The sequence below is a fragment of the Nansenia antarctica genome, assembly GCF_963989245.1.
Source record: "Nansenia antarctica genome assembly, chromosome: 13".
Taxonomy (NCBI): Eukaryota; Metazoa; Chordata; class Actinopteri; order Argentiniformes; family Microstomatidae; genus Nansenia; species Nansenia antarctica.
Window position 1 is genome coordinate 26,068,528 of NC_137683.1, and position 72,089 is coordinate 26,140,616.

The window sequence follows — 72,089 nt, forward strand, 5'->3', positions numbered from 1 at the left end:
ACGTTAGCTCAGCCTCGACCACACTGTCACTAGCGCTGTTCTCAAACTGCCTGCTGGGATGTGCTTTTTTCCAGACGTTGCTAAATACTTACGCTATCTATTTCCACAGCATTTAGCCCCCTGGTTACCCAGGAATGCGGCCAGTGCGAGAGTACATTGTTTTTGAGGGGAACAAGTACTTTGAGATGAGGAATTTATAGGCCGTGCTTAATCGTCAGTGGGGGAAAGATAGAGAGTGAGAGAGTCTCCGTGTCTCTGTGTGTGTGTGTGTGTGTGTGTGTGTGTGTGTGTGTGTGTGTGCGTGTATGTGTGTGTGTGTGTGTGTCTGTGTGTGTGAGAGTGTGTGTGTGTCTGTGCGTGTGTGTGTCTGTGTGTGTGTGTCTGTGTGTGTGTGTGTGTCTGTCTGTGTGTGTGTGTGTGTGTTTGTCTGTGTGTGTGTATGTGTGTGTGTATGTGTGTGTTTATTAGAGAGAAAGAGACAGAGAGAGAGAGAGAGAGAGACTCGAACATGTCAATACAATTGTTGGTACTAATGACCTAAACATGGATACATGCATCCCTTAATACGCCTTTTGGATCCCCCGCGGTGACACGAAAGCTATAGCGTCGTACAAGAGCTATTAAAGTCATCCGAGATTTGATTTGAAAAAACTTCAGCAACAATAAACATGCCCCGAAGCTCTCTCTGTCTTTAATTATTGATTTAGTGCACAGAGGGGAGGCACTTTAAGAGGCTCTTACAGTGCTGGCTGTTTGTTTACGTTCTAATTACCTTGTGGATCTATTCATTTGCGCGCTCTCAATTCATCTCCACGCATGACATAGTTTGCGTTAGAAGTTAAGCAGTATATTCCGTTCAGTTCCTCCCCTTCCTAAATCATTCCTGCTGTTTCTAAAACCCCCGGCTGCTTGTCTGTCAACCTCCGTTCCCATAGCAATTACTGGAGGACTGCGGCCAGTTACCAGTGCGCTTAAAAAGGGTTAGAATGGTCAAAAGAAGAGTCAGCATTGCATTCTGAACAGGCGTCAATAGTTAAAGAGTGAATTGTGTGATAGTTTGATTGCTCAGAGATACTGTGGTGCTAAAACTGTTAGGGAGACACAATGGAGGACTGTTAGTTGGTTTATAGAGGGTTATGACCCCATTGAGGAGTCTGTGTGAAGGGTGTTGATCTACATAATTCAGTATGAATAAGGACAGAGAGATACTACAAATAGGACAAGACAACATATGAGACCATAAACGCATGATAGGTCGGTCTAATCCACTACTGGCAGATGGACAAGGAGAGCTTTGCTGTTTTGTCATTGAGAAGTATTGTGTCATTAAGAGAGTCAAGGAGCCCCCTATCCTCTCTCTAAAGGAAGAGACAGGCTTCCGTTAACAAGGACTGATTTATTAGGGTCGACTAAAAAAAGTGGTGAGCTTACAATACCTGTCGCCTACTACTTGTTTAGCCTAGACTCTTTGATTGTTTATTTTTGATCTGTTCATCGTGTCTGTGACGCGTCCCCTCAAGAATGTGGTTCTCCTTCCTCTCTCTCGCACATGTAGCCCTACAGTCTAATTTCCCCTTTCGGTGGCTTACTTCACTCACACACACTCAAGGGGTCTGTCGTTTGAGGAATCTGAAAAACACCAGCAGGGGAATGAGAGGAATTTCTGTTTTTCATTTTCCCCCTTTTTCCACTTTTCTTTTTTAACTTTTGGAAGTCTCTGCGCAGCTGGGCTCTTGAGTTTTCTTTGTTTCTTAACGGGGCCAACAATAACAACGTCTCATAAACAATGGAGGTTGTTGATTGGGGGCTGAGAGGGAGGGTGACTGTTATTAGCTGTGGCAGCTTGGGTTTGCTGGCAAGGCTTTTAGATATAAGGCTTTGAAACGATAAAGAAAATAACCAAATCCCCTTTATTTCTTCAACACCCCTCTCTCTCTCTGATTCACTTTTCTAAATGTTGAACTGCTGTGTGATGAACGATGCATCCCAAACTGGATGGTAGGCTAATGTTCGGCCTGCGTCAATGACACCTCACACGGCAGTGACACTGAAAGACTATTTTGACAGTTTGGAGATTTGTTGTGAGACCTCGTAGCTAATCTTATGCATGATGATGAGGACCATACATCTTTAGTCTCAAGGCTTCCAATCGTCATGTACTGTAATGCATATGGAGTCCAACTCATGATGAGCAAGTGTAACTCATGAGCAAATAGTGCCACCTTGTGGACGTGTAGGGTTTTGCATTCAGATCCAATATGACCAAAGTTACTATGTACGGTACAAGCAATTTCACTCAAAACACATGGAGGAATAAATGTCCCACACATTGTTTTCATTCAAACGTTTAGGGGAATCACCCACGAGGGCTTTAAACTTTATTCACAGGATAAAGAAAGCGTCCAAACTCATTAAACCCAATCATTCGTCCAAACACTCACTCACTCGTACAACCATTCTTTCCCACGCACATTTTCAAATGACATTTATCGTCCTCTGCAGCAGAACAGGGTTTTCAGCAGGGAAATGAAGAGTCTTCGTCAGCATATGTCTTCCATAACAGCGCCAGTCTGTCCTCATCACTTTGGCTTGTAAGGATCAGACCATACTTTTACACCTATTGGCAGCAAACAAACATCATAATGAGTATTGGTGGAACGAGCCTCCCACGGCTGTCAGAACTGCAGTGAGTCACTACCCATCTTCCGTCGGAGACTGAAGACCTCCATCTCTTCAGGTTACACCTTAACTGCTCCTCCTGAGACATCTACTATCCCCCAGCACTGTGTCTCCTGAGACACCCGCTTTTCCCCTCTACTGTGTCCCCTAAGACTTCTACTGCCCCCCTTGTACTGTTTCTCTGTTCTCCAGTGTCTATATATAAATCCTTCTATCACTGCCAATGGCCCCTGGCCTGAGCTAGATTACTCTTCCTGCTACGACTGGTGGATTGATGATTCACTTGCTTAGTCAAATGTATTGATTATAAGTCGCTTTGGAATAAGGCGTCTGCTAAATGCCAAAAATGTAAATGTAAATGAGTATGAAGCCATATAGCATGACTGAAGAGTCAGAGGCTTGATGCAGAGACTATGGGTACATCGGTCAGGATCAGTGGCGGACTCAGGCTGTTTGAAGGGCAGGGGCGAAAAGAAAAAAAGGGCACCTACTGCACAACATGAGACCCCATCAGTGCACATGGTCAAGTTTAGACCATTGGAAGGGCAGCCAATAGGGCACATCCTCTAATTTGGCCACTCAAAAGGGCACTTTAGTGCGACGTTTTTCAACTGTGGGGGCACATGGTCAAGTTTAGACCATTGGAGGGGCAAAATAGGGCACGTCCTCTCATTTTCGCCACTCAAAAGGGCATTTTTGCCACTCAAAAAGGCACTTAAGATAGACATTTTTCAACCGTGGGGGCACCAGGAGGGGCAGTCGCCCCCCTGAGTCCGCCAGTGGTCAGGATGCAATACAGGAGAATTGAGGATGTGTTACAGATCCCATTAACAACTATGTCTGACAACATTAGGGATTGTTGAAGGTTATCGAGGGGAAGATATGGACTCCAGACAGGCCAACACCCTGCCAACATTTAAACAGGCCCGCAAAACCTACCTCTTCAAGCTCGCTTTCACCAGTTAACCCTCTCACCCTCCCCTTCCCATGTGTCCCTAGCGCTACCTTAATTAGGCCCCTATACGTTCTTTTATTTCTTTTTTATTACTACTCGATCTTTTCTGTTTGTAAAGCGTATTTGAGTGTCTAGAAATGCGCTATATAAGTCTATATCTAGTCTATGTATTATTATTAGTAGTAGTAGTAGTAGTAGTAGTAGTAGTAGTAGTATAATATTATTATTATTATTATTATTATTATTATTATTATTATTATTATTATTAGTAGTAGTAGTAGTAGTATAATATTATTATTAGTAGTAGTAGTAGTATAATATTATTATTATTATTATTATTAGTAGTAGTATAATATTATTATTATTATTAGTAGTAGTAGTAGTAGTAGTAGTAGTAGTAGTATAATAATATTATTATTATTAGTAGTAGTAGTAGTAGTAGTATAATATTATTATTATTATTATTATTATTAGTAGTAGTAGTATAATATTATTATTATTATTAGTAGTAGTAGTATATTATTATTATTATTAGTAGTAGTAGTAGTAGTAGTAGTAGTAGTAGTAGTAGTATAATATTATTATTAGTAGTAGTAGTAGTAGTAGTAGTAGTATTAGTATTAGTAGTAGTAGTAGTAGTAGTAGTAGTAGTAGTAGTAGTAGTAGTAGTAGTATAATAATATAATAGTATAGCCTACCTCCTCATAATAAACAGCTGTCAGGGGTTATTATTAATGAGTCTTACCAACTGGTTGTACATCTGCTTGGTTGATTCCTGCTCTGTTCTCCCTCTGGACTTGATCTGCAGAGACAAAACACACAATACGCTTTTACTAACAGCCTACTGTACTACATTCATAATACACTAGGCTAGAACTGGAATTCAATTGCATAATATAATTGCGTCCGAAAATATTACAGTTTACTGCATTTTCATTACACAGGCAGACAGTGAAACACAAAGGCTTTAAAGTTACATTGTGTAACATTGTGGGTTATGTTGCCTTAGAATGATAAGGTTCTATCTCCGTTTAGGGTAGTTCAGAGATATTGAGCGTCAAAGTGTTTACATTCCATTACGTTCTGTGAGATGGAACCTTTGTATTTTATGAATTACTAACTCAAAAATGTCAACATTTTAAAAATAACACCACACAGGCATTAATAAACACCTAATGGATCAGAGTATGTAAACAACTCAATTTTGACCCAAAAAATGGAGATAGAACCGTATAATTCTAACGTCACGATGTGTCACTTCGTAACTATTCGGAACCGATGCAAAGTGTGAGCTTCCATTGATTTGAAGGACTTACTGTAATCAGCCGAGTGGGTGAGGGGATGGAAGAAGATAGGATAGAAGGCAGCAGCCACAGCTGTTATAAAACCTCCGAAGATCAACGTGATTCTCCTGTTTCTGGACATGTTTGTTGTGTGTTCACCTCCAAACGGGACAGTGTGTAGTGGCGCTGAACGTCTTCCAGGGTGAAGTTCAACCAATGACGAGACGAACGCTAGAAACGAAACACATTCAAGATCTGTACGATTCTGCGCTGCTTTACAGGTGTTTTCACAGATTATTTGTTTATTTACATTATCTGTTTTCTATTGTTGGTAAATATGTAAATACGTAAATCAATGTGATTTAATTTAAAAAAATATTATATTAATATTGAAGTTAACTGTAGATTATTAATTATTAATCTCTGAGTATTGGAGAAGGGGTAGGATTAAATAAGCTTATGCTTCTTCCTACTCCTTTTCGGACATGTTAAGTAAATAGTGTTTTTTGTTTTGTTTTGTTTTTTTCCTGTTTTTCCCCAGTTTTTTTGTTGTTATAACTATTTCTTTTTTCACATGTTCGAAATAAAGCTTTCATTCACATTCGTTGATTGTGTTGCGCAGCGTCTCATGCGTTTGACCCTTCTGCCACTCCGTACCGTTAGGGGGGCGGGCCCCCCATACTGTCACATGAAACAGTCACAAAACAATAATAAAGGAACTCACCAGTGGCACCCTAGTTCAACTTCAAGAGCATGTTGAGGTCTTTTTGTTTTGCTTGCACTTAAGTTTTAGATATGAGAGTTTTTGCAGTTTGTGCACTCTGTCTGTGCGTCACAGTGTCATATGCAGAGAGAAATCATGGACCGATCCAGACGTTTGTCATCCCTCACAGTCACATGGATGTGGGCTGGGTGTACACCATCCAGGTTGGTCACTTCATCTCGTGACTGCACACTCTTCCACTGAATAGGGGATGTATTCGGTGTAAGAATGTCGAAAATGCAGTATTGATTGATTTCAGCAGTATATATTAATTAATAACTTTTTTCCTGCACATGTGATGTTGCAGCTCAAAGTGCTTAAATCATTATATAATCATAATTTAATTATTCACTTATTAGTCACTTAAAGCCAAGGCAATATTAAAAAGATGGGTTTTTTAGTCTTGACTTGAAAATATTTGCTGAGGTTGCATCCCTAATGTAAACTGGCAGTGCATTCCACAATTTGGGTGCATAACATGAGAATGCAGCCTCACCAAATCTCCTCTTTTGTACATGTGGTACACAGAGAAAGCCAGCGTCAGAAGACCTGAGAGCTCTATTGGGCTGATATGCCCATATATAGGTCTTTCAGATATTCTGGTGCGGTGCCAGTGAGAGCTTTATAAACAAGCAGAAGGATCTTGAAATCGGATCTAATTACGGTCCTATATGCAATAACTGTCACTATTTGCATGACACTGGACATGGTTGCCTTCATGCATGTTTTGTCCACAGGAGAGCATGCATGCCTATGCAGCCAACGTATATTCCAGTGTGACAGAGGAGCTGACACGGGCGAAACATCGCAGATTCATCGCAGTGGAGCAGGAGTTCTTCCGCCTGTGGTGGGATTCCGTGGCCGTTGAGAAGCAGAAGAACCAGGTATGGGGTCCCATGCCCCCCTAGATGCAACTGTCTGCAACCCTCGAGGTTTCACACTCACTAGTCATTCTACTAACTAACAGAGGCGGCTGTGGCTCAGGCGGTAGAGCCGGCGTCTACTGATCGCAAGGTCGGCAGCGGTCGGCGGTTCGAACCCCGGCTGCCCACGTGTCGAGGTGTCTGTACCCCTAATCGCTCCAGGCTCACCATCTAAGGCAGACCCCTTGCCTAGAGCATAAAATGCCCAAATTCCAACAATTGACAAGTCTGAAGTTTCAACTACTAGGCTACTATGCCCCCAGCTCTCCACTACAGGCTATGGCAATTAAGGCAGTGTCACAATATGAATCTTGATGAGGCAAGCTATTGCAAGAATGCTAAATAACGTATGAACCTATATTGCCCCCCCAGGTGCGACAGCTAGTAAAGGAGGGGCGACTTGAGTTTGTGATCGGGGGCCAGGTGATGCAGGATGAGGCGGTGACAGATCTAGATGATGACATACTGCAGTTGACAGGTAAAGTGCTTCTCCCAGCCATTTGTTTGGCTGTCTTTTTGTCTGGGCTTCATTTACCCAGTATATATATATATATATATATATATGCCATTTAGCTGACGCTTTTATCCAAAGCGACTTACATTGCAGTGAGTGCATACATTTCAGTATGGTCCCAGCAGGAATCGAACCCACAACCTAAGCGGTGTTAGCGCCATGCTCTACCAACTGAGCCACAGAGGACCACAGGAGTATACCCTTGACCCTTGAAGTTGATAAACCCTGAGCAAAATGAGATTAGATTAGATTAGATTCAACTTTATCGTCATTGCAGAGTACAAGTACCAGACAACGCAATGCAGTTTAGCATCTAACCAGAAAAAGTGCAGCAAATAGTCATATAAGAACATGATATAAAAACATGACAATGATAGTGATAGGTACAGTATGGCGAGAGTGGTAGTTAAGAGGTAAATACAGTTATGAGCTATGTACAGATGAGGTAGCCTATGTACAGTATGTAATGTACAGATCTATAAAAGAGGCTATATCACGAGGTATCACGAGGTATGTGCAATAATACGGTGTGTGTGCAAAGGTAGTATTGTAAAAAGCAGTAGTGCAAAGGGTAAAGAGTGTATCGTGTGTATTAAAAAATGTGTCGTGTAACAAACACACACACACACACACACACTGACATTGCAGAGGGACATGGCTTCCTGTACGAGACGTTCGGAGTCCGGCCGAGGTTCTCGTGGCACGTGGACCCCTTCGGCGCCTCCGCCACCACCCCCGTCCTCTTCTCCCTGGCAGGCTTCCACGCCCACCTCATCTCGCGCATCGACTACGACCTCAAAGACGCCATGCAGAAGAGCAAGGTACGATCGACAGCCTTTCATGCAGCATCTGATCTTCAGTACCTGTATGTGTAGGTGTGATGTAACTTAATTGTCGTGGTGTTTTTGTGTGTTTTTGAGCAGAAGCTACAGTTTGTATGGAGGGGCTCGCCCTCGTTGAAAGACCAGCAGGAGATCTTCACCCACACCATGGACCAGTTCAGCTACTGCACCCCCTCGTATCTGCCATTCTCAAACAGGTACCCCCCCCACCCCCCACACACACACTCCTCTCCTACCCAAAACAACTGTCCCCCCTCCCCCACCATTATCCATAAGTTAGCTCTTATAGCATACCGTAGCATATAGCATACTTCCTGCATAACGCATTAGTTTTACATTACTCTAATTTACAGCCTACATTATTATTGTTCTATTGCCCCTTTTGCCATTGTCTTTTTAAACAATTTCTGCTTATGTATTTGTTGTTTTTTATGTCCTATGCACCAACCTCACCTACGTCAATTTCCTGTATGTGCAAAATACACTTGGCAATAAAATTATGAATTCAAATTCGGATTCGGATTGCGTAGCAGCAACTGAATTTCACTGGAATCTCTCACTCTCAACATGACTCTCTGATTCATTGTTTTTCTTTTCTTAGCTCTGGATTCTATTGGAACGGAGTGGCCCTTTTCCCTGACCCCCCGAAAGATGGAGTCTACCCCAACATGAGCCTGCCTGTCACCAAGGAAACCATCCAGTCCTACGCTAAGACCATGGTGGAGAACATCCAGCAGAGGGCAGCCTGGTTCAGGACCGGCCACGTCCTCTGGCCCTGGGTGAGTCGACACTACACACTACACTACACACTACATACTACACACTACACCAGGGGTCCCCAAACTACGGCCCGCGGGCCGAACACGGCCCACCCCCACACTTGGACCGGCCCTTTGAACAACGTCAATTTTCTACAGGCGTTGCACTCGGTGGATTTCTGTCATTTCTGACTGCAATAGCGGCACTGCGCCGACGTGGTGGCGGGGGCGCTGTTTCGCAAATAAGTTATCTTTCGTTTTTGGTAGTGAAATAGCTGATAGTTGATGTTGACTGCTCAAGGAGAATACATATTTGAAAGTACAGAATGCCTGAGAGCCTTATATTGCATTATATTACATTATATTTTGATCATCTGGTGCCTGAATATTGTGTTTTCCTTTGCATAAATAATGACATTTCCACCATAAATTGATGCAGAAAGGTCACAAATTGGTGCATATCAATTCACCAGAATGGTAGAAATTAAGTGTTTGATGCTCGTTTAAGGACCCCCAGACAGCCCTGCTTCATGGGTCCCCCCGTGTATGATGAGGGTCCTCCCTCATGTATCAGACTGTAAAACTGATTATATTTCATTGACATATCACTATAGGTATAAATTCCATCCAAATTCAACTGTTTAGACTTTGTTTGCATCCACCAGTGCGCGCAATTGCTTTGCGCAACCGCCTCCATTTCACTCCGTTCCATATTATTTTATGTTAGAGACCGACCCAGGCCCCCCATCACAGAAAGGAAAAATGATGTGGCCCTCACAGAAAAAAGTTTGGGGACCCCTGCACTACACTGTCTGCACCCTAGATATTTGATGTATCTTCTCTCATCGACTCATATTCTATTTTCCATCTTTATTTAACGTCACAGGGCTGCGACAAGCAGTTCTACAACTCCTCGGTACAGTTCATGAACATGGACCCCTTGATGGACTACATCAACCAGAACAGCAAAGAGTTTGGAGTGACGGTCCAGTACGCCACTCTCAGCGAGTACTTCCAAGCGGTCCACCAATCGAACCTCACCTGGGAGGTGAGGGGGAGTCAGGACTTCCTTCCTTACTCCACTGGTGGGTGTTTCACATCACGTGTCACCTCCCCCACACTGTTTCAACTTGCCACTGTTCTAAGAGTTGTGTTCTTAGAGTTCTGTTCTAAGAGTTGTGTTCTAAGAGGTCTGTTCTAAGAGTTCTGTCCTAAGAGTTCTGTTCTTAGAGTTCTGTTTTTAGAGTTCTGTTCTAAGAGTTCTGTTCTAAGAGTTCTGTTCTAAGAGTTCTGTTCTGAGAGTTCTGTCCTAAGAGTTCTGTTCTAAGAGTTCTGTTCTAAGAGTTCTGTTCCAAGAGTTCTGTTCCAAGAGTTCTGTTCCTGTCCCAGAACCGTTCCAATCGTGGACCGGCTTCTACGCCTCTCGGAACGTTCTGAAGGGCGTGGCGAGACGGGCCAGCGCCCAGTTACACGCCGCGGAGGCTCTGTTCACCCGCCTCCGGGTCAGCTTCCCTGACGGACACGTCCCCAAAGACTGGGCCCTGGAGAAGCTGAAGGCCCTCCGCTGGGCCGTCTCAGAGGTGCCTGCTCAATAATGATTATAAAATGTCCTTTCTCTCATTTTGAATCCTGATATATCGTTTTTCTTTTTTTCCTATTTGGCCACACATACACACAATAGAGGCTCCTATAATGTCAGAAGTGGACATATCCTGATTCCGGCCGTGGTCCTGCATGTCATCCCTCCTCTCTCTCTCTCGCTCACCCATCCTTCCTGTCAAAATCTCTACTGTCTCTGTCAATAGAAAGAAACATATGAGTGGGACTGCCCCACTCAGAAAAAATTATTTATTTGATTATGGAGATTAGATTAGATGTATAGATTGTCTTTTTTTTCTATTTGGCCACACATACACACAACAGAGGCTCCTATATTATAATGTCAGAAGTGTGTATTGTGTTTTTAACCCCTTATCGTCCGCAGGTCCAACATCACGACGGCATCACCGGGACAGAGTCTCCCAAGGTGGCTGACATGTACGTCCAGCACCTGACCCAGGCCATGGTGGGCGTGGACGAGCTAGTGGCTGCCCTCTTCCTACTCCCCCAGTCCCTGGGGAGCCCCGGCCCCCTCTATAGACAAGACTCCAGGACCAAAGGTAAAGTAGTGCCATGGATCAACCTCAGGAGGGAGCTGCATGTGAGCTGGTGACTAGAGGGGTCGCTGGTGGCATCATATCTAAGGTGCCTGCCTACAACTGCCCTTGAGCAAGGCACTTAACCCCTAATTGCTACAGGGGCGCTGGCTGACTATGGCTGACCCTGTGCCTAGAGCACAAAAGTACATTTTGTTGTAAAAGGTTGAATCTAATGTAATCTAAACCCGCGCTATTTGCTTGTACTATAGCGTTGCTGTACGACAGCTATAGTACACTACGTATAATAATAATAATTATTATTATTCATTATATTTATATAACGCTTTTCCGGGGCTCAAAGACGCTGACAATATGGGAAAAACAGAAACACAGAAACAACAAGCAACAGATAACATCAGAGCACATAGAACACAGAGTTAACAAACAGGCACAGGCAACAATTAACACAGAAATGGGGGGGGGGGGGTTAGGGGAGATGGTTAGGGGTAGGGAAGGTTGTATGCATGGGAGAACAGGTCGGTTTTGAGGTGGAATTTAAAAGTGGAGAGTGAGGGTGAGTCTCTGAGTGGCTGAGGTAGAGAATTCCAGAGGCGGGGAATTACTATTATATTGACAGATTTTTTTTGATCAACTTACTTACTCAGGTGCCCGTCAGAAGGACATGGATGTCCTGGTCTACAACCCACTGGCATGGAACGTCTCCACCTTTATCAACGTCACGGTGACCTTCCCCATGGCAACAGTGTTCGACGACGACGGACAGCCCGTTCCTGCACAGGTAGTTGCCGGGCGTCATCCAGCTAACGGTTTATTTTCGCAAAGTGCTCAACACTAGAACAGCCGTGCCTATTTGACCAACTATAAGAGCCGCCTCGGGGTTAAATGACCATTGTCTTTATAATGGAAAGCTGCTATTTACACACAACGACCACTAGTTGGCGCGCCTGTGCCCCCTACACAGAAAAACTATAGCAAAATATCTTATATATCTATACTAGCTTATCCTGATGTGATTTTGAAAATGTCAGGATACTGGGTGGTAGAAGAACGCACATATCTAGGAAAAGTCATGAAAGGAGGGTCCTGAAATTTGATTTAGTGCAAAGATAACATTTCTTTGGGCTGTTCTAGTGTTAATAAAACCCTTGCCTTTATCTGCAGAGCCCCCCCCCCAAAAAACAACAAAAAACCCTGGTTTCTTCTCTTCCTCCCAACAGATCCAGAGGTCAGCTGAATCCGACAGCACCTACGACCTTTTCATGGTGGTGGAACTGGCCGGTCTCCAGTACAGGAGGTACCTCATCAGGCTCTCTGAGAAGCCGTGCCGCGTGGGGCCGGCGTGCACCATTACCCACCTGGCCACGGAGGTGACCTTCCAGAGGAGGAGCGTCCGCCGCTGGACCAAGACAGGAAGGAGGCTCCTGCCCATTCTGAGCGAGTGTTACAAGCTCATGTTCGATCAGGACACCAACCTGCTTCACAGCATCACCGACATGTAAATGTTGATCCAATGTTATCCACCACTTATTCTTTAAAAATACATACACCAAGTTAGCACTAGAACATTCGTGCCTTTTTTACCTAGTGTAAATGCGGCCTCGCGGGTCAAACCATACTCTTTACAATGGGAAGCTGCTGTTTACACACAACGACCACTAGTTGGCCGGCTTGTCAATTAGCCTGCCTCCTACACAGAAAAACGGCTAAATAGCTTTATACTAGCTTATCCTGATGTGATTTTGAAAGTGTAAGGATACTGGGTGGTAAAACGCACATATCTAGGAAAAGTCATGAAAGGAGGGTCCTGAAATTTGATCGAGTGCAAAGATATAACTTTTTCTTTTTTACTCACATGGTCAAATGACCCCACCCATGGCTGCATATACAGAATAACTAACCCAAATAATTGTTTACACGGCCATAGATGTCAAACTGTGACATCCAGTGACTTTGTGTGACCTGACAGTGTGACCTTTGTGTGACCTGACAGTGTGACCTTTGTGTGACCTGACAGGAAGCAGCAGAGGAGGGTGAGGATGAGCCAGGACTTCTGGGAGTACCGCGCCAACGGAGACGAGAAGGCGGGGCCCGTCTCGGACAACTACGTCTTCGCCGCCAACGGCTCGGCCGTGCGGGCCTACGAGGCCGTCCGGATGGAGATCGTCCCTGGGAAGATCGTCTCTGAGATCCGTCAGTACTTCTACAGGTAGGTCAGTACTTCTACAGGTAGGTCAGTCCTTCTACAGGTAGGTCAGTCCTTCTACAGGTAGGGTAGATAGCATACCTCTCTCTGTCTGTCTTTTGGGGGGTTCCTTGTTTGGCTTTGTTCTTTGAGAATTTGATTTGGGAGTTTTTAATGCCTCTGCTTCACCACTCTACCCCCCCCAACCCCCCTCCCCCCTCCTCTCATTCTCTCTCTTCCTTTCTCACCCTTTCTCACCCTTACTCCATCTCGACTGTAGAATAACATTCTAACTTTCGGCTGCAGAATCATGTAACTGTGGGGTGTGCGTGTGTGTGTGTGTCTGTGTCTGTGTCTGTGTCTGTGCGTGTGCGTGTGCGTGTGCGTGTGTGTGTGTCTGTGTCTGTGTCTGTGCGTGTGCGTGTGCGTGTGTGTGTGTGTGTGTTTATGCATGTGTGTGTGTGTGTGCGTGCGTGTGCGTGCGTGTGTGTGCAGGGAGGAAGCAGACGAGGACTACTCGTACACAGTCATCACCAGGGTACCGGAGGGCTTCCAGGACAGGCTGCTGTGTAACAGGCTGGAGCAGAGCTACTCGCTGGGCCCCCTGGTGGTGAACCGCGAGGCCGTCCTCCGCACCACCACCAGTCTGGAGAACAACAGGACGCTGTTCAGCGACGACAACGGCTACCAGATGATGAAGAGGATTTACAGGACGTTCGCCAACAACACAGTCGCCAGAGTAAGAACGATTATGTATGATGATTATGTATGATGATTAGGTATGACGATTATGTATGATGATTAGGTATGATTACCACCACGTCGTATGTTTATATGAGAGACGTGTGTTTTTGTTCGTTGTTGAATGTTGTGTTTGTTTATGGTCAAATGACCCCACCCATGGCTGCATATACAGAATAACTAACCCAAATTATTTTTTACACGGCCATCAAACTGTGACATCCAGTGACTTTGTGGCCGCACACACACCACAGTTAGGATGTTATAGTCGTGATTTTATTTGTTTTACCTACAATAAGAGTCGCCTCGGGGGTCAAATGACCATAGTCTTTACACACAACGACCACTAGTTGGCCGTCTTGTAAATTAGCCTGCCCCCTACACAGAAAAACTGTGAAATAACTTCATTCTAGCTTATCCTGACGTGATTTTGAAAATGTAAGGATACTGGGTGGTAGAACGCACATATCTAGGAAAAGTCATGAAAGGAGGGTCCTGAAATTTGATCGAGTGCAAAGATATTTAAAAAAAAATACTCACAGGGTCAAAGGACCTCACCCATGGCTGTTCTACTGTTGAAAAAAAAAAGTTCGATGGTTCTATCCTGCCTCAAAATGAATGGTGATCCTACTGTGTTCCTGTGTGTGTGTGTGTGTGTGTGTGTGTGTGTGTGTGTGTGTGTGTGTGTGTGTGTGAGACCGTTCCAGAACTTCTATCCCATGGTACGGGCCGCCTACATTGAGGATGAACACAGCAGGCTGGTCCTCCTCAGTGACAGAGCCCACGGAGTGTCCAGCCAGAGTCAGGGACGGCTAGAGGTAACACACACACACACACACACACACACACACACACACACATATTCATACATTCCCTCTCAACTTACACACACACACACACACACACATATTCATACATTCCCTCTCAACTTTCACACACACACCCACACACCCACACACTCTCACACACACACACACACACACACACACACACACACACACATATTCATACATTCCCTCTCAACTTACACACACACACACACACACACACACACACATATTCATACATTCCCTCTCAACTTTCACACACACACCCACACACCCACACACTCTCACACACACACACACACACACACACACACACACACACACACACACACCCACACACTCTCACACTCTCACACACACACACACACACACACACACACACTGACCCCCCCGGTCTTTGTCCCAGGTGATGCTCCACCCACACACTCTCACACTCTCACACACACACACACACTCTCACACACACACACACACACACACACACACACACACACACACACACACACTCACACACACACACACTCTCACACACACACACTCTCACACACTCTCACACTCACACACACACACACACACACTGACCCCCCCGGTGGTCTTTGTCCCAGGTGATGCTCCACCGGCGCCTGTGGAACAACCAGGCGTGGACCCTGAACTACAACCTGACCCTGAACGACAGCTCCGTGGCGAGGCCCGTCCTGTGGATGATGCTGGGCTCCCCGTCCACCACGCCCTCTCTCTACCAGAGGGAGGCGCTGGCGCTGCAGCACAGACCGGTCGTCTTTGCCCATCCTTTCTCTCCTCTCAGGATGACTGGTGTGACAAAATGGCTTTTATTTCTCTATGAAAATTTCTAATTTCTTTATGAAAATGTCAAATTTCTTTATGAAACTTTCTCATTTCTTTATGAAAATCTCTCAAGAACAGGAAAAGAAAAAAAATGAAAGAAATAGCTAGCTCTTTAGATTAGATTCGTGACCGATCCCTTTTCAATATTGGTTTGTTTGCTGTATAGTATAGTTGTAACACTGTATAAGGACATCACCGTGCCTTTTCACGAGCTGCACCCCGCCTCTGGAACTCTCTCCCCCAACCACTCAGAGACTCACCCTCACTCCTCACTTTTAAATCCCACCTCAAAACCTACCTGTTCTCCCATGCCTACAGCCTCCCCTAGCCATCTCCCCCATCCCGGCGCCCCCGCCCCCCCCCCCCCTCCCCTTGACACGCATACAGCCTCCCCCATCCCTAACCACCTCCCCTGTCCCCCCCCCCCCTCCCCCCCCCTCCCCGTTCGCTGACTCTGTGTTCCATGTTACTTGTTGTTTTTGTGTTTTCCGTATCCCCTATATTGTCAGCGTCTTTCAGCCTCGGAAAAGCGCTATATAAATTCAATGAATTATTATTATTAATCTTACATTGCACTTTACGAGTGCATACATGTCTGTATATATAGTCCCAGCAGGAATCAAACCCACAACCTACAGTTAGCGTTGTTAGCGCCGTGCTCTACCAACTGAGCCACAGACACAAACACCATGTGTGTCAGTAGATGACCACAGTCACAGTGTGCTGTTCTGCCCCCCCCCCCCTTCCCCTCCCCCCCTTGCTAGAGAGGCCCTGGAAGGAGACCCCTCATGGTGGGTGTGTGGTACAGCCCGTGGTCCTGCCCCAGAACCTTCACCTGCTGACGCTGAGTGTCCCGGGATGGGCCTACAGCTCCAACCACTCCCTGCACCTCCACAACCTAGAGACAGGTAGGATGGGCCTATAGCTCCAACCACTCCCTGCACCTCCACCACCTAGAGACAGGTAGGGTGTACAGCTCCAACCCCTCCCTGCACCTCCACCACCTAGAGACAGGTAGGGTGTACAGCTCCAACCCCTCCCTGCACCTCCACAACCTAGAGACAGGTAGGGTCTACAGCTCCAACCCCTCCCTGCACCTCCACAACCTAGAGACAGGTAGGCCCCGCTGGCTCCTGCATCCCGACTGCAACTGTCGTATTGTTGTGTTTGCCTCTGGTGTTGTCGTGTTGTGTTTGTGCTTTTGAGGAAACTAGACACCTACTGATGGCCGAAACGCAAAACCTCCTATCGGCAATTTTGTTTTCTTTTATTAACACATACTATAGTAATATATATATATATATATATAGTCCCCAAACAGTGTATTATGTGATGGGTATCCTTAACAAACAGCATTCTGCACGAAAACGAGACCGTTTTTTGCGTTTTCCCCCAAAAAGTGAATTTTGCAGATAGGTGTTTTTTTTGGCGTTTCGGCCATCGCTACTGTACATATTAGACTGAGGAACACAGCGGGGGGCTACAGCTCTGTTTAAGGATGGTCACTTAGAACCTGCTTTGCTTTGTGCCCAGGTAAAGGTGTGCCTTCAGAACCGGACTACAAGCGGGTCCTGTTGAGGATCATGCACCTGTATGAGGAGGGAGAAGACCCGGTCCTGTCCCAGCCTGCCCACATCAACCTGAAGGTAGAACTCAAACTACTGGTTGACGAATGGCAACAAACACTAGTCATGATACTTTATTTCCTCTTTTTTTTACACCTGCATTTAAATGTCTGTTACCTCTAATATGGGTGGAACTTCCACTTTATATGGTAAACAGGAAGTTCTGCATGGCTTGGGGGAAGTGAGAGCGGTGGAGGAGCGTTCTCTCACGGGAACGTGGGATATCTCAGACCTCCAGAGGTGGAAGTGGAGCACAGAGGACCCAGGAAAGGGTGAGAGTCTTTGTGGTCAGTTTCAGTTCAACTTGATCATACATACTGCATCGGAAATTTAAAAATTTAAATGTTGTCAAAGTGAAAAGATTGGTCACAAGACGTCATCGGTGTGCTTTTAGGTCAATGCTCTGTCTAATGTGGTTCTTGATTACTACCATATGTGACAGCAGCTGGTGAAACCGGGAACAAGTCGCCAACCGACAGACCGTTCAGAGTTTTATTCAGAAAGATTTAAATCAATTTCAGTAATGCAATGGATTCGGTGAGTAATCCCCACTACTCTACACTAACTAGGAGGTAGTGGGGATTACTCACAGATTCCATTGCATTGCAATGTTCTGGCTTGACAAGCGATGTGTGTCATTTTCAACGAAGCTAATATTTATTTTAAAATTTTCAGAATAAAAGTCTGGACATTTTAATTGGTTGGCGACTTGTTCCGGGTTTCACCAGCTGCTGTCCCATGTTTCCTGGTCTTCACACTTGTTAGTGGTGTGTTTGTCTGTCTGTTCCAGAGGTCACAAAGCCGTGTGTTGGCGTGAGAGATTTCAACGTGACCATATCGCCCAAAGAGATCAGGACCTTCTTCATTTACTTCAACATCAAGAACTAGACTGTAACACTCTGTTTCAAATGTTTTTTTATTGAGCCAAAACAATGTTTACAGATTATGTTGCATCAACACTCATTTTCATTTACACAAAAGATATACAAAAATATATTCATGCACTTTCAAATATACATTATATATACAATATATAATACTACAAACAAACAAACAAACCAAAAAGATAAAGAACATTTCAGAAGACTGTAACAATCTCCTATCTGTCTTCTGTGAAGATAATTAAACTGAATATAAATACATATATTAGTGAGGTGTGGCATGGATATGTTGATTGTCATTTGATAAATGTTGAATGCTAAATGGAAAAAAAAAAGTCTGCCTATTGTATTATTGTATTATTTGGCAGGGACAGTGTACATCAAAGAATGCACCAGAATTAGCCAAGAAGGCTAGTTTTCATCTATAGTCCCTGAACAGCTTAAAAGGAGAGACAGGCATTGGGCATTACATTGGACATTACATTACATTACATTACATTACATTACATTGCATTACACATGGTTAGCACATCAGCAAAAAAACGAACAAAAAGACAAACAATATACAGTATATACAATATACATATAACATTATGTTCATTTAGCACACAGTGAAAAAATAATTCATGCTCACAATAACGCAGAGGGGCTTATGGAGCATCACCCTTGGTCATAGAATGTGATTACAGTCAATGTAAAAAATCTAAGAAAAATAATAATTCGAAAAAGAAATCTAAGAAAAAGTTGTATTTATTAAATAAAATGACAAAACTAAATAAAGAGATCAATAAAGAAGTGCTATAATGGAAAGAGAAATAAATGAAAAATTAAATAATAAGAAAAAAAAGAAATGCCAAAGGAAATAGACAAAACCTGTAACTAAGGTGAAACTGAAGAAGTTTGCAGGAATCGTTTTTGGGAATTTAACATGTGTGAGAATGTCCACATTTTCATTGTGTTTGTTTGTTTAAATTGTTGAAGTACAGCAACCTGAGTACAAGTGGGGGGTGTTGAGTGAAATGTTTCATAAAAGTTATTATTATTATATATGTCCTCAGTTGAATATAGATTGTGTTTATTCTATGCCGAGGTTAATACGGGGATGCAGTACTGTTGTTATACAACTGATTGATTGATTGATTGATTGAAAACTTTATTAGAAGATTTGCAGAAGTAGGTACATGAAAGTACATATTACATACAAGGTCAAGTAACAGGATAAAAACCCAAGAAAGCCACTGGCTTATTTCAATTGGGGTCCTTGATTCTCAATTCATCGTTACATGTAAGACAGACAAAAAAACTAGTACTATCTACAAGATAATACAGACAAATAACTATTACTATCTACAAGATAAACATACATCCATCATGGGAAGAACAATACAACAAAACATAAGGTATGTACAGCGGGTAGGACAGGTGGGGACATACACCACCGGTGGGGGCGGGGGACAAAACACAAAGTATGTACAGTGGGTAGTTCGGGTCTTTTAATCTGATTTTTGATTTAGAGGGTCCAGTTACGGATTGCAGCCTCCTGTAAATGTTTTTTGAGAGTGGTTTTGAAGGTGGGCAGTGTTTTGCACTCCTTTAAGATTATAGGAAGGGCGTTCCACATTTTTACTGCATAGTTTGCAAACGAGTTTAACCCCTTGTTTGTGGTGCAACGCGGTTGAACGTGGTTCGTGGAGCTTCCGAGGGGCGCTACGTAAGACTGCAGGCTTGTGCTATATGTTAATGTGTTGATGCACTTGTCCGAGTTGATGTCTATTCCTACTTAGCTCGGCTGAGCGAAAAGATAATATCTTATATTATACCAGTGGTGAGGTGGGAAATAAAACCATGAGAGCAAAACACTTCATCGTCTCCGTCCAATATTGATTCTCTCCGAGTGCAACTAGGTGGAAGCTGCCATTGATTGATTGATTGATTGAAAACTTTATTAGAAGATTTGCAGAAGTAGGTACATGAAAGTACATATTACATACAAGGTCAACTAACAGGATAAAAACCCAAGAAAGCCACTGGCTTATTTCAATTGGGGTCCTTGATTCTCATCATTAACGTTAACAGGCTAACAGCTTTATTAATGCTTTAATGATCGGAATGAGAGATGAATAGATATGGGGGCTTTTTAATATTATTATTATTTGTATTATTATAATTGTTTTTAATTATTTTTTGGGGGGGTAAACATATTTTGGAGCTCCTGAGACCAGGCTGGGCTGCAGACAAAACTCTGACGGATGACGTCATAATCACAACAATCGAGATGACATAATGACGTCACAATCAACATGTGGGCTTCTAAAAGTTGATCGAGCCAGTTTGATGTCAGTAATCACAAGGATCAACACGCTATCACAAGGTAAGCGCCGAAGTGAGCTAGTTACCTTTGGAGATGGAGCATTGTGTGTGTGTGTGGGTCTGGATGTGGGTGTGGGTGGTCGCGGGTGTGCGTGTGCGTGCGCGCGCGCGCTGAGTGTCAAAGTCTAACTCGTTTATTGTTTGAAAGCAGGGCTGGACTGGGACAAAAATTAGGCCCTGGCATTTTTGGCCCAGACAGGCCCACCCCAATCGGTCGGACCACACCCACCAGCACAAAAATACTTGCCTTATATACTCGTCTTATATACTGTGCTGTACAGTCATATGACAAACTGTAGTATTCCCCCAAACCACTACAAAGACGACGACATACAGTAAGCAATGGTACCAGTGCAAGTAGACCAGTGTACTCAGTGATCAGATTCCAGAGCGAATTTACGAACGCAGCCTTGTTGTTCTAGATTTTTTTTCTCCATTATCAACCTATCATTGCGCTTTAGAGTAAAACAAAGCACGCAACTGTCGCGTCTATCTATTCATGGCAACTCTACATTGTGATTTACAAGGGATATTAACTAATATTAAGTAATATTATTACTTGGTTACATTTTGCAATTGATCCGCGGTACACATGCGTGCCGAACCGTGGGGGGCGATCCGTTACACCCCTACACAGCTACCTATATTTTCCTTACCGGGTCAACGGTTACAGGCTGACTCGGCCCCGCTTCTTCTGTATCCTCTCTATCCTCTGTATCTGTACCCTGCTCCCGCTCCTCCCTGCTAACCTCCTCTTCAACCCTAACCCTAACCCTAACCCTAAACCTCTGTATCTGTACCCTGCTCCCGCTCCTCCCTGCTAGCCTCCTCTTCAACCCTAAACTGAAAGCAATTGGGTTCGATAGAACATCGGTGAGCTGGATGCAATCCTACTTAGAGGGGAGGGAACAGGTGGTTAGTGTGAACGGAACACTGTCCCCCCCCCTCCCAGTGACCTGCGGCGTTCCACAAGGAAGCATTTTGGGACCTTTACTGTTCCTAATATATGTGAATGACATGTCATCAGCATGTGATTGCAATTTGTTCCTGTTCGCGGATGACTCGGCTCTGCTGGTCTCTGACAGGGACATATTGCAGGTGGAAAAAGCGCTAAGCACTGAACTGAGTAGAATCTGCATCTGGCTAGCTGACAATAAACTATCAATACACCTAGGTAAAACTGAAACCATCCTATACGGATCCCCATCTAAACTCAGAAAGGCTGAAAATTTTAAAATAAAAGTGGGTAACATTAATATCACAAGAAAAGAGGATATTACATACCTGGGCTCCATCTTAGAGGCAAATCTTTCCGGAGATAAAATGGCAGCAAAAGTAATCAAAAAAGTAAACCATAGAACTAGATTCTTGTACAGGATATCCTCACTTGTCAGTAAAAACACACTGAGGACCCTATCAGGAGCTCTCATTCAATGTCACTTCGACTATGCCGTAACATCATGGTACTATAGAACCACAAAGGCCCATAAAACAAGACTCCAGACAGCCCAAAATAAACTGGTTAGGCTTCTGCTAGGCCTCAACCCTAGGACACATCTAACCGCTGCTCATTTTTTGAGCCTTGATTGGCTACGAGTAGTTGACAGAGTGCAGCAGCTTGCACTGGGCCTGGTCTTCAAGATACGCTACACCACAAAGACACCCAAGTACCTGTCAACATACTTCCAAAAAGTGAACAACGTCCACACATACAACACCAGAGGAAGCTCCACGAACCACGTTCAACCGCGTTGCACCACAAACAAGGGGTTAAACTCGTTTGCAAACTATGCAGTAAAAATGTGGAACGCCCTTCCTATAATCTTAAAGGAGTGCAAAACACTGCCCACCTTCAAAACCACTCTCAAAAAACATTTACAGGAGGCTGCAATCCGTAACTGGACCCTCTAAATCAAAAATCAGATTAAAAGACCCGAACTACCCACTGTACATACTTTGTGTTTTGTCCCCCGCCCCCACCTGTGGTGTATGTCCCCACCTGTCCTACCCGCTGTACATACCTTATGTTTTGTTGTATTGTTCTTCCCATGATGGATGTGTGTTTATCTTGTAGATAGTAATAGTTATTTGTCTGTATTATCTAGTAGATAGTACTAGCTTTTTTGTCTGTCTTACATGTAACGATGAATTGAGAATCAAGGACCCCAATTGAAATAAGCCAGTGGCTTTCTTGGGTTTTTATCCTGTTAGTTGACCTTGTATGTAATATGTACTTTCATGTACCTACTTCTGCAAATCTTCTAATAAAGTTTTCAATCAATCAATCAAACCCTAACCCTAAACCTCTGTATCTGTACCCTGCTCCCGCTCCTCCCTGCTAGCCTCCTCTTCAACCTGTTGCTGTTGCTGCTGTGGTAAACTTGAGGGTGCAGCAAACATGTCCCTAATGTTTACACATTTGGCAGCATCTGCCTCGAGTTTCTTCTTGTTTTTCTCCCTAACTTTTTCCCAGCCTCCCTTCCGTTTTAGTGTGCTTTTGCGCTCCATCTCTCTCAGTATCTATCTAGTAACTATCCAGGCTAACTAAATTTATTTTGCCGGCCGGCTTGGCCCAAAACTACAGCGAAACTGAGACGGAGGTCTGGTGCTGCGTGCGTGCGTGACCCCTGACCCCCCCCCCAGTGGCGGATTAACGCATAGGCTTACTAGGCTGCAGCCTAGGGCCACCACCACTAGGGGGCCACCTAACATTGGAAAAAAAATAAAATAATAATAATAATAATAATAAAATAACATATTATTTTCTATCCTGAGGCGGCGAGGCCCCCCTATATTTTCTATCCTGAGGCCCCCCTATATTTTCTATCCGCTTGTTAAGTCTGAAGTTCAAAAGTGACGTTTAGCCATTTCCGTTTTGGAAACCAAACCAAACCAAACCAGAAATTCAAAAGTTGCAAAAATGAAGCGGACGCACATGAGTGGGGCCAAAAAACGAAAATAACTAATGAAAAAAGAACTAAATATAGCAAAGTTGCCCAAGATTTCAACTTTTTTTTCTAATAATGCTGCTGCGCCTGAAACGACCAATGTTGTCGAGAGTGAGAGCCACGAAACTGTTAGCTCTGGGTCGGGTGTCGCTAGCACAAGCAGCGCTGAGGCGAACATGGCCATGGGGGGAGAGATGCAGGCTGTCGAGGCTGAGCGCGGAGAAGAGGCACTAACTTTACCAGTACCACCACCAGCTGACAGTGACACTGATACCGAGCAGGACAATCAAGAAGAGGAGGCAACACGTGGACCACCAAGTCCAGACACAAATCCTACCACCACTTACAGCTCGGATCCTGGATTGTGGGATACAGTTGGTGAAGACATGAGAACATATTGGATTAAGATGGGGCCACAATGTTGTCAAAATGAAGATGCTAATGTCGCCGCTTCAGAAACACAGCACAAGCATCAGAAGAGGTATTTTTCAAAAACACTATTTAAAAGAAAAAAGTCAAATGGCGAAACCGTGCCTCGAGAATGGTTAATTTATTCACCTGCAAAAGGAAAAGTATTTTGTTTCGCATGTAAATTATTTGGTGACGGTGCTCATAAATTCAAAACAGGCTACAATGACTGGAAAAACGCAGCAGTGTGTCTGGCTGAGCATGAAGGTTCCGAATGCGCAGCGCTGCTGCTGGCTGTATTGACTCAGAACTAAAAAAGCAGTTTAACAACGAGTGTGCTTATTGGACAGATGTGTTAAAGCGAGTGGTTGTAGTGGTGAAGTTTCTTGCAGAGCGAGGATTACCATTGAGGGGACACTGTGAAACCTTTGTCCAGCCTGATAATGGGAATTTTATGGGTGTTTTGGAAGCGATCAGTGTGTTTGATCCATTCTTGAAAGCGCACATAGACAAATATGGAAATGCTGGCAAGGGAACCACATCTTACCTCTCATCAACAACATGCTTAGAATTTATTGAATTGATGGGAGAGCATGTCCTAGCTGAGATAATCAGTCAGGTAAAAATAGCAAAGTATTTTTCAATCAGCGTCGACTCTACACCAGATGTTGCACACACAGACCAGCTCACATTCATCATACGATATGTGTCACCAGATGGATGCGTGGAGGAGCGTTTTCTTAAGTTTTTGCCAATTCAGAGTCATTCAGGGGAGTCACTTTATCAGTCTGTTCTTGGCGTTTTGGAAGAAATGGGCATTGACATCAATAACTGCCGAGGCCAATGTTATGACAATGCAGCCAACATGTCCGGCATTTACAGTGGTTTGCAAGCACGCATTAAGAAGATAAATAATTTGGCCGAGTGGGTACCCTGCGCAGCGCATACACTCAATTTAGTGGGAGTTGCCGGTGTAGATTGTTGCCCTGTGACAATGGAATTTTTTAAGTTTGTACAGACACTTTATAATTTTTGTTCCAAATCCACGGCGCGTTGGCAGATAATAACTGCGGGGCTAAATGTTATTGACAACAAGAGGCTGGAGACATTGAAAAGTTTGTCAGATACTAGATGGTCAGCACATGCGCAAGCAACAAAAGCACTACACCAGAACTATGCCAACATCCAAGAGTCACTGAAGAAGATGAGCGATGACCCGATCCAAACTGGCGCTACTCGGGATGAAGCCACGACACTTTACACAAAGATGGAAAAATTAGAGAACGCCTTTCTGTGTTCTATGTGGAACACCATACTGCAGCGCTTTCACAAAACTAGCGAAGCTCTACAGGCAGTAGAGCTGGATTTATGTAATGCTGTTGATTTAGTCTACTCATTGAGGGATTACGTGGCCAGTCTTCGGGACGATTTTGACAAGTTTGAGAGTGCTGCAAAAAACATGTCCCCGTTGTCCCAATACTACAAAGCAGACACACAGAGGCAGAGAAGACGAAAAAAACAGGCAGATGAATCCACTGAACCTGACTGTGAGCGATCAGGCCGAGACAACTTTAAAGTAACGGTTTATATCACTGTCATAGATCGACTCGTCATGGAACTAGAGAGGAGGTATCACTCATACAAAGATATTCAGCAGACATTTGGTTTTTTGAACAATATTCCATCCATCTCCATGCTAGATCTTCGCACAAGAGCGGCTAATCTGCAGAAGAAATATGCAGGTGATCTGGAGGAAGATTTTTTGGAGGAAATCAGACAATTCAGGGAATTCATTAAAGAAAATGAGGACACCTCAGCGAGGTCACTGCTGAAACTTATAAGAGGAAGGAAAATACAGGCAGTGTTTCCCAATGTTGATGTTGCACTCCGACTGTTTATGACTCTGCCTGTAACGAATGCCAGCGGGGAGCGGTCTTTTTCTAAACTGGCACTTGTCAAAAACAAACTAAGATCCACAATGGGCCAAGAGAGGCTAAATCACCTGTGCCTGATGTCAATTGAGTCTGACATTCTGCGCACATTGGATTACACCAGCCTCATTAAGGACTTTGCTGCCAGAAAATCAAGGAAAAAGACCTTCTAAGGGTAGGACCATTTATGATTGTGTTGCCTTAATCTGGGCATCTATCTCTTATTTTGTGGATGTAATTTGGACTGTTGCTGTATTGATTTTGTGTGTGTCTCTCTCTCTCTCTCTCTCTCTCTCTCTCTCTCTCAGACAACAGGAGAGCAACAGAGAGACAGACAGCAGGAGAGGACAGCAACAGAGAGACAGACAACAGGACAGCAACAAAGAGACAGACAACAGGACAGCAACAAAGAGACAGACAACAGGACAGCAACAGAGAGACAGACAACAGGAGAAGAGAGCAAAAGAGAGACAGACAACAGGAGAGGAGAGCAACAGAGAGACAGACAACAGGACAGCAACAGAGAGACAGACAACAGGAGAAGAGAGTAACAGAGAGACAGACAACAGGACAGCAACAGAGAGACAGACAACAGGAGAGGAGAGCAATAGAGACAGAACTGAGGTGAGGTGAGCAACAGAGATAGTTCAGGATGATAACAACCTTTTCAGTGCATTTTTTATTGTTTGCATTATGTTATTAAAGCACAATGTGTTTTATGGTAAAGCATTATGAGTGGTCTGTGTGTGCAGGGTGCTCGTGAGTTGTGTATTTTGGGGAGGGGGAGGCTCGTGTATGAATGAATGAATGAATGGACTTTATTGTCATTGCTACAGTACAGGTACCAAACAACGAAATTTAGGAGGGGTGGCTCCCCTGGTGTTAGGAAAGGAAAAAAAAAAAAAAAAAAAAAAAAAAAAAGGGGGGGGGGGCTCACACAAAGGAGTAGCCTAGGGCAACTGACCACCTTAATCCGCCACTGCCCCCCCCCCTTCTCTCTGTTGATTGGGCCAGCCCAGTGTCTGTATCGAAAATTGCCCAATGGGCCGCTGTCCCAGATTTATGGGCCGTTCAATGGTAGCTTTCGATTTATGGGCCGTTCGATGGTAGCTTTCGGCCGGGCCGGCTGGTAAAAAAAAAAAGTTTTTTTTTTTTTTTTTTGCCGGTCGGCTCGGCCCAAAACTACCGCGGCCCACCGGGCAAATGCCCGGTATGCCAGATGGCCAGTCCAGCCCTGCTTGAAAGTGATCAAAAGTGTATGCCAACAGAGATTCTTATATAAAGAAGCTTTTTCTTTACAAGCCGACGTCCTAGTCATATTTTTTGAAGGTAGAAATACGAAAAGGATAAATGGCTTTTTGGCACGTTGCACAACTGATGCTTCAATCACAATGTTGCGCAATATCAACGACGTCAGTCACTTTTGAAGTTCAAACAGCCTCACGGTCATCCATGAACTCATAGGGGACAAGTCATTCTAGAATAATAATATATAAATATATAAATACGTCATTTCACATTCTCTTCCTTGTTCAGTTGTTTGTAGAAATGCCAACTAAGAAGAAGAACCAGGGAGATGTCTTCAATTTCCAGTCTGCTTGGCAGCTTGAAACTGAATTGCACGACAACAACAAGGCCCAGGGAGCGGGGCCCCCACAGGGCCACAGAGCAGCCAGCCCGGAGGACCAACCCAGAGGTGTGTGTGTGTGTGTGTGTGTGTGTGTGTGTGTGTGTGTGTGTGTGTGTGTGCGCGCGTGCGTGTGTGCGTGTGTGCGCGCGCACGCGCGCTGAGTAGAGATCAATGTGGGTCTTGTGTGTGAGCTACCAGAGAGTCTTGAATTACAGATTTTCGCTTTAAAAGTTTGCCTTGACAAGTAAAAGTCTATGGGCTTGACGGCCCGCCTGTATTAGATTGTCGTAACTTTATAGGTTACATGATTAACTTTATAGGTTACATGATTAACTGTAATTGGTCCCAGAAGGTCTTGCGGCAAGACGTCATAGAAGTTGACAGTTTAGTTTGTTGGTTTTGAGAAATGCAAATTGTAACGTCCAGAATTAAAGTGAATATCCAATAACTTGTTTATTGTTTGAAAGTGATCAAAAGTGTATGCCAACAGATTTGTTTATATAAAGAAGCTTTCGCTTTATAACCCGACGTCCTAGCCATCATTTAGGAAGGTAGAAAATACTACAAGGATACAGCTTTTTGGCACGTTGCCCCTGTTATCATGACAACTGATGCTTCAATCACAATGTCGCGCAATATCAACGTCAGTCACTTTTGAAGTTCAAACAGCCTCACAGTCATCCATGAACTCATAGATGACAAGTAATTATATAATAATAATATATCAATATAAAATACGTCATTTCACATTCTCTTCCTTCCGTTTTTTATATTGTAGCCGTGAGCAACAGGACGCTTCGGCAACCTGCTAGGCGGATAGAGGAGGCTGCTAGGCTGAAGGAGGACAGACCTATTACTGTAAGTGTAACCATCGCTATTAGCACACACGTCCCTGCAGTTATACCAGTGTTGTGTAACCATGTAGCCATGAATGATGCCACACCTCCTCTGTTCTGCTCCTGCAGGTCTGTTCGGGTGACGAGGCCTCTGAGGCCACGGTTGCCCCCGGGGACAAACAGGCCCAGAGAGCAGCCCCCCAGCAGAAAATGTCTCGTCTAGCCCGGTCGTTTGGGCGTGTGCAGGCGGAGGAGAAGGAGAAGTGGAGGGCCCTGTTGGAGGTCAAGGACTCTGAGCTGGAGGCAGAGAAGGCCAGCAGCGCTCTGGCAAATGCGGAGTTGGAGAGAGCGAGCGAGGAGGGCCGACGGAGAGAGAAAGGCCTCCACCAAAAGCTGGAGGAAAGCAGACTGAGAGAGAGAGACCTCCAACAAAAAGTCCACGTCATGGAGCAGGAGGAGAGGAGCCAGGCCAACGTCAGGGCCCTGGAGAGTGAGGCAGCTGAGGCTCTGGTCCTCACCAGAGTTGCTGCCCTGCTGGACCTGGAGAAGAGCAGGGATGAGGCCTGCACGAAGCTCCAGGAGGACAGAGACCGGTGGGGGAAGGAGAAGGCCTCCCTCACAGCCGCCAACCTGCTCACCGCTGAGGCTGAGGAGAGGAGCAGGGCGGAGGTGGAGGAGGGCCGACGGAGAGAGGAAGGCCTCCTCCAAAAGCTCTACGATATGGAGCAAGAGAGGGACAGCCTCCTCCACAACATCTCTGACCTGGAGAAGGAGAGGAGCCAGGCCCTCGCTGCCCAGCGAGAGACTGAGGGGAGCCTGACCGAGGTCAGGGCGACCCTCCTGGAGACCACCGACGCCGCCAGGGAGGCAGAGGACCAGATCAAGGCCCTGCAGAGTGAGGCCCTGGAGGACAAGCTGGCGGCAGCTGAAAAGGCGGAGGAAAGCAGACTGAGAGAGAGAGACCTCCAACAAAAAGTCCACGTCATGGAGCAGGAGGAGAGGAGCCAGGGCAACGTCAGGGCCCTGGAGAGTGAGGCAGCTGAGGCTCTGGTCCTCACCAGAGCTGCTGCCCTGCTGGACCTGGAGAAGAGCAGGGATGAGGCCTGCACGAAGCTCCAGGAGGACAGAGACCGGTGGGGGAAGGAGAAGGCCTCCCTCACAGCCGCCAACCTGCTCACCGCTGAGGCTGAGGAGAGGAGCAGGGCGGAGGTGGAGGAGGGCCGACGGAGAGAGGAAGGCCTCCTCCAAAAGCTCTACGATATGGAGCAAGAGAGGGACAGCCTCCTCCACAACATCTCTGACCTGGAGAAGGAGAGGAGCCAGGCCCTCGCTGCCCAGCGAGAGACTGAGGGGAGCCTGACCGAGGTCAGGGCGACCCTCCTGGAGACCACCGACGCCGCCAGGGAGGCAGAGGACCAGATCAAGGCCCTGCAGAGTGAGGCCCTGGAGGACAAGCTGGCGGCAGCTGAAAAGGCGGAGGAAAGCAGACTGAGAGAGAGAGACCTCCAACAAAAAGTCCACGTCATGGAGCAGGAGGAGAGGAGCCAGGGCAACGTCAGGGCCCTGGAGAGTGAGGCAGCTGAGGCTCTGGTCCTCACCAGAGCTGCTGCCCTGCTGGACCTGGAGAAGAGCAGGGATGAGGCCTGCACGAAGCTCCAGGAGGACAGAGACCAGTGGGGGAAGGAGAAGGCCTCCCTCACAGCCGCCAACCTGCTCACCGCTGAGGCTGAGGAGAGGAGCAGGGCGGAGGTGGACGCGCTGAAGACGGACCTGGTCACCTCTCGTCAGCAGCTCTCGCTTTCCCAGACCAAGCTGCAGCAGGTAGAGGACCAGGCCAAGCTGCAGCAGGTAGAGGACCAGGCTCTAACAAAGAGGAAGGAGGAGCTGGACGACCTGACGTTGGTTGGCGACGAGTTGGACGCCGTGTGGGAGAAAAAGAGAGAGGAGGAGAAGAAGTCCAAAAATCTTAAATGTTTAGGGTTAGGCTTTGGGTTAGTGTTAGGGTTAGGCTTTGGGTTAAAACGTTTATTGGGTTAGGGTTAGAGAAAGAAAAGAAAAGAGAGAAGAAAAGAGAGAGGAGAAGAAGAAGTCCAAAGTTCCCTTCTTTAAATGTTTAGGCTTAGGGTTTGGGTTAGCACATTTAATTCGTTAACATATTTTTGGGTTACTTGGCATATTTATATGGTGTTTGAAAAAAACTAAAAGTGTTTGAATGACACACACACACATGCCAGAATTTTCTGTAAAAAGCGTGCTAAAAAATAAAAGCATGCTAAAAAAATGTATGTGAGACTTCATTTCCAATTTTATGTGAGATTTCATTACAAAAGTCAGTAATTAGTGTGCTTGCTGTAGGCAAAGTCAACCAGGACTATATACACGTGTCCGACAGGTCTAAGACCACCACTGAGACACAGGGGGCCCTATGTGCTACAAGCAATGTAGCTCACCACAGTTTGTATGTCTTGTCTTCTGGTGTTAGTAATAATATAAAAAAAATAATCTATTGCCTCTAAAATCACCACGAACAGAACGGCGGAGGTACGGGTAAACGTGCGCGTGCACGCAGGAAAAAAATCGTGCACGCGAAAAAGGACCCCCCCCCCACCACTAATGTGAAAAATCCTGGGGGAAACACTGCTGTGCCCCACCCAAAATGTTTAGCACCAGCCGCCACTGCCCTCTACCCATCTATTTCTATGCTCTGTCTTTCTGTCACTTATCCCATGCCCCAGACACTCAAAGACGCTTTACAAACTGAAAAGATCGAGTAGTAAAATAAAAAGAAACCAAAAAATAAATAAAAGAAAGTATAGGGGTCTAATTAATTGTTATATTACTAAATCTAAATCTAAGTGTCTGTGTACGACTATCTACTCTGTATACTGCAAGTATATCTAGATTTTGGGCTGAGAAGCAGGGAAAACAAGCAACGCCCAGTGAAAAAAAAAGTGAAAAGTCTTACGAGACAATAATCATTATACTGCATTGTCTATGAGGCTAAGTTAGAGTGTAACTGATAATTATTTAATTGGAAACGCGTGTGTAAATGGACTGCACCATTTACCATTCAAGGGTGTGGGACATCTGTCAAGTCTCTAAAAATTATTTGGTCAAGAAGTGAATTACTGTAGGCGAGTTACAGTAGGTGAATTACAGTAGGTGAATTACAGTAGGTGAATTACAGTCGGTGAATTACAGTAGGTGAATTACAGTAGGTGAACTACAGTAGGTGAATTACAGTAGGTTAACTACAGTAGGTGAATTACAGTAGGTGAATTACAGTAGGGGAATTACAGTAGGTGAATTACAGTAGGTGAATTACAGTAGGTTAACTACAGTAGGTGAATTACAGTAGGTGAATTACAGTAGGTGAATTACAGTAGGTGAATTACAGTAGGTGAATTACAGTAGGTTAACTACAGTAGGTTAACTACAGTAGGTGAATTACAGTAGGTGAATTATGGCGAGAGTGCCACATTTACAGACAATGAGGTTGTATACCCGTAATTAGTCAATGATCTATTTTAAGAACATAGCGGGTGTCTAATTTTGTTTTGATGTTATTTGTTCATTTGTGTCTTGTCTCGGAGTAAGGTACTCACTTGCTTTGTTTTTCCTTGTGTCATACTTTATGTTCTTTATTCCTTGTGCAATAAATACAATCGTTTTACATCCACATGTTTTACACTGACTTTATGAATTCTGTGGAATTAGGGAAGAGTGGTAGTTTCATTGATTCTACCTATAGAAGAAGAAATAAGTAGACTGCTCAAATAATACTTCATAAACGTGCGCTGACGATTGTGTGGAAGAGGAAGTCAATAACCAGTGGAACAGTCAAATAATTCATCAGAGAGATGCAAATCATTTCTTGAGGGCAATGCGCCAATTAGACTTGCATTCAACAATGACAAGACGCTAATCAGGTCTCCAGACACATTTCCTGCAAATCAGTTGAATGCCTGATTGATTTGACAGAGCAATCACGGCTAACTACCTTCTAGGATCTAGTGTTAACTATGCAAACAGTTCTGGGGATGTTCTCAAAGCGTGGCTAAGCAAAAAAAAAAAAAGATGCTAGGAGAAAAAGAGAGTTTATAATGTAGAGGGGGAACTGTAGACAGAACGTTCTAGAAGAGGCTAGGCCCTTAATAAAAGGCATCAGCATAAAAAACATCATCATAGAAACAATAAAAACATCGGCACAACAGAGAGATTCGTACGATCCAGTGGAATTAGTGACTGCATTGCTGATTACTAATGAGCCATGATTCCAAGTGGTTGGAAAATGATCTGTAGGTGGTGCCCTTTCTTATGTTTTCCGGTCGTTTATTCCAATCATGAGATGCTTTGACTGAGAATGCAGTCTGGCTGAATGTGCTCTTTCTGAATGAAGCAGTCTCCTCTCATAGTAGCAAAATATGTATTGTTGTGCGCTGCTATACAGATCTAAGAGACATTTGACTTGTTTTGTACAGATTGGTACAGTAGTGCAAAATGTTCTGATTTGATAATGACAATGTTTACGTTTCCAGAGCGCCAGTGAGTCTACAGGCCTTGAAAAGGTTTCTGTGGTTGTTTGTCTCAAAGAGAAGTGAAATGCAGAACATGCCCCATTAGAAGTGAGTTGAGTAAGCTTGGTTTTCACAAGTGTACTGGTGACACACTTCCTGAGTGCACTGACGGTCCATACAAGACGGCGCAGCCACTTCCTGTTGTTGGCCCCACACAGAACACGAAGATACGTATCTTATCTGGGGCGGAGGTCGCCTAGAGGTTAGAGAGGCAGGTAACGGGGAGCTTGGTGTGTAACGCACTAAGCGTCGACCATGTAACCGCAGGGTTCCTGCATGGTTCGATTCCGGCCGTGGACATATCCTGCATGTCATCCCTTCTCTCTCTCCCCCTCTCACCCATCCTTCCTGTCAAATCTCTACTGTCTCTATCACAATAAAAATGAGTGTGACTGCCCCACTTAGAAAAAAATAAAAAGAGAGGCAGGTATATGTCAGGATGTATGTCCACTTGGTAACCATGGAGATACCAATGTTTCACTTGCTAACCCTGCAGATACCAATGCTTCAGCCAGCGCACAGTGCTGGGACCTCTCTGGAGGTGAGTCTGTGGATGGTTGAGGGGAGGGACACCAAGGATGAGCCTCTACCCAGTGGTTCTCAAACCTCTCCTCGGGGACTCCCAGCCGCTTCACAGATTTGATCTGTTCCACCACCAGCACACCTGATTCAACTAATCAAGTACAAAGCAATTATGAATCAATTGAATCAGGTGTGCTGGTGGTGGAACAGATCAAATATGTGGAGCGGCTGGGGGTCCCCGAGGAGAGGTTTGAGAACCACTGCTCTACACCAAGGTAACTCTCGACAAAATTATGCACCACCTTATTGATATTTCACTTACCTCTACTCTAGTGCTATCTTTCATCATTGTTACATTATTGCAATATATATATATATATTTATATACTGTACATAGAACTCTTATCTTTCATGTCTGATAAAAAAATGATTGTGTTTATTTTCGTTTGATTGATCTTGCTGTCCTCTATATGACCTGCTAGAGGTGCCATGAGTCGTTAAACTGTGTAGAAATGCAGCATACTGTATGACCTTCTCCTGGTGGTCCAGACATACTGTATGACCTTCTGGTTGGTCCAGACATACTGTATGACCTTCTGGTTGGTCCAGACATACTGTATGACCTTCTGGTGGTCTAGTCATACTGTATGACCTTCTCCTGGCGGTCCAGACATACTGTATGACCTTCTCCTGGTGGTCCAGACATACTGTATGACCTTCTGGTTGGTCCAGACATACTGTATGACCTTCTGGTTGGTCCAGACATACTGTATGACCTTCGGGTTGGTCCAGACATACTGTATGACCTTCTGGTTGGTCCAGACATACTGTATGACCTTCTGGTTGGTCTAGACATACTGTATGACCTTCTGGTGGTCCAGACATACTGTATGATCTTCTGGTTGGTCTAGACATACTGTATGACCTTCTGGTTGGTCCAGACATACTGTATGATCTTCTGGTGGTCCAGACATACTGTATGACCTTCTGGTTGGTCCAGACATACTGTATGACCTTCTGGTTGGTCCAGACATACTGTATGACCTTCTGGTGGTCCAGACATACTGTATGACCTTCTGGTGGTCCAGTCATACTGTATAACCTTCTGGTGGTCTAGTCATACTGTATGACCTTCTGGTGGTCCAGACATACTGTATGACCTTCTGGTTGGTCCAGACATACTGTATGACCTTCTGGTTGGTCCAGACAGACCGTATGACCTTCTGGTTGGTCCAGACATACTGTATGACCTTCTCCTTCTGGTGGTCTAGACATACTGTATGACCTTCTGGTGGTCCAGACATACTGTATGACCTTCTGGTGGTCCAGACATACTGTATGACCTTCTGGTTGGTCCAGACATACTGTATGACCTTCTGGTTGGTCCAGACATACTGTATGACCTTCTGGTGGTCCAGACATACTGTATGACCTTCTGGTTGGTCCAGACATACTGTATGACCTTCTGGTTGGTCCAGACAGACTGTATGACCTTCTGGTTGGTCCAGTCATACTGTATGACCTTCTGGTGGTCCAGTCATACTGTATGACCTTCTGCTGGTCCAGACAGACTGTATGACCTTCTGGTGGTCCAGACATACTGTATGACCTTCTGGTGGTCCAGACATACTGTATGACCTTCTGGTTGGTCCAGACATACTGTATGACCTTCTGGTGGTCCAGACATACTGTATGACCTTCTGCTGCTGGTCCAGACATACTGTATGACCTTCTGGTGGTCTAGTCATACTGTATGACCTTCTGGTGGTCCAGACATACTGTATGACCTTCTGGTTGGTCCAGACATACTGTATGACCTTCTGGTGGTCCAGACACACTGTATGACCTTCTGGTTGGTCCAGACATACTGTATGACCTTCTGGTTGGTCCAGTCATACTGTATGACCTTCTGGTTGGTCCAGACATACTGTATAACCTTCTGGTGGTCCAGACATACTGTATGACCTTCTGGTTGGTCCAGACATACTGTATGACCTTCTGGTGGTCCAGACATACTGTATGACCTTCTGGTTGGTCCAGACATACTGTATGACCTTCTGGTTGGTCCAGACATACTGTATGACCTTCTGGTTGGTCCAGACATACTGTATGACCTTCTGGTGGTCTAGACATACTGTATGACCTTCTGGTGGTCCAGGCATACTGTATGACCTTCTGGTGGTCTAGACATACTGTATGACCTTCTGGTTGGTCCAGTCATACTGTATGACCTTCTGGTGGTCTAGATATACTGTATGACCTTCTGGTGGTCCAGACATACTGTATGACCTTCTGGTGGTCTAGTCATACTGTATGACCTTCTGGTGGTCCAGACATACTGTATGACCTTCTGGTGGTCCAGACATACTGTATGACCTTCTGGTGGTCCAGACATACTGTATGACCTTCTGGTGGTCTAGTCATACCGTATGACCTTCTGGTTGGTCCAGACATACTGTATGACCTTCTGGTGGTCCAGACATACTGTATGACCTTCTGGTCTAGACATACTGTATGACCTTCTGGTTGGTCCAGACATACTGTATGACCTTCTGGTTGGTCCAGACAGACTGTATGACCTTCTGCTGACCTTCTGTATGACCTTTGCGGCCAGCATGATTTTAAGACTATATATATATGATATTAAAATGTGTTCTGCATATCGTTTCCTGCAGTCTCAAGTTCATGTCAGTGAGAGTGGCCCCTCTTCACAACAGACATGGTACAAGTGAACAAGTTGATAACAAGCCTCTAAGTACATTTTTGCTCCTTGTGTTACTCTGGATCCCATATCAGCTGAGAGGAATGAATGATTTTGTTGATGTTATGTAAGTGATAGTAAACATAAACAACAAGAATGACCATTTCCCTTTCTGCAGACTTACATCACTCATCAGATGAAGAAATAGGGTTAGGGTTAGGGTTATCAACTGGTAGATAAAAAAAAATGAGCACAAAAAGAAGAAAGAAGAACAGAAAGACGAGAGCAGGGAGAGACAGAGAGGCTGCTGTGTGGTTAACACTTCTATGCATACGAACGTCAAAGGAAGTCCAGAACGAAAGGGTGGCAGTTTCTCACAGTATTCTCACAGATTGGGAGTTGCGTGCGTGTGCGTGTGTAGGGCCACAGCTACTGCAGCAGCAGGGGCTGAGAGACAAGGCTCATTGTGACATCAGACCACATACATGAAGCATCTACTACGGCTGCTGCTTCTCCCCTCCCTCTGTTCTCTCTCTTCTTGGGGTAAGTTTACTATGACAATCGTTGATTTAAACAACATCATTTGAGGATCCGATATTAGGAAAAATGGATCAGTGCAATTTTGATATTTGAACGATTTATCAACAAACACAATTTGAGGTTGAAACTTCCTCATAGCCATGTTGCTGTAATGTGATTTCTGTTTGAAAATATGTGGGTTGGATGAATATTAAGACCCAGGATATCAACTTTGCACCCCCCCCCCCCCCCCCCCTCACCCCATACCACTCAGGACTTCAACTCAGCTTCTGCCCACTGCTGGTTTTGCCAACTGTACATATACTGTACATACTGTATTGATAACTTTGCCCGTTGCTCTGTACATATCATACTGCATATATCTTACTGTACATATCTCACCCATGTCTGTACATATCTCAGTGTACATACAGTATATCCGCTTATGGCTTTTGCATTTCTGGCTAGATGCCGAATGTGTTTGGTTGTGTTCTGCCAATGACAATTAAATTGTATCTGAATCTGAATCTGAACTTTTTCAAACTTTCTTCCTGACTGGGTGGGAATAGAGGGCTTCAGAAAAACAGCAATAGTGTCTGAAGTACAGTTACACCGAGTACAACACTCTTCACTTACTGTAGATTTACCCTGTGCCTCACGTCGTTTAAAAACCCTTTTAGGGTTCATATCACTTAATATCTGACTGACATTTTAGCCCCAAAAGACAGAATAAAAGATAGAAAAGGACCTTAGGACTTGTAGGACTGCAGAGTCACTCCTGTCTTCCCCCTCAGACTGAAGACCTCCATCTCTTCAGGCTACACCTGAACTGTCCCTCCTGAAACCTCTTCGTCCCCTCTACCCCCATATAGAGTTACTCTACTGTAAAAAATAATAAAAAACATTTGAAAACGTTAGCGTAATTCTTCCTTCCTCTAGCATTTTTGACAGCCAACGGCCTCGGGCCAGAGCATAGATTACTTTTTCCTGATTGACTGATGGATAGATGATTCACTTACTTAGACAGATGTATTTGTTGTAAGTCACTTTGGATAAAGGCGTCAGCTAAAAGCCAAAAAATAATAATCTAAATGTAAATGTAATGTAAACATGTAATCACATACGTAACGCTTGTCAACTGAGATACTATTGTGGCACCAAGACCTGTACAGCCCTGATATGACCCAGACCTATTACAGCCTGTTTTAGGCTTCTCCAGTGTTGGGCTCAGTGAGCCTTTGGGATATATTCAGTACTCAAGTTGTAAAAGAAAATCAGGAGGGATGGTGGATTTTATGATATGGGGACAATTTTAGCATCCCCACAGCGTCAGTGACTTGAGTGTCAGTGACTTGGTAAAAATGTCATTGCATGTGTGCGTGCCCCCCCCCTCGCCCACAGTATTTTACTCAATATGCGCAAAACTAAATGTTGAAATAGCAGTAATACCACGTTCATTGATAAAATGACATAAGGGATGGAAGCAGTTTTAGAACGGGGATGACTTTTACCGTTTTTATTTCAGGGGGGATGCCATCCCCCCTCATCCCCCCTCAACTCGAGTGCTGGATATATTAACAATCCTGTTTAAGAATGAACAAATTATGTTTTTCAGTCCTGGGTTCGTACTGGGCTGGAATGAATGCATGCACACAACAGTAGCTCTACGGGACCAGAGATGGAGCCTGCTGCTAAATGTTAGATCTATAAATCCTACTATAGCCTCATGAGTTGATATTGAACTAACTCTGGTCTGTCTCTGTCTCCTCCTAGATGTCAGTGGGACGTTGGTGGTGACTCAGTCTCCTGACAGAGTCGTGACGGAGGGGGACACGGCTCAGATCCAGTGCTGCTGGAATGGAAACAGCACAAGAGCAACAATTAATTGGTGGAGAGATCTCAAGGAAATACATACAGATTTGGTCAGATGTGAGGGGGGGTTATCTAACTCCACAACAGCTTGTTGCTCACATCTGACACTCTCAAACGTCACTAAAAATGATTCAGGTACATACATCTGTAGAATTACTATCGACATACCAGTATACAAGCAATCAGCGGGGAATGGAACACATCTCACAGTTACGGGCCGTGATAACACAAGCATTAGTGAGTATCAAAACACTTCCAATACCTGAATGAAAATTTCGTTCCAACTTTATTATTACTCACTGTTAAAAAAATAGAGTTGACAAGGCCAACGTTAAGCTGACTAGTGGGCTTTTCATTGTGTTACTGTGACAGTCACTGAGCTCTCTTTACACAGGTCACTCACCCTCAGGGACGATCGTACCGCTGTCTGTCACCGTACCTCTGTCTGTCCTGGCTGTCCTGTGTCTCACTGCTCTGATCTTCCTCTGGAGGCTGAAGAAGAGGCATCAAGGTCAGTCATAAGATACATGTTAGTGTGTGTGTGTGTGTGTGTGTGTGTGTGTGTGTCTGTCTATGTGTCCGTGTGTGTGTGTGTGTGTGTGTGTGTGCTATGTTCATGTACTGCATGTTATGACAGGAGTTTGAGACACACAGCCCCCCCAAAACATCTTCAAGACGTGGTGCAGACTGACGGTTGATCAATGAAAGTAACAACAGAGAAAGTCGCACACTCTTGTTACGCCCAACCATTTCATTTGTCGACAGTCAGTTACTATAAAAAAAGAAAAGAAAATCACTCAAATTCAAATGTCAACATCATTCTGTTTTCCTCACCCAGGTGGGGGCTCAGAAAGAGCAGCTAGGGTCATCTACGAGGCCCCCCACCACGAGGAGGACGAGGAGGAGCAGGGGATGGGGGAGCCCAGGGGGGCACAAGGAGGAGAGGCAGACACACAGAGCTCCGACTCCTCCAGAGGATCCACCCAATGGGTGAGTCTGATACTCAAAAACACTACAAAACACCTCTGTCATACATTCTCCATCACTGTCGGAAGTGAGGAGAGGTTAGAAGAACGTGGACATGGCGAACGTGGCTTTCTGTTGAGTGTTCATCAGCAATAAAGAAGGACACACACACTGTAACATGTTCCAGAGAATTTGTTAGTTTCAAGTTTCAAGTTTGTATTGCCACATTACAGAGAGTGTAAGAGAGTACAATTCTTACGCTTCGGTTCCTGACATTGCAGCACAGGACATAAGGCAACAGCCATAATTCAAGATAATTAAAAAAAAAAATGACAGTAGTACAGTTGTGGTGGGAGCATACTGTCCATTGAAGCACCAAGTCATTGGATTGTGTATACTGAATATCCAACCAGAGATTTGTTTATTCATATTATTATATTGAAAGAAGCTTTGGTTCAACCCTTTTTCACTCTACACCAATGAGAGAGGGATACCCATATCACTTGTGATTAATCCACACCCACATGTATATGTGGGTATATTATTATATATAATATATAATAATAATAATAATAATAATAAACAATTATAAATATATGTATAATAATAATAATAATAATAATAATAATAATAATAATACTACTACTACTACTACTACTACTACTACTACTACTACTACTACTACTACTACTACTACTACTACTACTACTACTACTACTACTACTACTACTACTACTACTACTACTACTCAATAATTCAGCGTCTTTGAGCCCCGGAAAAGCACTATATAAATACAATGAAATAATAAATAATAATAATAATAATAATACATTAGACTTATATAGTGCTTTTCTAGACACTCAAAGACGCTTGTGTGTGTGTAACCACATGTAACCTTCAGTCTGTTTGCACCCACCACGGCCTAATGACACAGGCCTCACACAGCCCAGCCACGGCTGTCTCACATGACTCTTAGTGACTCAAAAGACCCACTTACTTCTGTTAAGCTGCACCACCTGCTAATGGACAAGCAATACAGTGACATTTGAGTACAACTTTCACACTGACACCCATCTCCCTCTCCCTCCCTCCCTCCCTCCCTCCTTCTCTCTTCCTCTCTCAGTGTCAAGTCCAGCTATATGAATCCATCGATTACTTCGCTGTACAGGACAAAGACAACGGTTGAGGAACTGCTCAACTCAGCCAGTGTTTTAGTTTTTTTTCTCTGAATAAATGTGAATTCTCCTGTTTCATTTTACTCTGTCATTGATGTATTTATGTTTGTTTATTTTCTATAAACTCCTGTTACTTATCAGATTCTGTATGGACATTGATTTATTCATCCAGTGAGTGAGTGAGGGAGAGGCACAGATCATCTGAATTGTGCAATGATCTACAGATTTTTTTTATCTTAGATTTGTACGTATATATCTGAATATGTGCCGGAGTGCAAACGTTCAGTTGCAAAGTTGCACATGAAACAGATTGTGAGATGTGTGAGAGTGTGCTACCAGAGATCTTGTGAAAGATACAGAGTGAAAGCAAGCCATGGAGGCAGCCATGCACGATCTTTACACTCTGTACATACTCAGAACTGCTCATCACTCATGACAAACAGACTGAGCGCAAAAGAAAAAGTCCTCAATGATGATTGAGTATCAGAGTAAAATCTCCCGATATCACCTAGAGTCCAATCAGATATGCTCATTTTCCAAAGAGAGGTGCAGGTTTCAGAATGACTCCTGATCAGACAAGAGCTCTAACACTAGTGGAAACTGTGGGCTCTCTGATAGGTCAACGACAGGAAATGGAAACAACGCTGAGAGCTGTGACTGCGTCAGCTGCTACTTGCAGTGGTAACCATGGTCGTAACCATGGCCCCGTCTCTGCTATAAGGCTACCGTACAGGATGAACAATAACACGCACGCATTAATACAGTACAGTAGTTACAAAGTAAGAATGAATGTGAATGTTCGAGGAAATGACATAAAGTGATAAAAACGATTACTCGAGGTGCTGAAAGTTCAAGGGGTGAAACTTTTTGGAGGGAAATTTCCAACTGATAAAGTTGCGTTATCATACAGTTTAAATCAGTAGGCACTCTTATCCAGAGTGACTTACATTTACAACCAGGAGCAGATATATCTATGAGTCACGTATGTGCTGAAGTAATGAAGTAAGCAAGACACACCTACCTCTACAAACATTTCATACTGTATAAGCAAACACAATAAAAACTCCATGGGGTTTTCCCACTACTAAACCAGATGTGTTCTACTCATCATGATTCTCACTGCTTATAACCTTACCTTACCTTGTACTGTGGACACCTGCTGACGCGGTTACTTACTCATCACAAGATGATACGGCTATATCAACGCAGTTCATATTTACTAATTATATTCTTTGTAACCACTGTTAGTCAAGGACATGGTACTACTACTACTACTACTAATAATAATAATAATACATTAGACTTATATAGAGCTTTTCTAGACACTCAAAGACGCTTTACAAACTGAAAAGATCGAGTAGTAATAATAAAAAGAAACAAAAGGTAAATAAAAGATAGTATAGGGGCCTAATTAAGGTAGTGCTGGGGACACATGGGAAGGGGAGGGGGAGAGGGTTAACTGGTGAAGGCGAGCTTGAAGAGGTGGGTTTTGAGGGCCTGTTTAAATGTTGGGAGGGTGTTGGCCTGTCTGATGTGGTTGGGGAGGGCGTTCCAGAGGGACGGGGCTGCGGCTGAAAAGGCCCTATCACCCCAGGTATATTTAAGCCCAGCTGGTTCTCTAATGGAGAGCACTACTGCCTGTGAGAGGTTGTATGATGATGTTTATGCTGAGTGTTACTTTACAGGAAGGGAGAATCACTTCTAGGAAACGGAGGAACCAGAGAACATACAGTACAGTAGAGACACAGAGAACATACAGTACAGTAGAGACACAGAGAACATACAGTACAGTAGAGACACAGAGAACATACAGTACAGTAGAGACACAGAGAACATACAGTACAGTAGAGACACAGCCCTCTGTTGTGATCACAGAGCATGTAACCTCGTGACCTTAGAATGATAAGGTTCTATCTCCGTTTAGGGTAGTTCAGAGATATTGAGCGTCAAAGTTTTTACATTCCATTATGTTTTGTGAGATGGAACCTTTGTATTCTATGAATTACTAACTCAAAAATGTCAACATTTTAAAAATAATACCACACAGGCATTAATAAACACCTAATGGATCAGATTATGTAAAAAACCCAATTTTGACAAAAATGGAGATAGAACCTTATAATTCTAACGTCATGACCTTCTCTCACACCACTGAAGCTCTGAAGTTCACACTCTAACACACAGACCAAAGCATGACAGCAGTCACGCTACTAGGTCACAGCTTTTCAGCTTTCCTCCGACTGCTGTCAGGACTGCAGTCACCAACTGCATCTTCCACTGTAGACTAAAGACCCATCTCTTCAGGCTACACCTTACCTAACCCTCCTAAGGCATCTCTACTGTAAATAAATTTGAATTAGCACTCATAGCTTTAGCAATAAAAGGGCCAAAGGTGAGCTCTCCTGTGCTGAAATATCAGAAGTATATCAGGGCTGGATTCGTCATGGCAGGTGATACTTCTGCTTGGCCAGGGAGAACATTGCCTGTGATGTCGACGAGGTCTTGTGGCCTTTGTGTAGAGTATATGCAGAAGGCTTATACATTTTTTCTATTGTTTGTTCTGTATGAAGACCCCTATACAAATCCAACTGTCATTACTGCGATGTGTACAGTATTTCAGAAAAGAAAACCTGTTCTATTCTTGTATTTGTGTGTTTTATATTTGAGTATGAAAACATAACAGTTTATAATAGGCTACTGTACATATGAAGTGTAACACTGAAAATGCAAAAGGCCTACTGATAATCTTATCATAGCACTGTTTTCCGCTAGTATTTTTTTTTCCTAGCACCAGGGGAGCCCCCCCTCACAAATGTTGTTGTATGGTACCTGTACTATATTAATGACAATAAAGACCATTCATTCATTCATTCATTCATTCATTCATTCATTCATTCATTCATTCATTCATAGTGTTTTCCATTGTGCACATCATTGTTCAATTGGTTGTTACAAGTGTCTATTAATTTGATGGTGTGTGTTTGTCATTTGATGACAGAATTTCATTTTGAGAAGACATAACATTATTTTGAATGCAGTGTTTGCTTTTGCAAGAGATTTGTGGAGTTTAGTGTTTTGTGTGTGAGTTTTGGGATTTGTGTTAAGAGTTAAGAGGAAATGAGCTATGCTTTGAGAAAACGTGTTAAAGTGATAAGAGAAAAACTGGAAACAATTGAAAGGCAATGCTACCAAATACTAACTTCTGACCCACTGGGAATGTGATGAAAGAATTAAAAGCTCTCTACTATTACGCTAACATTTCACATTCTTAAAATAAAGTTGTGATCCTAACTGACATAAGACAAGTAATGTTTACATTTGAGAGACGGGTCTTCAGTCTACGGCAGAAGACAGGCAGTGACTCTGCAGTCGGTGGGGAGCTCCTTATACCAGCGGGGGGCCAGGACGGTGAAAAGCTTTGACCGGCCAGCGTGACCGCTGCAACCCCGCAGAGGCGGTGGTGCCAGTCAGCCAGCAGAGGTGGAGGAGTGGAGTGAATGTCCAGGTGTATGGGGGCTGACCATTGCCTGCATGTAGGAAGGGGCAGTTCCCTTTGCCGTCCGGTAGGTGACCTAATGCGAGAGCTGCTATCAGGAGCAGTATAGGGTGCAGAGGAGAGGGGGTGACATGGGAGAATTATTTGGGGAGGTTGAACCCCAGTGGTGAGGTCCTCTTGGAGAGGACAACGATCCTCTCCACGTCACCTGGTAAGAGCGATCAGCCAGGTAGGATGCAAACCAGGAGAGTGCAGAGCCAGAAATGCCCAGTTCTGAGAGGGAGGAGAGAAGTGTCAGGTGTCCAAGGTAGCAGACAGGTCAAGGAGAATAAGAACAGAGGACAGGGAGGAAGCTTGAGCAGAGTGAAGGGACTCCTTGACATCAAGGAGGGCGGTTTCGGTAGAATGTCCGGCCTTAAAGCCGGATTGATGAGGGTCAAGATAACGGTTATTCTGAAGGAGATAGTGAGATAGTTGGCTACGGAGTCAAAACTGCGATCTGGAACCTTCACTGTGTTAAAGTGTACTAGGATTAAATGTCAGGAATTGTGAAAAACTGAGTTTAAATGTAATTTGGCAAAGGTATATGTAAATGACTGACGTCTGACAACTGTAAACGTGTCACAATAACCCAAAAGCCAGTCTGAAAGTGACAACCGCAAAGCACAACCGTCCAAACACCAAGCGAAGAACACTTAACCATTTGGCCTCTTAAATCAATATTGGAATTCAAACAAAGTGGTCCTTTTGTTGGGGTTGGCCCGAGTTGGACTATCAGGTCAAGTTTACAATAGGCGTTGTTGAGATTTTCAGTTGACACAAGCGTGAACGACGCCCCAACATCAAACATTCCCGGTCAATGCTATTAGGCACATAGAAATGAATAACCAGACATAGAGGAAGGGGGGTGGTGCGGGGGGGCGGGCCTTTCGTGCGTAGAGTATAAAAGCAGCCTCTGGTTCCACCCCCCCAGCACACTCTTCTCCTGACCTCACCTGAGACTCTTCTCCTGAGATCTTTCCCTCTCTCGACGTTCTTCTCCTGAGCATCGGCAGCCATGTCCCAGCCCATGTCCCAGCTAGAGACGGCCATGGCCATCCTCCTGACCACGTTTGACCAGTACGCGGGGGCCGAGGGGGACAAGGGCTCCCTGAACAAGGCCGAGCTCAAGACCATGATGGAGAAGGAGCTGCCCTATTTGATCAAGGTACTGTACCGTCCACCACTAAAAAGCTCTAATAGAGAACCTTTTCGACACACAGCAGTCTCAGAGGAATGACTCACTAACAGGCTGACTAGCGTACACACTTACTGTTTATTTATTTTTATTTTTTTTTTTTTTACAATATTTTTTATTAGAAGGAAGTAGAACACAAGGCATACAGCACTTACGGGCACACAAATGAACAATGATCAAGGAATGAAGGTCCTTCTATTTTTCCTGTTTCATTTAGTTAGCATTTACTTCAAAGTGGGGTGGGGACCGGGATGGGGGGGGGTGTAGGGGTGGGGGGTGTGTGTTTGTGTGGTTGGACGGCTAGCATCCCTTGTACCATCTTGTTCCCTGGAGGTCCTGCAGCACGAGTAGAGTCACTAGCCGACCCCCTCACTCTTGTCCGCCTCTCTGCAGGGAGCTAAGAACAAGGACGAGGTGGACAAGCTGATGGAGGCGCTGGACCAGAACGGAGACTCCGAGGTGGACTTCAACGAGTTTGTGATTCTGGTCGCGGCGTTGACGTGCGCCTGCCATAACCGCTGCCCGAAGAAGTGAGTTCCTGGATGGAGCGCACGGGGCGGGGGGTGTGTGTGTGTGTGTGTGTGTGTGTGTGTGTGTGTGTGTGTGTGTGTGTGTGTAGCACCGGTTGCTTTCTCTCTCTCCTCAAAGTTCTTTGTCTTTGTTTGAACAACAGCGTCCACTGTTGAATGAATAAAATGTCTGTTTCATTTCAATGGCTGTGTTGTTTTTCATTTGTTACTGAATATTTTATTTGCTTTTCTAATGCGAGCTATCTGGGAGAACACTCAGTAGTGTTGTTAACACAGTTTATTAACCTGCTATGCACTTAAGAGAACAGTATATTCACATGCTATGTACTTAAGTAGAGTACAGTATATTAACCTGCTATGCACTTAAGATTAAATATTAGTGGCCTGGGGTGGTCCAGTGGTCTAGCACCATGGTCTACAGTGCACACGTATGCCCATGCCGGCATGGGTTCGAATCCGGCCCATGACCTGCTGACATGCCCTCTCTCCCTTACTTTCCTGTCTGTCTTCACTATACCTGTCCAATAAAATGAAAAATATGAGTGGGACTTCCCCACTCAGAAAAAAATTCTTAAAAAAAAAAAAAAAAGAGTATATTAACCTGCTATGTACATAAGAAGAGTATATTAACCTGCTATGCACTTTAGGAGAATATTTAGCAGCTATGCACTCTGACAGTAGGCTGCAGTGGTTGAGATCAACCTTTGTACAACGCTTTGGGAGGTCATAAGTAGGGCTAAGTAGGGCATTCCCCCAGGCAAATCAGTTTAATTGTATTTTAGCCGTTGCGTATTTAGTCTATAGGTCTAAATGAGGATCCTCCAATACGGTGGCAGCTCCTACAAAGTCCTTGATCAGAAGCACCAGCCTTCCAAATCCTCTCAGCCTGTATAGTAGCTGAACAACCGAAAGGCGCAGGGTGGAAAAAGTTGTTGTTGTTTTCTTTGCTGTGGTGCAGCATTTCTGCTTATAACTCAGGAAGGGAGGATGTGCTTGGAGGCTGTATACCTGTGGTTCTCAGAGATATTGTGTTGAAAGGAACCTTGTCTATAAACAGCTTGAATCACATTCAATATCTATTCATAACTCTCGTAGGCGTTAGTTTGTCAGGTTAGGACAAACTAACCACACAAGGAGGAACTGAAAATGTTTTATGAAACCACAAAGTATCTCGCATCATTTCTACATTGCGTGTGAAATGTTTGAAGTTGTTATCTTTCTGTCTTTCAATTGCAATGCATATTTCCTCTATTAATATTGAGAAGTGCAGTTGCATGCAATTTCATGAATATATTTGGTAGTTATATATGTGGTTAACATATTATTATTATATGATTATATGTGGGACTTTCAGCCAGGTCTTTTGCCTATAATGAGTCTATAGGTCTAAATGAGGATCCTCCAATACGGTGGCCGGCTGGCAGTCCTTGATCAAAAGCACTAGCCTTCCAAATCCACTCACCCGGTATAATTTTAGCTGAACAGGCCACCTCACACCATGGGAAATCATCCTACTTGAAACACTTTACCACTAGGCACACAAGTTGTGAATGTACTGCCCCTTTGTGGTCAACCTATGTAATCTCCTTTTCAGGCAGCATTTTTTATGTGAGTGCACAAACTAGAAAAAAAAAAAAAAAAGTTAAGAATACTTCAACCAGATGATGAACCACTCTGACCTCGCCTTAATCATATCAATGCAGTAAAGACATTTTCTAAATATCTCAATGTAATTGGATTCGAGCTTCCCACTGCTGTCAGAACTGCAGAGTCACTCCCTGTCTTCTGCCGTAGACTGAAGACCCTCCACCTCTTCAGGGGCTACACCTGAACTGTCCCCCCTGAGACATCTACTACCCCCCTCTACTGTTTCCCCAGTGTCATAATAAAAAATAAAAAAATAACAATAATAATCTTCCTTCTTCTTTCTAGCATGACGACTGCCAATGGCCTGAACATAGATTATCATTTTGATGAGTCACTACTTAATTTCCCTTTCTCTTTCTGTCTGTCTGTCTTCCATCCACAGCTGTCTCTCATAACAGTCATGCCTCTCATAATTGCAGCGTAGGTGTGACCTGAGACTGCATTGCGTGACTGTGAACTTTGACCTGATTCATGCTGCCCCGGAGCACTAGGGACAGGAGCTACTTTAAATTGAATTCCTGAGTGTTGTTAAGTCAAATGGAATCCCACCGGGTCGGTCTTTGACTGCTCTTTATGTCTGGCAGAGAGAGAATGTGCCATTGATTGAGAATTGTGCGACATTATACTACCACTGACTACACTGCTCTGCCCCAAGGCTATGTAAAACAATTGAACTTCTATTGTATGTATCAAATTGCCAGATAACAGAAAGCATGACTCATTTGAAATCCAAAAGATGAAGGAAAGGTCAAGGTTCTATTGTGGTTCAACGTTCCAAAACTGCCTCCTCCTCCTGCTCCTCCTCCCTCCTCCTCCTCCTCCCTCCTTCTCCTCCTCCCTCCTTCTCCTCCTCCCTCCTCCACCTCCTCCTCCTCCCTCCTTCTCCCTCCTCCTCCCTCTCCTCCCTCCTCCTCCTCCTCCCTCCTCCTCCTTCCTCCCTCTCCTCCTCCTCCTCCCTCCTTCCTCCTCCTCCTGCTCCTCCTCCTCCTCCACCTCCTCCCTCCTTCCTCCTCCCTCCTTCCTCCTCCTCCTCCCTCCTCCTCCACCTCCTCCTCCTGCTCCTCCTCCTCCTCCCTCCCTCCTCCTCCACCTCCTCCTCCTCCTCCTCCTCCCTCCCTCCTCCTCCTCCTCCCTCCTCCCTCCTCCCTCCTCCTCCTCCTCCTCACTCTGCATTGGGAGTCCATTCATGAATACTTCACTTGTGTGGAACCAGAACCACAAATCTCTCAATTACTATCTCCTATCATGTGATCTCTCCTGCTAGGGTTTCTCCGTCGTCTTGCGGCCAGCCACACAAAGTGAAACAGACTGAACACAGACACAACAGGCCTCTGTATGTTAACCTTTGGCTTGCCTCAGCGTACGCTTTACCTCCTAGATGACGACCACGGGACGTCACGATGTGTCTGCCTAGCGAGAGCTCTCCACGTACTACCACCGCGCCGGTTAATGAGTGTTAAGTCCCTGTAATGTCTCTTAAGCTGTCCTCAGGAACATTGTTCCATTACGATGAGGAAAACTATTGACAGTATGTTACACAAATTTTGAATTAGCTTACTTAGGGGTGTATAAACACAAGATGGCATTCAACAAAAACGTTTGACAAAGGAGGAGGACAATAGGAAACAGCTCAAAAGCACATTAATCCCTTACAAAACAAAAGGTGCACACAGACATAGACTCTGTTATTAAGGAATTACCACTGAAACCTGCCTCCCAGGACTGACCTGTTTTTGCCGCTCCCTGTCGAAGCACATGCACACCGCAGTCTGAGGTGGAGTGGAAGGGGGCTTAATCCCTCTAACAGGCCATAGACACACCTATACCAAACACATAGATACATACCATTCTACATAATGACTATGTCCATTTCTGTCAAACAGGATCCCGGTATCAACCTGTCATCAGGTCCCAAGCCTTCTCTACGACACACCTGTAGTCTAAAGTGCCTTGCATGTACATCTGAAGTGTACATGCCTTAAGTCACAAAGGAAATAGAATTGAAACATAGGACGCTAGGATCCTATCCTAACCAATTTGGTGCTTTTCCACTAGAGGGCTGACCCGGGTCAGCCCAGGCTGGCCTGCTTCTTGAAGCATCGCCGTCTCAGACATTGGCTTTGAAGAGGCGCTTCTGTGGTCGTCTGTGTTTGAGCTGATAGGACGGTGTCCTATGGCTGACTGCTCTGAAAGCCGTTCAAGCCTGATAGCAGACGAAAACAAACAAAAGGGAACCCGTCTCATTCATGCCAGCCGCCATTATCTATCTTAATCTTTGACCTAGACACACGCCATAAACATGCTCCACGCATACTCAGTCATGCGAAGGAATAGGGGTTGTCTCTGAAGAACCTGATAGATAACTTGCTTCTGCCTAAACAGAGGAGCACAATTCGAGCCTTTAGGCTTGCATTAGACATGAGTTTGTGAATTAATTTACCAAACAAACATAATGGTGCTTTGATCTGGTAACAGAGAGCAAACAGATACACAGACCAGCGGGGAGATATGTTTACATTAAGAACACATTCCTGGCTGAAACCTGTTGACAATACTTTCTCTGTGGGTAGAATGTGAGCAATGTGATGTAATCAAGCGCTCACTTCCTTGTCCTGACTGCTGTGCAACGGTGAGGTAATCAAACGTTGCACTGTATCCACACAAGAGTAAACATATGAGACTTTGATCTCCTATATCACTAACCAGACCTCAAAGGCCCTTTACAGGAAGACACATTTACAAATCAAAGATAAGTCGCCAATACACCACCATTGCATATTTAAATTTAGCAGCAACATTTTTTTCAACCAAAGTCAACATCTCTAGTTTGAATACCTCTTATTTCTATTTCTAGAAGTGTGAGGCGGTACATTGATGTGAGAGCACTCCGTTTCAAACTTGGGTATATCATCATGTGACCACTGACCACACACAAACTTTTTTTTATGATGTAATATTTGATTACCGGTAAATGTTTTCTTGAGTCCTGTAGTTCTGTTTTAAATTGTTTATATAACACCTGAGGCCGTATTTCCCCTGTGGATTCACCTGCCCAGGGACTGCTGATGTAATTTAGCTACCCAGCTAATTCAGGGAGAGTCACTGATTGTCCATTGTCCCTTTTAAATAAATGAATAAATAAAATAAGGCTTTTTTTACTTTTTACTACCTTTGTCTGTAATGTGGCAAGTGCATGGAGAGTTAGTTCAAGTTCAAGTTAGCGGTTCAAGTGTCATTTATGCTTAGAAAGCAAAGCACAGTACTGGAAAGACAGTGACAATGCTGACTGCATTCCAGTGGTATGTCTACCATGAATGAGAGAAGGACCGTCGCGGCTAAACCCCTTCGGAATGAGTGGAATCTGGTTATTGATTTTTCTATCTGTTCTAGTCATTAAGGCTAGTCAGCAAACAAACATGCCATCCATAAATGCTTTCTAAGTATGAAATCAAATCAAAACATTTTCGCAACACAAAATGTGTCCGTCACAGCCTGAGGTGCTGCCAACTGGAATCACTTAATGACCTCACTCATCTCTCTGTAAGCACTCAGTGACCTATAGGCGACAGGCTATCATTGGCCCATTTCCCCAGATCTGGCATGGAGCCATCCAAGTGAAGACAGGGAGGTGGACTGAGTGATCCCTGTAGAGAGAGCACATTCATGTGAGAGTCACATGATAAATGACGAGGGAACAGTGGCGTCCTTACAGCACACAGGGGGAGTGCCTCCTCTTCTATGGCTGTCAGTGAGTGTCATATAATACTGTATATCAAGAGGATCAGGAGGTCAAGTTTAGTGTAAGGTTGCTGGCTGAAGAGACATTAGCATGGAATGCAAATGCAGTGCATCTACAGTAGCACATTTCTATTTCAAATGTTTTTTATTGAGCTATAAAAGTTATAAAAGGAGTTATAAAAGGATATTAAAGTATCTTCACATAAATACACAACAGATGACGCAAAACATATAGGATTGTAAATCTTGAGATTTGGCACTGTATCAAAAATGAATATGTCAAATGATATTTACGTATCTTCACATATACATAACAGACGACACAAAACATATAGGATTGTAAATCCTGAGATTTGGCAGAGTATCAAAAACAAATATATCAAATTATATTTACGTATCTTCACATATACATAACAGACGACACAAAACATATAGGATTGTAAATCTTGAGATTTGGCACTGTATCAAAAACAAATATGTCAAATTATATTTACGTATCTTCACATATACATCTATATACATAACAGACGACACAAAACATATAGGATTGTAAATCTTGAGATTTGGCACAGTATCAGAAACAAATAAAAATATATTTGCGTATCTACAGTAGCACACTTCTGTATGTATGTGTATTTGAATGTGTGATTGTGTTTTGGCGGTCGTTTAGGGAACAGGAATACCTCAACAAGATTTAGCTTGACTAAAAACAAGCTGTGGAATGTGCGCTAGCTGCAGGTAAAATACATGTCATTATTGTATTGAGACTGTTTTTGTTACCGTCTTTTTTTTTCTTTCTTAATGCCTTGAGGTAAGGTTTAAAATACAGGCTACATGCCAGGTAATGGAAGTGTTGCCCAACCTCTCTTCTTGCACAACAAGACTCACACGGAGAACAAGCTATTACAAAGATCATGCCATTTGGGTACTAAAAGGGGACAATATCACCCATATACTGTTATAGGTGTAAAGCATCTACACTTAAAGAGTAGATGACATAAGCAGTAACTGGGATGATATGCTATTGAGAAAGAGAAAGTACAAGTTCAAGTTCAAGTTCAAGTTTTATTGTCACGTCACATTACACAAGTGTGAGGCAGTAAAATTCTTAGTATTCGGTTTCTGACATTGCAGCACAAGACAATAAGGCAATAGAGAGAGAGAGAGAGAGAGAGAGAGAGAGAGAGAGTGTGTGTGTGTGTGTGTGTGCGTGTGTGTGTGTGTGTGTGTGTGTATGTGTGTGTGTGTGTGTGTGTATGTGTGTGTGTTGTGTGTGTGTGTGTGTGTGTGTGTGTGTGTGTGTGCGTGTGCGTGTGTGTGTGTGTGTGTGTGTGTATGTGTGCGTGTGTGTGTGCGTGTGTGTGTGTGTGTGTGTGTGTGTATGTGTGCGTGTGTGTGTGTATGTGTGTGTGTGTGTGTGTGTGTGTGCGTGTGTGTGTGTGTGTATGTGTGTGTGTGTGTGTGTATGTGTGTGTGTGTGTGTGTGTGTGTGTGTGTGTGTGTGCGTGCGGAGGGGGGGGGGGGGGGGTTGTGGTCTGGTCACAATCCATATATAGTAGCATGTACAAACATCAACACTTTGCCCGCAGGGATAAGGAACCACAACATATGGATGTTTAGGGAGTAGGGACATCCGCTCTGGGACAGCTGACTGGCCAACCCTGAGGTCATCAGGAGAGGGCCTTGTCTCGTAGTACATTTTACATTTATACTTTTGGCATTTAGCAGACGTCTTTATCCAATGCGACTTATACAACAAATATATTTGACTACATTTGAAGACAGTAAATCATCTATCCACCAGTCATAGCAGGAAAAAGTAATCTATGCTCAGGCCTGGGGCCATTGGCAGTCGTTGTTCCAGAAGATTTTTAAATATATATATATATATATATATATTATGACACTGGGGAAACAGTACAGGGAGGTAGTAGGTGTCTCAGGAGGGACAGTTAAGATGTAGCCTGAAGAAGTGGGTCTTCAGTCTACAGTGGATGCTGGGGAGCGATTCTGCAGTTCTGACAGCAGTGGGACGCTTGTTCCACCAGCGGGGACCCATATGTCAATGATAATTATTGAATGTTATTTGACAACCCTGATTCTTGGGTTAATATATCAAAACCACTTAATATAAGGACTTGGTAGAATTACGGCAGGACTTCACTGTGCTGTAAGATTAGCTATCTACCCTGAGAGACTGTAATAATCAATGTGATTTACCTCAGAGAATTGGTTCACACATCAAGCACCTGACAACAGCTGACTACAGCTGATTACAGCTGACAACAGCAACTGCTGGCCAAGGAAATTCTACAAACGTACATGAAATTATCAGAAAAAAACACGCAGTAATGACATGAGGTTGTGGAGGTGTGAGATTGCTCTGGGACATATTCATTGTTGTTGCACCAGTAGTAGTTTGCCGAAGGCGACATCATTTTGGCCGGCATCACAGATTGATTTCTAATAACACTAGTGAAATCAGTCATTTTTAGTAGGAGGGAAAACATCTCTCATATTTTCAAGCCATTATACATTTGAGAGTATTTTTGGGTTCTGCTGCCTCAGCTGATGAATGATTTTGATGATCAGTTTTGTTGTTGTTGCTTGTTGGTGCTTGTACTTGCATTTGTAGCTCGTTTTGGATGAATACCTTACTGTGACTCACGTCAATTTCTGTCCTTATAGTTGACACAACTGTACAGGAACATAACACTGATAGAGAGCGAGAAAATCTGCTTATTAATACAGAAAACCCAGAACTTCATCATTGATTATCCTCAAATATCCCACAGAGAGAGTCAATATCAGCTTGGTTGCATATTGCTTTATTTTCTAGCAGGGTAATTCATTAGTTTTAATGGTTTCGTCATTTTGTGTTGAATTTCAACACCCTTTCACCTTGGGCCTTATCCTGACCTGACCCCCTCTCTCCTGCCCTCTCTCCTCCTAACTCATTATTACCTCTCTAACACAGCAGGCCCTCTGACTTATTCCCAAAGGTGACCACTGGTCACTGACCAGGGAGCAGATGAAGTTTACCACAGAATGGATCCACCATCCAAGTGTGTAGCCTGTGTGTGTGTGTGTGTGTGTGTGTGTGTGTGTGTGTGTGTGTGTGTGTGTGTGTGTGTGTGTGTGTGTGTGCGTGCGTGCGTGCGTGCGTGCGTGCGTGCGTGCGTGCGTGTGTGTGTGTGTGTGTGTGTGTCTCGTAGAATAACATTTTCCCACAGGGAACCTTTGGTGTCAGGTATATATAGGTACTAATAATCAGCGCATACACATACATTACATTGCAAAAACACAATTACATACACAAACACACTACAATAAAGTGCATACATGCTATCAGATGGTTGCTGTAGAGTTGTAGAGAATCTGTCTTTCCGCACCACTCAGAAGCCACTAAGACACTGACTGACATGTGCCATAATCCTGTTGCTCTCAATTACTAAAGGGCAACATTACATGTTAAACAAAGGAAGCATACATTGCATTTGACCCTGTCGAATTGGTTGACCATGCTTAATATGTTTTATTAAACTGTGAAAAACGTACTACTTGGCCCTCTGATGCAATCGTCAGCGGAGGAATACAATGTACTTGCAGGACGGTAGAGGTTCGCCTTGTTGCCTGGTGACAAGTGGGGAGGGAATGTGCGCATAACAGCTACCGATATGAAACTGGCCTCCGCGGCGCGCCATGTTGGATCCAACAAGACCATTGCTTATTAGGGGGGAGGACCTTCGTCTCAGAGCCGAAATGTCGACAGATTCATGTAATCGTGAGCTTAGAATGATAAGGTTCTATCTCCGTTTAGGGTAGTTCAGAGATATTGAGCGTCAAAGTTTTTACATTCCATTATGTTTTGTGAGATGGAACCTTTGTATTTTATGAATTACTAACTAAAACAATTCAACATTTAAAAAAACAACACCACACAGGCATTAATAAACACCTAATGGATCAGATTATGTAAAAAACTCAATTTTGACAAAAATTGAGATAGAACCTTATAATTCTAACGTCACGTAATGTTGTCGAAACATCGGAATTGAAAATAGCACTGTCGTGCGCTGCCGCTTGTAGGGTTGCCAGATGGGGCGGGTTACCGCCGAACGGGCTACTTTTGATCACACTTGGCCGGGGGGAAAAAAGCATTTGGGCGAGTTTGGGCTGGATAAATAGCATTTAGGCGGTATCAAAATGTCAGTGTCTGAAAGTTACAAAATGCGTGAAGTTAAAACACACACACCCTAGTAGCTACATTACAACGTGCAGTTTCTTTTAATTAGTATTATTATTATTATTATTATTTTACAAAACATCATTGGAAACAGACATTACAGTTTAGGGGGGGCAAGAGATGGGCACCTTGCCTAATAGTAATTAGCGGTTTTCTAATTCTAACTATAGGTTTGGGGTTGATGGTTGTTCGTGAGTTTAGAATGATAAGGTTCTATCTCCGTTTAGGGCAGTTCAGAGATATTGAGCGTCAACGTTTTGACATTCCATTATGTTTTGGGAGATGGAACCTTTGTATTTTATGAATTACTAACCCAAAAATGTCAACATTTTATAAATAACACCACACAGGCATTAATAAACACCTAATGGATCAGATTATGTAAAAAAAAACTAAATTTTGACAAAAACGGAGATAGAACCTTATAATTCTAACGTCACATGTTGACGGTTGTCACATTTGACGGTTGTTTTTAGAACTGTGGTTAGTTAGGGCTGGAAATTGTCAATTCCCATCTGGCAACCCTCTGCTCCTCTCCATGATACGTGACGTCACCGCAACGGCAACTCCGGAGCTCGAGCAGCAGCCAGGCGTCACGGCAAGCGGGAGAGAAGTAACCGCTCCCCCCGGCTCCTCTCTACGAAGCAACGGCAGGTAACGAACCACAACATTGGCAGTATTCATAACCTAATAACGTTGTATAATAATATATATTAATAATAATAATATACAATGGTCGAATTTCATCGCTGTTTCCATGTTGACTATTTTGTGGCGCATGTTTTTGAGTTCAGGGGGGAGAAAAAAAAGCCTCATTCCCGGTTCAGTTCAGTCAGGTTCCTCCTCCTCTGGTTCACAACAACTGGCCACAATCTCTCATATCTCTGTCAGACTTGTACAGAATGGTGCACTTGTGCTGTGTCGTGATGGAAATCACTCTGTTTCAGTGTTATTTTAGTGTTATGGACATAAGATGTTGTCATGTCATTTCGTAAGCAGTACTTTTTTTTGGAGAAGTGGTGACTGTCTTGGGGGCCGCCAGTGTTATGAGTGTAATGGCGTTGGCTAGTTTAGCTAAATGGAGGAACCGTGTATCTACCACTATAGCATAGCATAGCATTAGCACAGCATAGCATATTATAGCATAGCATAGCATAGCACAGCATAGCACCGCAGCAGTCAACGGTCACCTGCCCAACACTGACTAGCTAAGCCTACGTTTTCGGCAGTTGGAACACTGTAACTATGACAACAATGTCACTCACAGTCACCAAAACACATGGTTATTGTTTAAAGTTTAAACCCCTGGCCAGTAATTACATGTGTCAATCCTGTGTTTTATAAGGTCGCAAACTGGTGTAGTGTTGTAAATGCGAGTAGCTATGAAAGGTCGGCCTTCCTTCAGACGAAGCAGGAGAGTTTGACAGCTACAGACAGTCTATGAAATAACTAAGCTTCCCAATCAGGTAATAGTCTAGTTTAAACAGTTAAAAATGCATGATAGCCTGCTGCTTGCAAGACTAATAAGTCATATTATTGGTTTTAATCAGCTGATTGCTGACTAGCCCCCCTAACCTAACGTTATTTCGTTAAAATATTGCCGTGCTGAGCTGTCTTGTACCAGCTGTTTTGGAAGTTGTGTGGCCTTCTCTGTAGATAGGGGGGGGTAGGAAAGCCTCAGATGTCAGTGGCCATTTAAATTAATCGAGCATTTGCACTTGCAGTCAATGAAATCCTTGCTGATGTAGCTGTTTGGGTTGGATTGCATTGGGTTGCTTGGCATGATATCTAGGCTAGATACCGGTCTGATGGTACACTGTCTGACATGTCTCATCTCGTGAATAGTCGACCTCCACTGTTTAAAGCTCATTATCTTGCCCTTTTGGTGCCTGTAAATGGCTAATCCGTAACATGCCTCTTGTTATTGACTGACGTGAGGGCCACCCAATCAAATCGTCGCAGCCTCCATTTGCTCCTCTCACGTCGCTCACCTAATCCACTAACCACCAGGCCCAGAGGAACGTTAGGTGGCGAGAGCCGGTGTTTAATGCTGACACATGATATGGAAAAAAGATTCATATGTCGAGGCTGAGTGTCCTTGCCCCGTGCGCTCCTGTTCAGCTGGGCAACTGAAGTATTATGACCACTTACATTTATGGTTCGTAAAGGTTTGTTGAAGCAGCCAGCGAGGACCCACTCAAGGGTTTAAACTCCGCTGTACCTGAGCTTGAAGTTACATTGAGTGCAACAAGGTTACAACTTGTTCCTAGTAGTTGTCATGGGTTGTTTGGCCTTGTAGATGTCGGGTGATACCCCCACCCCCCTCCCTCCATGTTGTGCATGAAACTTTCTCTTGTCCAGATCTGTCTGTGGGTAAGCACAGATTAGGCCTAATGTTATCCGTGTGTACATGAGTGTCCTTATCGTAGAATTAAAGCCCCCCCTAGGCTTACCCTATCCCTTTACTGAGAGACCAGTTCCACAGCCCCACTCCTAGGCTACTCTTATAGGCTACTCTCCTATAGGCTACTCTCTTATAGACTACTCTCCTATAGACTACTCGCCATGTTTTACATAACATTTTCCTACCAGATGCCCATGCACTGGGAGTCTTGTGACATGTGTTCCATATTACTTCCACACAAATCTTGGTATTTGCTCAAGACATCGACTGTATTTTAGGACGCACAGTCTTAACCTTTAACGTTCGGATGCAGCCCCACACATCGTTGGCACAGCAGATGACCTTATAAATCACAAATAAATGTGAGGAACGGCTTCCACAACCGACTATACACAGGAAGCCCATAATGTAGGCCTACGCCTAGCTCAGTTTTGGCTTGTCATCTCCCCTAGGTTACTGTCTGCATTTTTATAAAAGCATCACGGGAGCCCATTAAAAAACACCCTTAGGGACAACCTGTAGAACTCTGCAGGAACCGGAGGGATAGGCCAGTCGTTGCCAAGAAATAATATATATTTTTACAACAAGATGTTCACTAGAAGGGCTGGGCAGTATGTCTTGTTTTAACAACATAGTACTTGATGTAGTTGTATGCATGCACATTTGAACTTTGCACACCCCAGTGTCAACCTAGTGTCACCCCAGCCACAGCCCCTGTCACTCCCCCCAACAGGATGAAATTTGACTGGCTGGCGGGAACTGTCTTTGCTCCAGATACTCTATTTAATCTATACTGGTGACTGCTATACATATGACATTTAGCTTAAACAATCATTTCAACTTGACATAACGATCACAGCTTGACAAACTTAACTAAACAGTTGGATAGCATTAGGGTTGTGCAGTCCCCAAATTTTACAGCTGTATATGGTATTACCGTGGGATTTAAAAATCGTATTGTATGTGGTATGAACGATTCATTATTTTTATTATTATTATTAATTTTGATGTGTGCCAACATTCACAAAGACAACCATGGATCATTGGCAAGAAATCACTTAATATCTTAAATGCCAAAAAACCTTTAACAGTGAAAAATCTAATTTATTCTGGTATTAATCCTCATGAATTTTCTTCTTCTGAATACTTAAATTAGGCTAACATAACAATAATGCAAAACAGAAAAAAGGCATTCCGCTTAATACCCTGCACACACATTAGAGCAGTGCGCATTTTGTATAGCTGTCCTGCCATTTCCAATTACAATACGCAAAAAAATGAAATGCCATGGATAAAGTTTCAATGGAATTTAATTAGTCTGTGGTAATGGCTACTTGGGTCAGTTTTGGCTAAAGCATTGTGAAAGGACTCTGAGCATTCAGCATGCATCTTTTCGAGATGCGAGGTGCTTGTTTTTCTAAATGGAACCGTGTACTCTGTCTCTGTGTATGCCATTAATTTTAACCCCCTCTACTGTACTAATAGGCAGCATATCTTTAGCCACCATGTTGGCAATTAGGGCACTAGTTTTTTTCGCTGAGAGTTCTGTCACACTAGCTGATGTCTCCATGCTTGATTGGGTTGGTCCCTCACCTTCGTTTACGATACGATAGCTAGATAAAAAAATAAAATAAAAAAATTATGCAATGGTACAAAAATAAATTAAAAACTGCCGGTATTCGGCCAAATGTTTCCTTAAATTCGGCTTCGGCCAATAATTTTTAATTCGGTGCATCCCTACTGCCTACTGCCAAGTCATATAATTACAGTAAACATGTCGGCAGTTTGCCATCTCTTCTCAAGAGGCACATTCCGACAGTGCTTTTTTACATTTTGTGTTTTTAAAATTTTGATGATTATAATTTTACATGAATAAGCATACTAGAATGAATAAAAAGCTACTTTTGTTTAATTTATGCAATGATACAAACATTTTTGCAAATTGGCAAAATAAATGAGAAACTGCTGGTACGCACTCGGGCAAGAATATTCATTTCGGTGCATTCCTAATTTGAATTTCATGGATTTCACGGATACAACAATCATATTAGTTATAAAATCTCTAGTCTTATCGCATCTCTTGACTACTGCCCGACTATCTGGTCTAGTGCATCAAAACATCATCTAGCTAAACTCCAAACAGAGCTGCACGCCTTGCACTTCGATGCTCAATCAGAAGTAATGTGAATGTAATGCATACAAGGCTGTCATGGATGATGGTAGATGAAAGACTGGCATGTAGTATTACATGTACCTTACATAAACCCCATAGCCTGTTTTCACAGTTACTACCCACCAATGATAATAAGTAGGGATGCTCCGATCTGGATTTTTGGGGCCGATACCGATCACCGATTTTTTTCCTCAAGATCAACCGATACCGATACCGATTTTTAAAAAAATACATAACTGTAGGCCTACTGACTGGATAGCCTACATCTTTTTTGCTTTTTAGACAAAAGTTTTGATCCATTAGGCACCAAGCAAACGCAGACCCATTTTTATGGCATAGTAAAAGTCTGGCCTATCACCCAGTTAGGGCCTGAAGCCCAAGTCAGTCGATATGGCTGTATAAAAGACATCATAAACGTGGCCTTCATGGTTTACATACTGTTACGTCCTCCTATGTTTTCTGTTCAGTTATCTGTCTTCCCCAGAAAAAAAAAAAAAAAAGATCGGTTTTTGCGATCGGCCATTTTTGCCGATCACCGATCGAGTCATTTGGAGTGAAATCGGACGATTTAAATCGGTGGCCGATAAATCGGAGCATCCCTAATAATAAGACATACTGATACTAGACGAGCCTCAAGCTGTCGTTTTACCCTACCAAGGCCTAGAACAAATGCACTACGGATCTTTTTTTATAGAGAGCTGTGGTATACTGGAATAGACTCTCCCAATATCTGACCCTTATTGGAAATAAATCCTGCTTCAAAAAGAAACTGAAAGAAGCTGTCGTCCGGAAAGAAATTATGGCTTTGCCCAGTCTGACTTTTGCCCTGACGATAAAACTATAGTTTTGGTGTGAGCTCTCTGTCTTCTTCTTTTATTTTGTATACTACTTTGCTACTTGTATTTTATTTTAATTCTGTTATCTTATATTTTATTTATTTAATAATTTGAGTTTTAACAAGTGAATGCTGTTCACAAATTATTCCTTTAATTATTCTAATTGATTTTGTTATGTTTGACTGTCTGTCTTTTTATGTGGACCCCAGGAAGAATAGTTTTCACTATGGTGATGACTAATGGGGATCTGTTTAAATATACAATAAACAATGTAGCCAATAGGGACACAAAGGAAGAAATATGCAATAACTCTCTTAAAGTGATGTATTTTTTTTCTCAACTATATTGCATTAAAAAGGGGTAAAAAAACTCACAAAACACAAGAAACATAAATCTGCCTTTGAAAGTCTTCATGTAGCCTCGTATCGATCCACCGGCCTGCCTATGGGCCCTAGCGCCATATGCTAATTGTCTTGCCCTGTACATGCTTCTTATGGTCCTATGTTTATGTAGGTAGTCATGCGTTACATCCTCTCAAAGCTATGATTCTTGCGCTTGCGCGAACCAAATGATCCATGTCACGGTACAATCATAACAACAGGCACAATCGACATCGCTCTCAGACCACCAACAAACACACTACGCTGACAAATGAGATAAAAACTCACCAATGAAGCCTTATAGTTGACCACCGATCAATAACATTCCGACAACAACAATTTGTTTACAACAGTTTGTTTACAACATAAAAATATATTTAGGTGAAAATGGAAAAATTACTTTTTCTTCAGTGTGTTCAAACAAAACTTCTCAATGCCAGTGCCACTTAGTCATTCTTACTGTTGGGGAACAAACTTCAGAGTCTTCAAAAGGAGACCAACCCCATGCATTTACTGGTTCAACAACGGCTTCCAATTTACTTCATACATTGTATAGGCGTTTTAGGCTAATAATACAGGAATGGTAAGAGGTTTTTGGCAGCAAAAAAAATATTTAGAAAAATTAAATTAGGCTTATGTCATGTGCAGACACAGACACCCAATCTGCTCCTTGTTTGCCTCAGAGATAGCCGCAAAATGAAAATGTTCTGTTTTCTGCAACCGGTGTAGGAAAGATCCTATGACTGTCTTAGGGACACCACTATTTAATGATGAAGATAAATCCTTTGTAGAAGTGTGCAACATGTAGGGGCTATGTCATCACTCTCAACGGAAGTTAGGCTACTTGCACTACACATTCGCAATGTTCTACATGGAACCCAAAGGGTTTTCCTGCAGGGACAGCCGAAGAACCCTTTTAGTATCTGTGAAACTTGTGATTTTACCAAATCGGTAACAGAATGACCAGTTTTAATTACTTATAACCTCTTAAACTAAACCAATATCACCAAAACACCTATAATTCAGACTTTTGTTAACTTTCACTATCCTCACTTGTCATGAGGCAGAGAAATCTGAAAATATCGAGGCTTAAGCCTAATCCTAGACTAAAAAGCATCTTCAATGGAGGCTTAAATACCGTGCCTGTGAAACCGGCCCATAGACTCTTTAATTTGACACCCAATTTGATATTTGTCCCCATGGGCTCTTTTACACGGAACTGTCAACAGAAGTGAAGCAAGTCTTGTTTTCTTTCTTTCAGGTTGTGCCGGTGGAGTAAGCCGCATTCCAACATGATCCCCTCCGACTGAGATGCAAGCACGTTTAGTGTTTTGCTAAACAGCTGATCAGCTTCCATCAGTTCAAGCCATGCCTGACGAGTAAAAGTTCCCTTTTTGCTCAAAGCAATAAAAAATAAAAAATAAAAAAAAGGAAAGGAAAGGAAAGAAAAAAGCGTCCTACATGTCTCTCCATGTAGACCCCCTTCGGTGTGTCCTGCTGGAGTGAACCTCCCTTCCAGATACAGGCACAGCCCTGTCCTCTCTCCGTACCCACCTCACCACCCCTCCTCCAGAGCCACCCCGGTCACAATGCCTCTCCACCTCAGAATGGCCAACACCTAGAGTCCCATGCGTCCAGTGAGCGCAGAGTCGGAAGGCCCTGCTCCCCCTGAAAGCTTCTCTCGCCCCCTCCCCCCTGCGGGCCCGCTGTCTGCCTCAGAGATGTCCCTGTTCCACTCGCTGGGCCCAGTGCAGAGCTGGCTGGGCCAGGAGCTGGAGAAGTGCGGGATCGATGCCATGATCTACACCCGCTACGTCCTCAGTCTGCTCCTGCATGACAGTTACGACTACGACTTGCAGGATCAGGTATGTTCCAACCGACGGCTACTGTGCAAGTACAGTAATGTACAATGACGTCGAGGCTAGTTACTTCATTGATAAAGAAGATAACTTAGGTGAGGTGCTGGCGACGGAGTAGAATACTATTGAATGAAGTAGAAGCCGCAGCACACTCTAGTTCCAGATGCGGAAGTGTAGATTTTAATTGACGGTTAACGGTTTCGGCCGTAGCCTTTGTCAAGTCTTACAAACAACCTAGTGCATGTCAGCCATTAAATAGACAGGTAGGCTAGATTGAATAGGTAACACCTGTGAGGAGACACCTACGTGAGATTACAATTACGTCATATGTCTTCATCTATTTATGTTGTAATTGTAACCTCACGTAGGTGTGCCCTCACCGTTGTCAATTAGAATCTACACTTTTGCATCTGGAACTAGAGTCAGTGTGCGACTTCTACTTCATTCTATAGGCTAGTTACTTAAACATGTCAAGGAAGTGGAGAGTCTTTGTATATTATCTGAATTGGGTGATGGCAATGATGTACAGTAATGAATCTGATTACTAAAGCCATTTATACATACATAGCCCTGGAAATGTAAAGTGTATTGATGTGTACATATGGAATATGAATGCCCCCCCCATACAGAATACAGAATCCCTCCCATCTCTAACAGACCAGCTGTTTTTGTTAAATGACTGACCCACTCTCTCTCTGTGCATGCAGGAGAACGACATCTTCTTGGGTTGGGAGAAGGGAGCTGGGAAGAAATGGGGCAAGAGTAAGAAGAAAGGAGGAACAGACCTGAGTCTGGAGGAGATCAAGAAACAAGCCGCTGTGCAATGCCTGCGTTCTGCGTCTGATGAAGTAAGGGCTGCTCTGTTCCGCCCCAGTGTCGCAACTCAACTGTTATCTCTGCCCCCTGTGTGTGTGTGTGTGTGTGTGTGTGTGTGTGTGTGTGTGTGTGTGTGTGTGTGTGTGTGTGAGTGTGTTTCTACTGATTATCCTGTTTTTCTCATGCAAACAACAATGCAAACTTAGATTTGTTTTACAGGGTCAGTTCCATCTGGGGACTCATAGTTTTTGCAGAAGTTCTATCTAGTTTGCATGTAATGGCTTATATGCTACCAAGAGTAAGATAATGAAATAGAGAGCAGAGCAGAGCATGTATGTGTCAATTGTTTAATGATGTTGCATCAAGAATGTATTTCTGCCATTGGGCTGTTAAGGTGCAGTCGTGCAGATGTTAATTGCATAGATCATGGTTAGGGATGTCCCGATCCGATATTGATATCGGATATCGCTGCGATATTGGTCCTGAATGCTGGATCGCAGATCGCACCAGAAAAAAAATAGGCTGCGATCCGCGTGCGCGATCCGGCGTGTCACTCACGTGATGACAACAGTAGTAGTCTGTGGTCACGAGCAGTTGACCACAGACTAGAGAGTTGACTACCTGTGTGTAATGATTCTGACAATGTCATGATGCTAGCTGGTGAAATCATAAACTATTTGCTTAAGTCATTTTTCGGTTATTTACATAGTCTGAAACTACAGATTGTAAGCTTTCAAATGATGCGTCAGACATTGAAATCGGAAAGAAATTCAAGACGACACGAGTATTTGAATGTTGGTGCACCGAATGGGAATGCGACAGGAGAAAAGTGACTGACCAAACCACAACAACAAACGCTGCTAGCGGCTAACAGCTAACAGTGGTAGATCGCTAGGAACGTCTAACTGCGTTTTTATACCATCACAACATACTGAGAGAACATGGACATGCTAAAAACACATAACTACATTCTGAATGCATCCGTTTGCACGTCTGTTTTCAGTTTAGCGCTGCCTCTCTGGGAGCCCAGCCCCAGTTCATCAGCTCCCTCACCTCCACTCCCATCTTAACTAGATGAACACACAGTCCTTGCTTTTGAACACGTCCTAAAACGAGAGTATGTTTACAAGTCATTATCACTTACTGGTAGCCTCCGACAAACGAGAACAGTTAATCCAATCAACAGATTATAAGTATTTAGTGATGGTTAAACTGTTTTTTATTATATGGACTGGGTATAAAAAACGAAAACCAGATATTGTTGACACTCCTTCGATTCTGCGACTGGTTTCTGGTCTCACCAGCGGGCTACACTTTTAAAAAGGGTGCTATAATTGATTTGCCATTTGTAAGAGAAGATAAATAGAATAAAAACCTGAAGGCACTAAAACTAGAAATCAGACAGTAACTCTTTTTTTTCTACAATGCTGAATGCTGCCGTTTAAATTGTTTTAACCAGTTGGTCACTGAGTACTGCAGAGTACTGTTTTTGTTGCTTGAATAAAGGCTGGCAGTCTTTAATAGCCAACTGTTGTTGTGGACTATGTCTGGGGAAGTATTTGTTATTATTCAGGAGTAAAACAATAAATACTAATATCGGATCGGTATCGGTATCGCAGATACCTGAAGCCCAGGTATCGGTATCGGTATCGGTAGTGAAAAAATGGGATCGGGACATCCCTAATCATGGTGAGTGGTCGTTGCATAAAGCATTTCTTCTCGCACAACGACTGCCAATGGCCCCTGGCCTGAGCTGGATTACTCTTCCTGCTACAACCAGTGAATTGATTGATTCACTTGCTTAGTCAAATGTATCGATTGTAAGTCGCTTTGGAATAAGGCGTCTGCTAAATGCCAAAAATGTAAAAAATAAAGCAAACTCCATGTGAGGGGTACATGAACAGAAGGAATACCCTCAGTCATGCCATCATGATCAGGTGATCTCTTTACACTGGCCCCCTAACTTTGCAATTATGCTCTCCAGGATTCTCTCCAGAATGTGATTATTATGTGACTTTACTGGCAAGGTCATCAGTGTGAAGAATGAGAATGTGTTATGGATAACCTTGCAGTGGTGTCCTTGCAAGTCGGTGTGTGCATTGTAAGCCTATGTCCCCTTTCTGAAACAAAAACCTGACGGGATTGGCTGATATTTTTCTTAGTGGTTGTCAGTTCGGAGTATCGGAGGTAGCCCGTAGTAGCGCTGGAGGGTGTGTAGGGGGGGGGGGGGGTGCAAGGCAGAAGAGGAGTGATGAGTGAGCTCCTCTCTGGGGACTGGACTCTGCAGTCTATTTTCTAACCAGCACACGCTGCACGGGATTGCAGCAACTGAGCAGAGCATGTTGCCCGTCAGCTGACCGGCATTAGCACAATGATGCAAGAGGAAACACTGGGCCAGGGGGAGAAACTTTGCTATTGATGGGGCAGCATGGTAAAGGAATGTTACTTTCTGTCAGAGAAGCTAGTGTGTGAGTTGAGGATTCTGGGTAGCTGGCATTAGGGATCGTGGCGCAGACTGAGAGGAGTCCTCCCTAAATGCCATTGCTTTTCTGACTGCCTACCAGTCTGTCAAGGCATTTTGACATCGCTATCTTTAAATAGACCGGGATTGTAGCAAGCCTTGTTTACAGCAAAACACATGACTTCGTCTTTTAGTATCTTATTAAGCCATCAATGGACATGAGGAAGAAGTAGGTACCTGAGCGATCGTAGCTAATGTTGGATGTTTTTGGATGTGTATAGATGGAAAAAACAAGGGGTGACTGTGCCATGCTTAGTCATTTTTTCTTGTGCGGCATTTCTCCCTCATAGCTAAATTTAACACAGTCACGGTAGAGCATGCCCAAGCTCTGACAGTCAGCTGTTTACACATACCTACCTAGTCAGTGTCACAATGGAGTTGTCTATGGAAATGTACATTCTAACCCGTGCAATTGAATAAGGATCTTATCAGGCCTTTTAATGGTCTAAAATCTAAAAGAAGCTTATATTTAAGTCTTCATTCACAATTCTGTTTCATACCTGGGGCCTTCACTAGAGTGTTGTCTCTTGAACTCTTTGTGTAGGCTATGTACCCATATCTGGCCTTGGTCGCTTGCAGTTGCTTTCTGGAGTTAATCCTGGAATTCAAATGTTATTGCACAGATAATCCATTCATTTATATTTGACGGTGGATGTTCTGCTTTTTTTTCACAGAACTCTGGCATTGAGAGCCTGGTTGAGGAGCTTTGCTCCAAACTCAAGGACATCCAGAACAGACAGAAAGGTTTGTGAATCTGGGTTTATACTTCTATGCCCTTTGGTAACAAACATCATCACAACAACATGAAATGGATGCAAAAGTCCTTCTTTTCTTATTCTTTTACTTTGTCTTCACAGAAGAAAAACAGATCAGCAAGAAATCTGACGGATCTCAGTCTCCTGAACGAGCGGAGTCCCCTTCTTCTAAGGACCAGGTTGAAATGTACGTTTTTGTTCTTTCTTCACTTTATCTGTGATTACACAGACGGCCAATATTTATCATCATACCCTGAGCAGTTTGCACAATTCCACGTAGCTGATTACAATGCGTGTTCCTATGATATATGATCTATTTTATGGTACTCGTTCATATTTTGTGTACATACATTGATCTTGACATTGATTATAATTGATAATGTTCTATTTTGTTGTCCCTGTAGGTATTATGAAGCCTTTCCTTCTTTGTCAGCGAAACCTGTTTGTCTCCAAGAGATCATGACGGTGTGGAACAAGGCTAAAGCATGCGCTTACTCCAGCTCATCCTCCTCAGTGGCCCCGCAGACCAGCACCGACACTTCCTCCCCGAAAGATTGCAACAGTGAAGGCGAGATTGCTAAAGAGAGAAACCCCTCTGAGGCATGCAGCACTACCACAACCACGGCAACAAGTGAGAGAGCCCAGCAGAGACGCAGCAAGAAAGAGAAAGAGAACAGATACCACGGCGGTGCAACAGTAGAGGACAGAGCTGCTGTCCATGGCAAAAGGCAGACGAGGCACAGGTCCGAGGGCAAGTTTCGCCCTCGGTCCTGGTCCTCCGGCTCTAGCGAGGCAGGTTCAAGCTCCAGCGGGAACCAGGTTGACCCAAAAACATCCAGCAAGATGGTCAGGATCAGGCACAAGTCCAAGGAGGCAGGCAGGAGTAAGAGGGGGCGCAACAGCGGACAGGTGAAAGTCATGGCTCTGAAGGTCATAGACAAAGAGGAGCGTAGAAACGCTGGAGGGACCAGCAGCAGCACCACTGGAGGCCCGACAAAGCAACCAGTACTCTACAAAAAGGGGAAGAGACCGCTGAAGGAGATTCGAAAAGATCCAGGCTGGGGAGATGCAAAAGAGTCCGGAGCCGAGGCCAGAAACAAGAAAGAGTACATGGAAGAGCCGCTGTGGTACACAGAACCCATCACAGAGTATTTTGTACCGTTCAGTAGCAGAAGAAGCAAACTGGAAACAAAGTACCGGAGCAGGCTGGACTCTCCTGATGGCTCGTCTATGTCTGCTGACATGGACAGGCTTTCTGAGAGGATGCAAGGATTCTGCATCGCCAATGCCAACTTCCAGAGGACGTACCTTGCAGCAGGCTCCTTTGTGGATGGCCACTTCGTGGAGGGGCCGGGCGAAGTGGATGAGGAGGCTGTCGAACTCAATGGGACCTCAAGCTGCCCTCAGCCAGGGGATAGTAAAGATTTAGATGATGAGCATCTGTCTGAATTCACTCACTTCTATGAAGTTGATATTTATCAATCCATATTGGATCCTAGTGCCTCAGACTCGGTACAAGAGAGTCGAATCTTGAGCATGATTCGACAAAAGAGCAAAGAGCAAAGAGACTTTGAGGCAGAATGTTGTTTAGTGTTAGATGGCCTTGAGCTGCATGGGGAAAGTGCAATAAGGGTTGACTCGCAGGAAGCTTTGGAGGCTGACGGATTTTTCATGCATGATCTGGAAAACATGGCTCAAGTCTGGGGATGTTACTCACCCTCTAGCTCTGAAGATATAGACGGAGAAAGCTTCGCAGGGGACTCTCCTGTACGGCTCTCCCCCATATTGGATGGTGTGTCATTTACCATGAGCAAGCTACCTGGAAACCTAGAGGAGCCTCATCTCCCAGAAACCCCCAGCGAAGCACCTGGTCTGAACTCTTCCTGCTTCTCCCTTTTTGAGCTGCAGCACGATAGCCCCACTCTTCCTTTTCCCTGCGACTCGCTCGCCGTTGGTCACGAAAACAACACTGATTCAAGTAGCTGTCTAGATCCACATTGTAACAAGCAGTCTCGTTTGCTAATATGGACCAAAAATAGTGCCTTTGATGAAACTGAACACTGTTCTAACCTTTCAACGCGAACCTGCAGTCCGTGGTCGCATTCAGAAGAGACACGATCAGACAATGAGCAAATTAATGTTCAAACAGAGGAGTCCAGTAACATTGGCAATGAAGAGATGAATTGTTTAATCCCTCCCATCTCTGGTACATACCTAGAAGACAAACTCCTGGTCTTTTTACAAGAAGACACCAGTCGCCAGTCTGAGGAGGCCAGTGTAGGCCCAGTGTCCAATCCGTCATTTTCGAAGAAATCTAAATTGGAGTCCATTTGTGGAATAGCGTTAGAACAGGACGAGTGCAAACAGTACAACACTGGCATGTTTTCAGACGACACAAACCAACAGAGTGACAACAACTACAGCTCAGGGATAATAAAGGACATTTGGACAGCTATCGGAGACAGAGATTCTGTTCTATCACTAGGAGGAGAGAAGCCAGGTGAAGGGATGTTCCCTGAGGAGTCGAGCAGCTACGGCAGCTGCGGCTGTCTAGACGTGCAGGCGAAGGGAGGTCCGGTTCAGGGCTCTCAAAAAAAGGCAGTGCAGCGCTCCGAGTACCACCTGTGGGAAGGCAAGAAGGAAGAGCCGGTCCCGGCTAAGAACGAGCTCTCAAAGATAGATGGTGCCGGGGATTACATGACTCCGTCCAAGCCCTGGGAAGTGAGCCCTGAGAAAGACAACACATCGTTCATCCTAGGAGGGGTGTACGGAGAGCTGAAGACCCTCAGCGGAGACAAGGACTGGGCCGTGGTGCCTCCCGGCGATGCGCGAGGCAGCCTGCTGCAGTGTGCCGCCGCGGCCGCCGCCTCGGCCTCCGGCTCGGACGTGGTCACCATCGCCGGCACGGGTGTTTTCATGAACACGGGCAGCTGCTTCGCTCCAGGCCACAAGCCCCTGTGGAGACCCCTGGTCTCCTTCGGTCAGAGTGACCAGGCCACGAAGGGAGGTGGCGACGGACTGAATAAGGGATTTTCTTTCATCTTCCATGAAGATTTACTCGGATCCTGCGGAGGCTTCCCCGGCGAGGAGCCGGGGCTCAGTTACCCGTTCGCATCCTTCGATCTGAATAATCCGTTCTCTCAAGTCCTCCACGTCGAATGCTCCTTCGAGCCCGAGGACATGGCTTCGTTCAGCCCGGGATTCAAGCCGAAGTCGATACTGTGCTCGGACTCTGAGAACGAAGCCTTCCACCCACGGATATACGGCATCAACCGGACCCAGTACAGGGCCATCCGCATCTCACCTAGGACTCACTTTAGACCGATATCTGCCTCAGAGTTGTCGCCCGGCGGAGGGAGTGAGTCGGAGGCGGAGTCTGAGAAAGAGGAGACGAGTCTTCCCGTCCCGGCGCAGGCGGACGTCTTCGATGATCCTCAGGCAGACCTGAAACCTCTGGAGGAGGACGCCGAATGTGAGGGTCCCTACTATGGGAAGTCAGAACTGGAATCTGGTAAATTCTTACCCAGATTAAAGAAGTCTGGCATGGAGAAGAGTGCCCAGACCTCACTGGATTCACAGGAGGGCTCCAGCACCCTCCTGCCAATCGCTGAGCAGGAGATCTGCATTGACTGCGAAATGGCGACAGCAGCAGCATCGACTGCGAACAGGCATCGGATTGACGTCGCAGTCGATAAGATTCAAAAGGAGAAATCCTGCTGTGTAAAGGAGGCCTGCGAAGGCACAGCGGCCGGTCAGATTCCCAAATATGGGAAAACCTACGACTTGGTTGAGGAGTTGCATGAGGTGAGAATTGTGACGTTTACTAGAGTGTGTGTGTGTGTGTGTGTGTGTGTGTGTGCCAGTACAGTACGTGTTGATATCTTTGTAATAGAAGTGTGCAAAATGCATGTGTTAGATCAGATGTATGGTTATGTAGAAATAATTGTCTCCTATCTATAGAGTTTGACAATGAAATAGTTTCCCTGTTGGACACCTTACCTTTTGTTGTCTTTCTACTTAGTTCCCTCTGTTAAATATTAGTGGACAGCGAGGAGCTGGCAGCCAGCAGGATGAGTGCTGGTGGCAGAACACACTCTGTTCCCCACTGTTCCCTGGATCTCCGTGTACAGGTAATACACATCAGAGACAGAACTTTCTATCCAAATCTTACCGATGAGATCATGGCCAGAGGAAAACATTTTGTTGGGTGCTTGTCCTTGCAAATGGATCGTGAATGAATTGTGATTACCAAGGCCGTTGGCCCTTAGTCACTGTTTCTGTTTTGTTTTGTTTGTTTTCTGTTTTGTCTGTCTGACCATTTCCTCTAGAATTCAAAAGCGTCCTTGGGTTTTATGAAAGGCGCTATACAAATCCAAGTTATTATTATTATTATTATTATTATTATTATTATTATTATTATTATTAACTGTTTGGCATTAAGTGAATTGCACATTTTAAAACGTGTTGCAAAATCGTTCTTTACGCAAGTTGTCAACTGCTTTCACTGTTGGTTTTAGCCCCACCTGGGTTCAAATAGTGTGACAAATAATGTCAAATACTTAGCTGTGCTTGGTTGAGTAATCTCGTCACAAAGGATCCAATGGAATTGTCCTATACGTTAAGTGTAAACTTTGTCCTCCAGGCTAACATGGGTCTGGTGTTACAGACATACACAGGGCCAGGGCCTGGCCAATGTCATGTTAGCTACTTTCTTCCCAGAACCTCACCATTCATGGAAGTAACAGCAAAGTATTGTCTACCCTGCAGGGCATACTTTTATGCCTGTAGCACAATCTAGAAATGAAGGATCAACAAATCTTTAAACAGTGATCAGATGCCAAATGTTCAAAAAGGATAAATTGGCACGTGAGGTATATAGCCTAGTCTTATCAGCACTGAGATACCACCAAAGAGGCATAGGACTTGTTGAAGTGTCATGCACACTCACTAGGGGGCATTCTTCTCACCCAGCTTTCTTATTTCCTGCAGGGAGCAATAACATCTGAGTCCTCCAACTC

At 44.1% G+C, this 72,089-nt stretch overlaps 4 protein-coding genes across 4 annotated transcripts in view; 3 read left to right on the top strand and 1 right to left on the bottom strand.

Annotated features, from left to right (window-relative positions):
- Nucleotides 1-2,355: 2,355 nt before the first annotated feature.
- On the bottom strand, nt 2,356-5,085 carry smim20 (small integral membrane protein 20). Its single transcript, XM_080544446.1, has 3 exons — nt 4,951-5,085; nt 4,380-4,436; nt 2,356-2,617 (listed from the first exon to the last, which is right to left on the bottom strand). The coding sequence occupies exons 1-3, from the start codon at nt 5,057-5,059 to the stop codon at nt 2,580-2,582; spliced, it is 204 nt and encodes a 67-aa protein (XP_080400572.1). The 5' UTR covers nt 5,060-5,085; the 3' UTR covers nt 2,356-2,579.
- A 704-nt stretch (nt 5,086-5,789) lies between these two features.
- On the top strand, nt 5,790-17,889 carry man2b2 (mannosidase, alpha, class 2B, member 2; the record flags this gene model as incomplete). The annotated part of the gene is made up of 19 exons (XM_080543846.1): nt 5,790-5,844; nt 6,418-6,564; nt 6,976-7,081; nt 7,766-7,938; nt 8,041-8,156; nt 8,561-8,738; nt 9,604-9,802; nt 10,107-10,297; nt 10,702-10,884; nt 11,532-11,654; nt 12,094-12,371; nt 12,891-13,082; nt 13,554-13,797; nt 14,507-14,617; nt 15,232-15,439; nt 16,237-16,380; nt 17,006-17,118; nt 17,255-17,381; nt 17,888-17,889. Coding segments are annotated over exons 1-19 (2,865 nt in total). The 5' UTR covers nt 5,790-5,814.
- A 27,109-nt stretch (nt 17,890-44,998) lies between these two features.
- Nucleotides 44,999-45,838, top strand: LOC308169674 (protein S100-P-like; the record flags this gene model as incomplete). The annotated part of the gene is made up of 2 exons (XM_080544392.1): nt 44,999-45,136; nt 45,560-45,838. 2 exons carry the CDS (start codon nt 44,999-45,001, stop codon nt 45,698-45,700), a joined length of 279 nt encoding a protein of 92 aa, XP_080400518.1. The 3' UTR covers nt 45,701-45,838.
- A 10,105-nt stretch (nt 45,839-55,943) lies between these two features.
- The window catches only part of kiaa0232 (KIAA0232), a 19,637-nt gene continuing 3,491 nt past the window's right edge, over nt 55,944-72,089 (top strand). Inside the window, exons 1-8 of the mRNA XM_080544404.1 lie at nt 55,944-55,981; nt 62,382-62,985; nt 63,687-63,827; nt 66,991-67,060; nt 67,174-67,258; nt 67,476-70,875; nt 71,093-71,201; nt 72,061-72,089. The exon at nt 72,061-72,089 is cut by the window's right edge and continues 3,491 nt beyond it. Of these exons, the coding sequence (XP_080400530.1) occupies nt 62,749-62,985; nt 63,687-63,827; nt 66,991-67,060; nt 67,174-67,258; nt 67,476-70,875; nt 71,093-71,201; nt 72,061-72,077 (4,059 nt within the window). The 5' untranslated portion in view covers nt 55,944-55,981; nt 62,382-62,748 and the 3' untranslated portion in view covers nt 72,078-72,089. The remainder of the gene's footprint in view (nt 55,982-62,381; nt 62,986-63,686; nt 63,828-66,990; nt 67,061-67,173; nt 67,259-67,475; nt 70,876-71,092; nt 71,202-72,060) is intronic.

Excerpts from the sequence above, each read along its gene's own strand:
- smim20 (XM_080544446.1), bottom strand. The coding sequence starts at position 5,059 with ATGTCCAGAAACAGGAGAATCACGTTGATCTTCGGAGGTTTTATAACA. Across the intron at positions 4,437-4,950 it reads CACCCACTCGGCTGATTACA|ATCAAGTCCAGAGGGAGAAC; the intron begins GTAAGTCCTTCA and ends TTGTCTCTGCAG. Across the intron at positions 2,618-4,379 it reads AGCAGATGTACAACCAGTTG|GTGTAAAAGTATGGTCTGAT; the intron begins GTAAGACTCATT and ends TGCTGCCAATAG.